This window comes from Myxocyprinus asiaticus, chromosome 1, assembly GCF_019703515.2.
Source record: "Myxocyprinus asiaticus isolate MX2 ecotype Aquarium Trade chromosome 1, UBuf_Myxa_2, whole genome shotgun sequence".
Lineage (NCBI taxonomy): Eukaryota > Metazoa > Chordata > Actinopteri > Cypriniformes > Catostomidae > Myxocyprinus > Myxocyprinus asiaticus.
Genome location: NC_059344.1, coordinates 47765388 through 47837476, shown reverse-complemented (window position 1 = coordinate 47837476; position 72089 = coordinate 47765388). Strand labels below are relative to the sequence as shown.

Below are 72089 nucleotides of genomic sequence, written 5' to 3'. Positions count from 1 at the left end.
CTCAGCAAAAAAAAAGAAATGTCCTCTCACTTTCAACTGCTTTTATTTTCAGCAAAATTAACATGTAAATATTTGTATGAACATAAAAAGTTTCAACAACTAAGACATAAACTGAACAAGTTTCACAGACATGTGACTAACAGAAATGGGGGGGGGTCAAAAATAACAGTCAGTATCTGGTGTGGCCACCAGCTGCATTAAGTGTTGCAGTGCATCTCCTCCTCATGGACTGCACCAGATTTGCCAGTTCTTGCTGTGAGATGTTACCCCACTCTTCCACCAAGGCACTTGCAATTTCCTAGACACTTCTGGGGGCAATGGCCCTAGCCCTCACTCTCCGATCCAACAGGTCCCAGACGTGCTCAATGGATTGAGATCGGGGCTTTTCGCTAGCCATGGCGCACGCACAGAACGAGCAGTATGGCTGGTGGCATTGTCATGCTGGAGGGTCATGTCAGGATGATCCTGCAGGAAGGGTACCAAATGACGGAGAAGGATGTCTTCCCTGTAACGCACAGCATTGAGATTGCCTGCAATGACAACAAGCTCAGTCCGATGATGCTTTGACACACCGCCCCAGACCATGACGGACCCTCCACCTCCAAATCGATCCTGCTCCAGAGTACAGGCTTCGGTGTAACGGTCATTCCTTCGACGATAAATGCGAGTCCGACCATCACCCCACAAAACCGCGACTCATCAGTGAAGAGCACTTTTTGCCAGTCCTGTCTGATCCAGCGAAGGTGGGTTTGTGCCCATAGGCGACATTGTTGCCGGTGATGTCTGGTAAGGACCTGCCTTACAACAGGCCTACAAGCCCTCAGTCCAGCCTCTCTCAGCCTATTGCGGACAGTCTGAGCACTGATGGAGGGATTGTGCCTTCCTGGTGTAACTTGGGCAGTTGTTGCCATCCTGTACCTGTCCCGCAGGCAGGGGTGGGTTTACGATTTCTGAGACCTCAAGCAACCAACCAACCCAGGGCCCCATTCCAAAACATTTTGCTAAAAAAATGACAATTTATTTTAAATTATCATTTTAAATTCTTCCTATCAGCCATTGTAGCCAAGTACATTCAAAATGTTAAATGAAATAAAAATCTAGTTAAAGATAATTAATGCATGTTTTCCAGTTTTTCCAAAATACAGTGATAAAAAAGCAATATTTACCTACATATATGTTTACAAAACACTTTGTGCGTGTGTGTGTCTGTGTGGGCAGGTTTAAGTGGTTTATGAGGGCTTTTTTTTAGGTTACAAACTGGTAATTACAAGGGTATTATGCTATAAATGTGGTTTATGAGGACATTTCTAGTGTCCCCATAATTCAAATCGCTTAAAAAACATACTAAACAATGTTTTATTGAAAATGTAAAAATGCAGAAAGTGTTTTGTGAGGGTTAGGTTTAGGGGTAGGGTTAGGTTTAGGGGATAGAATCTATAGTTCGTACAGTATAAAAATCATTATGTCTATGGAGAGTCCTCATAATGATAGCTGCACCAACATGTGTGTGTGTGTGTGTGTGTGTGTGTGTGTGTGTGAACAGGGTGTGCAAAACCTACTACTTCACCCAGTAACATTTTGAAATTCAGTTGTTACAGTGTATATTAATATTATAACCTAACAATTATTTATTGTTGTTCAGATTGTCATTATAATATGATACAGTGTTATTGTTATTACTTTGAGCATTTGTTGTATACAATAGTAATATATGTAGTTCTGTCTTGTTTACTTCTACCTGGAGCTTATATTCTAATGCAGCAGTGTATTGTTCATCATGTTGCAAAAGGCTGTATTTTATGTAGGCTAAGCATCGTAGCAAACCTACGGCGGACCCTCAGCACACTAGAGCATAACAAAAAACAAAACAAAAACAAAAACATTGCCGTTTATCAAGCGCTGAAACTTTGCTTGGTGCAGAATAATCCAAAATAATGTTAAAAATTGTAACAATCACCTCTTTGCAGCCTGAACTTGTTCTAGACGCAGCGCAATGAATGAAACAGAATGTTGGTGTCTCGACATGTGTTTTTGAGACCTGATGTTCTTTTTAACTTGACATAGTGTCTAAAAATGTACCGGTCCTGCGTAAGACACTGAAGAAACAGCAAGATGTGGTACAGCATTCAAGGACGTTCGTCCAGCACGTGTTTACATAGAAAAACAATGGAAAAACAGAGTAGATGTAAACAAAAACACGTTCAGTGTGAACGGCCCCTCATCTGTTTGCGCGTATCTGTGTGAGTGAGCGTGCGTGGGCGAAACAAGTTTGGAAGGCCTGTATATTTTTTTCATAAATTACAAACCCGAAGCGAAAGTCCTACTGACCGAACCCGGCGGCTTCGTGAACCGCTCTGAGACAGCAGACAACAGCATATTCGCGTGTGTACCCAGAACAACATGTCACCCCTCAAGCGGTTTTTGCAGAGCTTTCCTGCTCGGTCCGGGGGGCCCTTGATGTCCGGGGCCCCATGCAATTGCTTGGTTTGCGTGGTGGTTAAAACCGCTACTGCCCGCAAGCGTGATATTCGGATGTACTGATCCTGTGCAGGTGTTGTTACACGTGGTCTGCCACTACGAGGACGATCAGCTGTCCTTCCTGTCTCCCTGTAGCACTGTCTTATGCGTCTCACTTAAAATGTATTTCCCTGGCCACATCTACAGTCCTCATGCCTCCATGCAGCATGCCTAAGGCACGTTCACGCAGATGAGCAGGGACCCTGGGCATCCTTCTTTTGGTGTTTTCCAGAGTCAGTAGAAAGGTCTCTTTAGTGTCCTAAGTTTTAATAACCGTGACCTTAATTCACCTCAATCATCTGTAAGCTGTTAGTGTCTTAATGACGTTCCACAGGTGCATGTTCATTTATTGTTTATGGTTCATTGAACAAGCATGGAAAACATTGTTTAAACCCTTTACAATAAAAATCTGTAAAGTTATTTGGATTTTTACAAAATGATCTTTAAAATACAGTGTCCTGAAAAAGGGACGTTTCTGTTTTTTTGCTGAGTTTAGCTTAACACAGAAAAGGTTAGTAAGCATTTTATTAGACTAAAATAATGTTAACACATATTGTTTATGTCTTGTGGCTATACTTTTGAAACAGTGAGTATTTTAACATTTACATATTGGCCCTATTCACTTTCAACTTTTGTGGTAATGAACATTATGCCACAAATGCTGTCGACTGAGCTTGACTTGTATTGAGCCCGGAATATTCCTTTGTCTTGTGTAATAACCTCAGCAAAACAATACAGCAAAATGTTGTATAAAGAGGCACAGTTTACATCCAGTGTCAGTTGGAATAAAATGTCTAATCAAAGCAAAGCTTAATATCAACATGTTTAGAAAATGTTGTTCAACTTAAATTGAGTAACTTTAAGTCAGGTCATCAGTGGCATAAACTTAGTCTCCCCTGTGATTTGCCAAAAACATGTTTTACATGCAATGTTTCTGTCAAGCATAAAGTATTGTATTGTAATGTGTTTTTTTTTTTTTTTTTTGCTTTTTATATATTTATATATATATATATATATATACACTGCAGCTTGTAGTCAGATTCCTCACTTATTGTGTATTGTATAGAGTGTGGAGGTCCAGCTTGTTTCAATTAGCTGTTAAAACAGCCTGTTTCTGATTAAATTCTGGCAAAGCCAAGGTGATTCCTTTCTTAATGAAAAGCACTAGGGAGGCCAAATGCAAAAGCCTGGTTATCAAAGAATAATAGCCCGCCTTGGAAAGGTTTCTTGCTCTCATCACACTTCCTGAGGAGTTTCCTTCCATGTGGCCCATATAACAAATGTGCCAAGTCTGTGCATATCACATGGATGAAGGGGTTGTTTGGGGTTCAAATGAGGCTGCGCTCTCTGTTTACCTCCACGAGGTTACATAGTTACCAAATACTGGACTGCTTTTCTTGACCACATTATCCAAAGACTTTTGTTGATTTCATTTTTTAAGATTTATCTTAAGATTTATAGATCAGCTCTGTCCCCAAGCAGATGAAAATGTATGCATGAAAATATGGGGGAAGTTATGTGCTGTTAACTGTTCGTACACACATAGTTAACACTTTAGTTGATCCATTAACACTACTACAGTAATTTTACATATTATGTACATATCATCAGCACCACGTAGCTTCATTCTTAGGTTGGGATAGAAAGGGCTGTCAGTCCCTAACATTCTTCCCAACATCTGCCTTTCTGTGTTCCACAGAAGAAAGAAACTCATGCAGTTTTGGAACAACATGTACATTTTCCCTTTAATTCTTGAGTTTCATTTGTTTCAAGCCTTGCAAGAGCATCCATACTTTTCTTGCAGTAGTGTTAACATCTTTATTGCCTTAGTAGAGTTGTATCATTACCTGCCAGGGCCGTAACCACAATATAAATTGAGGGGGACAAGTCCCCCACAATATTCAGATATGGCCAGATTGTCCCCTCCAATAATTGATATCCTTGTTGCTGTTTTGCTGCTGACCATTATGCACTGCTGTCTAATTGTCATTAAGTTGTTGCAGGAATAACATAATGGTTTAAAAAAAAGTTTAATTTTTAGCATGCTTAGTAGTCTAATACCTCTCGTCAGTGTCATTTGAGATCAATTTGCCAATCAAATCGACAAAGACAGGACTCAAGTTTAAGAAGCTAAGCGGGAAACTCGTGGATTATTCTAGCGCCGCACATCAGCAAGCAGTTCAGGTTAAGAGTGTTTGTGTCATGCAAGTTCTAAGTTTCTAACTGAACAAGCAATATTTGACCACTGTTTTATGATTGAAATGTACCAACTGAAAGTAATTTCCAAGGGTGCAAACTATTCTCCATTTGGTAAAACTCACCATTTCAAATTGAAAATACGTTATGTACAGTATGTGATTCGTGTGTCATTCATAATTGTGAATGTGAACACATTAATGGAGCAGTTTTCAGCATATCAGGATTAAGACAGAGCAAATGTGTGTATATTGTAAATGATAATGTGTTTGTCTGGCAGGCTTTTGAGGTAGCTTTTTAGAAAATTCACTTGACATTAAGAAAATGATCTATAAAACACAAAGAGCATTATCACCCACAGATTAGAACTAGATGCAACATGCATGCAGGCTGGCTAAAGACAGGGCAAGACGATGAAGAAGAACATTACATTTTTTATTTACAAAGTGCAATAAATCCTAAAAACGTGAATCCAAAGTAAAACAAAACATTGACAGTAACATTACAAATAACAGCATAATGGTATACCTACAATAGCTACAGATAATCAATACATGACAAGAGACAATGGGAAACATGAGGGCTTAAATACATGGACATGGGTAACCAAATGACAGACAGCCAATGACGAGACTAAACTAATGAACATGATAACAAGACTAATAAACAGGAACCAATAACAAAACAGAACTGAATACAAGATAACAAGACAATAAACCAATAAGAACAAGACACATGAAATCAGATAGTCACATGATAGGATCAAATGAGGGAACAGGAATTCACATGACAGAAAACAGGAACTAGGTGATAAACTTTTTAAAATAAAAGATATGAATTAACATATGAACAAAAATACACAAAATAAAGGACTTGAAATAACAAATGAACAAAAACACACACATGGTAAGAAGACCTGCTACTTGTGTCTCAAACTGAGTTGCAAGTGGCAAGGACAATGTCATATATTTTTAATGCAAATATTAGGTAATAATTTACAATCAAATTAAGATTTATGTCATTAATTAATTCTGAATTCTGTACAGCATCTCCTAAGAGTCCTCTTTTAAAAGAGACTATTTTGTATTATTATTATTATTATTATTATTTAATTATTTGTATTATTCTTTGGAGTATGTCTTGTCAGGTCTGTGCTCAAAAAATGAGCTACCAGTTAGAGGAGTAGTTCACCTAAAAATTGGAAATGTACTTTTACTCACTCATTTACTCACCCTTATGTTGTCCAAAACGCATGCTGTTACTTTTTCTTGGAACAGATATTTTAAGCAGCTCTATTCCATAGAATAACAGTTTATAGTGAGCAGGAGCTGTCAAGCTTCAATAAGGACAAATAGGCAGTGTTGGGCAAGCTACTCAAAAAATGTAGCAAGCTAAGCTACCAATTACTCAACAGAAAAATGTGTTAAGCTAAGCTAAATGCTACACTTCAGAGAATGTAGCAAGTTACACTACAAGCTACACACCAAATGTAGCTTGCAACATTTAAGCTACTTCATTTTGTTTATCAAAGCCATGGTACAGCATAGTTCAGTATAGTGCAATACAGTATACAAGTATGCAGTATGGTGAAATATAATATGCATGTAAAAAAACATGTAAATTCATATTAATGCATGCTACCTATACAAACCCATGTTCAAAATGAAAAATCACTATTTTTACATTTTATTTTTCACATTTATACTACTACCTCTACAAATACCCATTTGAACATAAATTCCTTTGCACATTCCTGTATAACAACTCTGTGTACATATACATATACTTTTAATCTTATCCTGTAATTCAGTGTCTTGCTGTTGTATTTCTGTATGTACTGGAAGCTTCTGATCAGAGGCCAAATTTCTTATGTTTGTGTGAGCATATATGGGCAATTACAATGTGATATCTGGTGGTAATCGATGGTAATATCAGTGGCGATTTCTCAGGGCCAGCAAAGCCTTCTCTGCTGGCGTAACATGCCTAATAAATAAATATTTTTTCATTCTCATTGACCTTTTTGCCTATGTATTTTCAATCGCTTTCCACTCCTAATTAATCTACAAATGAATAGCAAATAACAAAAAAATGTATCCAATTAGAATTTATTCCTTTATGCTTACAAGCAAAGTGTGACGACTGTTTCACAAATCGCATGCCCGAAGCCATGCTCCTTAGCTGAAGCAGCGCGTGAGTCTGAGCTCCACCCTGTCAGGCCTTCAGGATTTCCACAGAAGCCCTCAACACTGCAGTGAATAGGCATCTGAAGTCAGATTGTCAGATTCATCAGCCAATCAGATTGATTTATTTGTTCTTGTGGGTGTAGTCTTTAGGATATATCCCAGTCCAGGCCTTCTAGCTGGCCTTGAGTGACGCAATCATGCTTTAAGTGATGTACGTAATTTGAATGCGAAGAGCGCAAGATCTTGCTGACGAGTCGGCTGTCATCACTGCCTCATCACCATTGAGACAGAGATCCTTGTGGATTTAAAAACCTGAGATGTTCTGCATGATCATGCGATTGATTAATTAAACAGGAAAGGAGGACTGATTTTCACTTCAAGCAAATTGTTAAGTGCTTTTTGCAATGTTATAACAACAACAGGAGTAAAAATCAGCTTCGCTAATAGGGTACAATGGGGCTAAAGGCACCCCTTAAGGAAATGTATAAATTTTTCTGGTCACAAAATGTATCAATGTTAAAAAAAATGATCTCTTTATATTGAAAATTGATGGAGCAACATAATTTTTGTGAAAAGAAATAATAACGGAAAGCTGTTTTGATTAAAATTCAGTTTTTAAAAAAAGGTGGTGAGGGAGCCTTTTACCCCACACTTGGGCTAAAAGGCTCCCTCACTTGGGGTAAAAGGCCCCTAGGGGGTTTAAAGTGATATCGTTTAGATACCAGGGCAATAGTTATAGGGCACAAATTGTTAACTAATGCAAATAATTTTGTGACAGTAAGATGCTTTTTTGAGTATTGGTCAATGTGAGCACACTTTGAAAATATTTCATAACAAATCTATTCCCCCCACTTAAGAAAAACATTGGGTCTGTTCCAAAACCTAGTGAGCTTCCTTCGGAGGCAGCATTTTAAGACATCATAGGTGCATTCCTGACACAAAGGTTGTCCCAAAAGCTCTATGAGGGACAACTTGAGGGCAGTAAATAATTTTGTGTATTTTCTTTCTGCTAGCCAGCTGACACAGTCATGTCATTTTACAGATATATGAGAGATGAAAAGAAATTCAAATTATATTAGTCTTTTCTTTGGGACAGCACAAAAAGAAAGAAAAGATGACTGAAACAGGCAAATTGCTAGCAATGCAGAGACAGTGTTTGTCTTGTACTGTGTGAAATAAAAAAACTAAAAAAAAACTTGTATCTTTTAAAACCAAAAATTATGTTTGTGCTTTATTGAATTTTAAAGCCTTTATTCAGAAAATTATTGCATTCAGCACCTTAAATATTTTAAAGGAATCAAAAGGTCCATTACACCCATGACCCCCACCTCCAAAATGATTGGGTCCTCCCAATGTCCAAGACATTGTTACGGCCTTTTTACCTGCTGTAGGTAATTTCCACTTAAACAATATGGTCTTTCTCTTGGTGACTTTGGTATAAGAGCCAAGATCACAAAACAAAATGTAAAGGCTGTTCCATTAGATGTTGGCCTTCAAATATGTTGTCTTTGCGATACAGCGAATACAGTTTTTTTTTCATGCCGTGCAAAGAAGGCAGGATATGCGGATGGCTCGCGTGCAGTCAATGAGACCTCACCCTACAGATGAGCAGGAAAACAATGGACTGCAGAGAAACAGGATGGTGCCCTGTGCCAGTACTGGTCCACGAGGGACCCTCGCCTGCTCGACTGGTCTAACAGGCTCCTGTCAGAAGGGTCAGGCGGATGACTGGAGCTGCAGCAGTCCTTACACTTTACAGGAAGACAGAGCAAGATAGACAGGAAGTAAAACAGCTATTATAAGAGGGAGGTATTTATGAAAAATGAGCAAGCAGTAAAAGAAGGGAAAAAATACAGCTTTAAAATAATTAAGGCACTTTTGTTGGCACCTATCATCACACATGTCAGATAGTTTGGATTTATTATTTCCTGATTTTATTGTTTATCATTTATTCGCTTCTCTTATTCAATAAATCTTGTAATAATTATTTCACCCATACAAGCAAGATGCAGATAAGTGATCTAGGCTGCGTTCCATTTAAAATTTGTATCCCCTTCACTCGTCTCATGGACTCGGATGTACGTTACTGCTTACGTTGCGTGAGTGTCCACTGCTGGCGGAAGACATGCAAAGGGTTTAACTGGAACACCCTAAACCCTTGATCACTTGGAGCATGTTGAAGGCTAATGTCAATTTGTGATTTATTTAATGATTTTGCACCAGAGGAAACAATGTTTTTGGAGACTGATTTCAGAGGCTTATGTATAAATCTTGTATGTTTTTTTTAAAAAAATCATTAGAATGAATTGTTAGAAAGGATTAATCGAGATTTACACAAACGAAAATGTTAACATAACAATGAACACATAGGCAATAACTGTGTGATAAACAGATAGTTTAAGGAAGCTTCAAGTATTATGCTGTTATATCTCATTATAACTTTTCTAAACTGATTAATTGACCAAACTTCACTTCTATCATATATTAGAGTTGTGTGGGAGTGGGGTTTATGAAGTGCAATCTGCTGTCTCGTCACAATCGAGTTGCATTGTGGGATATGGTGCTGCCTGAAGCGTACTTCAGAGTAGGCTCGCTCCCTCTGTCAAAAACGAGGGGTTGAGGGTCTGTCAGTAGAAATGTCCCTCACTCACTTAATGAAGTAGAACGGACTTCCAAAATGGCAGTGGGGATTCCCCCGAGGCAAAGTGCTTAGGGATGTTAGCAAGAGGATGTTAAGTGGAACGCAGCCCTATTACATGTCCAAGCAGCAAGGCTGTTAGAAACCTATTGTGTTCCCTGTCTGTCACTCACTCGATGTTATGTCGATGTAGTGACACTAGGGGTTCACTCTTGAGAGCCCCAATTACCTTTGCTTTATTCAGAAAAGGCCAATGAGAATTGGCGAGTGGATTTTGCATGCCACTCTCCGCCCTGGACATACGGGTATAAAAGGAGTAAAGGATAAAAGGCAATTTATGCCCGCAGGGTGCAGCCACCTGGAGGAACTGACCAAGGCTCCCTTCCAAGGCATGTAAGTTTCCTTCGTCACTCGTGGCGAAGGCTTACAACGCCGTGGGTCAGGCCGCCTCTGCCCTGCACGCCATAGCCATCCTGCAGGTCCACCAGGCCAAGGCGCTTAAAGATCTGCACGAGGGTAGCACCGACTCAGGGCTGCTCTGCCTCGGCCACTGTTGCTGTATACCCTCTCCATAGATAGGGTCCTCCTAGTGGCATCATTCCATATGTGAACTTCCCTGTCGGTAAGTCCATGTGAGGTATTCTCCACATGTTAACCTCTCTCGGGTAGGATGTGGTCTGTGTAGTGCTCTCCCTCCTGGAGAGGGAAGAGCACTTCCCCAGCGCTATTCTATCAGGTGCTCGGCGGGAAATTGCTTAATACAAAAATCAGGAAAGGCCACTGCCTGTAGCCGCCTCGGGTAAGTGCCTCCTCCCATCCTTATCGGGACCAGGGAGACACCTTACCTAACTCGCTGGAAGGTCACGACATGGTTGAGCGCTCGCTGCGAGGCACGCATCAGCCTGCCCGTGTCCGCTCCTCCGTACCTCGTGACACGGCTCAGCACCTGCAGCATTTCGTATAGGAACCCCTAATGTCACTACATCGACACAACGTCGAGTGAGTGACAGACAGAGAACGTTTTGGTTACTGATATAACCTCTGTTCCCTGATGGAGGGAACAAGACCTTGTGTCCCTCCTGCCATGGCGCTGAACCTACCGCTGACATGGCCGGGACTCTCTCTTGGCTCCTCAGCACAACTCTGAATGAGTGGTGCACGCATCTACTTTTATACCTGTATGTCCGGGGCGGAGAGTGGCATGCAAATTCCACTCACCAGTTCTCATTGGCCTTTTCTGAATAAAACAAAGGTGATTGGGGCTCTCAAGAGTGAACCCCTAGTGTCACTACATCGACACAATGTCTCGTTCCCTCCATCAGGGAACAGAGGTTACATCAGTAACCAAGACGTTTTCTTCTTTATAGTCAGGGACTGTAAATTGCCCACAATTGGGAGGATGGTCCCAAATCCCACTACACACATTCTCCGGACACTAGGTGGTGCTATAAGGATCAAATTTATGTTTAAGGCTGATCGTCATGAAGTTTGAATTAAACGTGTAAAATGTCTACAAGTTTATTTTAAAAATGCATATTTTTGTCTCGGGAGCAAAACGTTCTCTTGATCTACATGGACTAGTATCAAAAATTCCCTTTCTTATGAATCTTGAGTATTTCAATTAGAGGTAACAAGCTTTTTCCAATTTTTTCAAGAATAAAATTCCACTATTTTGAATTGTAACATATCAATGGAAAGGAGGAGGCGAGAACCGGCTTTACAATATAAATAAAGGTTTAATGATAAACTGAACCAAAAAGACAAACACACACGTAGGTGTCGGACAGCTGTCCGTAACTCTCTCTCTCTTGCACTGCTGTCTCCGGACGGCCTTATCCCTCTCAGGCTTAATCAGTCTAATTAGGGGCCAGGTGTGCGGAATCACGACCCGGCCCCGCCCTTCGCCCTGCCACATTCGGGGAGCCCCTGGCATGATGTACATCCCTGGGTGACTTCCGCCCCGTCTGCCAGCAGGTCATCCCCACCTTCCTGGATCTTGGAGGGGACAAGGGGAGGGAAACAAAAAAAAAGCGGTACATGTACGCCGTAACGGCGATGGTACCAAATTAACACTAATATTTAAAAAGAGAGGGAAAGGCCAACACGGAGCAGCAGCGGGAGAGAGAGAGAGAGAGAGAAAAAAATACTCGCCGGTTCTCCGATACGCCGTAGCCTGGTCCTCGGCCACTCCTCCACCCTCTAGTGGACGACAGCCGAGCCTCCCCAGGCAGATCGGAGGCAGTCCTCCGGCCCCTGGTGGACGGAACGCCCCGCCGTGTTTTCGATGGATGGTAGGGGTCTCCCCCGCCCCTGGCAGCAGTCCTCCTGCTCCAGGCAGTCGGCCAGGAGCCCCTCTTCCCCTTGTGGTCGGCGGCCATTCCTCTGCTCTCAGGCGGCCGGGCTCCTCTGTCCCCCGGCGGATGGCCGCGGCTGCTCCGTTGGGGTGGATGATAGTGGCGAGGCCTCTACTATGGCGCATCCCTCCTCCTTCCCGGATTTCGGCACCAGTGTAACACATCAATGGAAAGGAGGAGGCGAGAACCGGCTTTACAATATAAATAAAGGTTTAATGATAAACTGAACCAAAAAGACAAACACACACATAGGTGTTGGACAGCTGTCCGTAACTCTCTCTCTCTCACACTGCCGTCTCCGGACGGCCTTATCCCTCTCAGACTTAATCAGCCTAATTAGGGGCCGGGTGTGTGGAATCATGATCCGGGCCCGCCCTCCGCCCTGCCACATGAATCTCCTGGGAAAACCTTGGTCATTGTCTCCTGTTCATGCAATTCAAATGAAATTTGGCCTGTATTATTATGAAGCGTACCTGACAAAAAGTTATCTTAATGTAGCCAAGTGGAGAAATTTCATGCAATTAAACTCTAGTCATAATTGGACGTGGCCCCTTTAAGAGCCGGAGTTTTGTGACACCTGCTTTTCGGCACTCTCTCCTTTTTATATACGTGAGAGCATGCATTGTGCAGGAGAGCTTCCATTTTTGTTCATCGTTTGAGAATTCTTGGGATGCATATGTATTTCATGTGTGTTTTGGCATACATGCAAGAACTGGCCTCTACCATATTACGTTGTACCATATTTAATTTCTGTATTTTGTTCTGTTGTATTTCGTTGAACTATATTTCATTTTTTTATTTATTCAATCACCATATTTCATTTTTGTATCTTTATCATAATTTTTTATACTGCCCCATCGACCGCTGTTTTTTCCTTTTGTTTTTAAAACAGCCCTCAGAATAAAACCTCAAAAGATATTTTGTATCCTGTGTTGTTTTTTTACAACCACCAGCTACATTTTGGTACCAGGAGTCGGGTATCTGACTGTTGGGAGCCTATACTGTCTGTCAGGTTTTTATTTATTTTTTTGCATGTTCATCATTGAAATATGGTAGAGGTGAAGATAGGTGCCTGTAGGACACAGAGTGGAGGCTGTCTTCAGTGGTACATGTGTTCAGTGAAAAGACGTTGAGGTGATTAGACTGCTGGACAAGAGAGAGAGAGAGCACCTGATTTCCGTTGATTCCACAGGGGTACTGTTCAATGAGACACCTATCCAGTGACTGTCTACAAGTGAAAATAGGAGTATTATACAGACAGTTGGCAACATATCCTTTGGATTCAGCGTTACCGACTGATTAAGAGACTTTTTGTTTTGCCCACAAGTGTTGAACTGAAATAACTTGAACATTTCAAAATGTCACAATCTGATGATGAAAGTCCAGTATTACAAAACACTGGTGATGATCATGGTGCAGGTAGTAGTATGCATGATGTTCAGGGACAGATTCAAGAACTCAACAGAAGGCATGATGAGACAATGGCAGCTATCGCCAATTTGAGTAGAAAGCCAACCAGTTCTTATGTATATGTGCCAAGAGAGCATCACATCCAACCATTTAGTGATGATTTCAGCAGGGATGGGAGACATGTTGATGAGTTCATTGATGAAGTAGACAGGGTGTTACATGCTAGAAATCAGACCAACATGGACCAGTTAGACCTCAGTAAACGTTCAAGGAAGGGAGGGAAAGGAGGACACAGGAAACTTGGGCTTCAACTCAGAGGTATAACTTTAATAAACAAGCTCAAAGGGGGTTTTCAGCATAACACTCTTTAGTTAAACACAACACAGTCTCTTTCAGACGGGTAGCTCTCTCTCCCTCGTCTCTGGCGTGGTCCCTTTTTATTGCTCTCCCCAGTGCTTACTGCAATCAGAAACAGGTATTAGACATTATAGCGCTCAGGTGTGTGCACACTTACCGCTTTCTCTCTCTCCGGATGAATGCTCGACCATGCCCCCTCCTCCACATATTCCCACTGCCCAACTCAGGCCAGGGAGTCATTCAGTCTATTTTCTTTTTGTGCTCACGCAGTCGGTAGGGACGGCTACGTACAACTACCCCTGGCATCGTATGATCTCAAAGGGCCCATGCCACTTGGCGAGTAATTTAGAGCTCAAAGTGGGGAGTAATATGAGCACTTTATCTCCAGGTGCAAATTCCCGTAGCCGAATACCCTTGTTATACAGTCGGTTTTTACATTCCTGAGCTTGGAGCAAATTCCCCTGTGTTAGTTGACCCAAAGTGTGGAGTTTTGCTCTAAGATCAAGAACATATTTAATTTCATTTTTACTGTTTGAAGGTCCCTCCTCCCATGTTTCCTCTATGATGTCGAGCACACTGCGCATCCACCAGCCATACAACAACTCGAACGGGGATAACCCTGTGGAGGCTTGCAAATAACAGGGGTTCGAGCCATTTAACCCAATTTCTAGCATCCTCGTGCATGAACTTGCGAATCATATTTTTCAGGATTTTATTAAATCGTTCCACCAACCCGTCTGTTTGTGGATGGTAAACACTGGTGACTACGCACGCCCCAGCCGCCTGGAGGGGTGGAGCAGCTGCCGGGGGCAGAGGAGTTCCCTACCGGCGGAGGGGCATTCCATCCGCCAGGGGACGGAGGACTGGCTCCGGTCCGCCTGGGGAGGAACAGCTGTCATCCACCAGAGGGTGGAGGAGTGATCGAGGATGAGGCGACGGCATGTCTGGGAACCGGCGAGCAAGTTTTTTTTCCCCTCTCTCCTCTCTCTCGCTGTCGCTCTGCTTTGCCCTTTCCCTCTCCTCTTTTTTTTTTCCTCGCCTCTTCCCCCTCCCCAGCCCTAGAGAGGTGGGGGGAAAAGGGCAGGGCCAAAAGGGCAGCACCCCCCCTGAAAGGAGGGGGGGTGTACATCATGCCGGGGGTTCCCGGAGGAGTGTGACAAGGAGGAGGGCAGGGACGGGCCATGACTACGCACGCCCGGCCCCCAATCAGGTTAATCAGCCGAGGAGAGGGATAAGTGCAGTGGAATGCGGCAGTTCGGGTGTGTGCACCCGTACCGCTTTCTCTCTGGACGAAAGCTCGACCACGCCCCTGCCACCACAACCTCATACTCTCCCTTTTAAAGGGTGCAGCCTTAGAAGAGGTCAGATTACGGATGGCGAATGAACCAAAGCAACCATGTGACCTCTTTGTGTACCTGATAGAAGCTTTTAGAGAAAAGTTATTACAAACATTCTATAGCCATAAACAAATGGAAGGTGAGGATGTTCATGGTTACTCTCATGCTTTGTCTCAAATTCTGAGTTCTATCCTGAAACAGTCATCAAATACAATATCAAATGTGAATTTGGCAATCCGAGATCAATTCATTGAGGGGATTAGGGAGGCAGGCCTTAGAAGGGAGCTTTGTAAGCTTGTAAGAGACAAGCCACAGTCAGCAATAATTGAAGTGCAATATGAAGCCCTAATGTGGTCTCTAGAAGATCCTAAATCTCATGTCACAAAATTAATCAGCAACAGAATTGTTGTGTCTGAGATAGCAGAAGCTCAGTGCGGTGCTGTTGGTGTCCCTGAGAAAAAAAAATGCTACTCTTGAAGAAGTTTTACAAATTGTAGCAGAACAAGGAAAAGCTTTAGGAGAGAGAATCAGAGACCCTGTAGTCAGAGACTCACAAAACTCTTCTGCTGTACCAGCCCTCGTTAGCATGAACATCTTTAGCAGATGTAGACAACTGGTTCATGCAGAGTTTTATACTACCCTTGGTGGAGAGTTGCAGTCTGATTTCAGCAGATGCAGAGTGCTATAAGATTCACATGGTGGATGATGTACCGGTGGCCCAGCCTTATAGGCAAATCCCACCCACTCAGCATAGGGAAGTCAGATAACATATCACCAAGCTCCTTAAGAAAGGAGTGATCCAAGAAAGCACTAGTGCTTATGCTTCACCTATCATGTTAGTTAGGAAAATTGATGGCAGTCTCAGGCTTTGTGTCGATTGCTGGCAGCTGAATGCAAAGACCAAGCGAGACATGTTTCCTCTGCTCCTTGTAGTGCATCAAAGCTGTCATCTATCCTAGGCAAAGTTCTTTTCTTCCATTGATTTAGCAAGTGGATATCATCAGGTTGCTGTCCATGAGCGAGACAGAAACAAGACTGCATTTACGACTCCATTTGGGATCTTTGATTATTCTTGGATGCACTTTGGGGTTTGCAATGGACCTTTGACATTTCAACATCTTATGCAGGCTTTAATGGGTGATCTAATTTTTCAGATCATGCTAGTGTATCTTGATGACATACTAGTGTACTTTCTTTTGGGTGTGGCCCACAATGACTTACTGACATTTAAATTGTGAGTGCAATGACCAAACTGCACTAAACCAAAGTTTTTCTAGCAAGTCAGTGTACTGTCCACCATTTTTGGAACACTCTAAGGAGGCTATTTCCAGTCATGCCAGTGCAGCTCCTATCTACTTGAATGGGGGAACACAGAAATCTCAAAAATGGATGGTCAAGATTATGTTCATTGAGCATATTTCAAATCAGCAATAAAATTGTATAATATTGGAATCATAAATTGTGCTTTACCTCATATTATGCTAAAAAAAACAATTTTCCCGGCTTGTATAGCTAATGTGCATGCATGTTAGCGAGTTGATTGACAGGCGATGTCTGTATCTAAAAGGTGATTGGCTCTTTTACCTGTAAGTGGGACTTTCTTTTTACACGTGTTGATCTTTGGGCACTAGAACTTCTTGGTTCGGCGTTCCAATTTCTCCCATTCATTTAAATAGAAGTGGCCCATCTCTGCTAAATAGTCTCTGACTGAACTTGGTGCACATGGACACCAGGGGTGCGTCTCAATCAGCTCCCTAGTTCAGTAGTCAGGGCACTGATCAGTGAGTCGGCCATTTTTAGGGCTGTCTCAATCACAAAATCGTTCCAGGGCACTCAAATTTTCGCAACCTAAAAATCCCACAATGCACAGTAAAAGCCAGGGAGCACCGTTGCTCCCTTACCGGAAACGTTGTTATGACTTCTGAAGTTTCTCAAGCCGAGAAGATAAGCAAAAGTGTAAATATATGATGTCAAAGCCTTCTTTTCTCTTTAAAAGAGATGTTGTTTGTAATGTCTTTCATCCATAATTACAATGAAAGGGAAACAATCTTTAATTGTTAAAAGAGTTGTTAAAAGAAGGTTTAAAAAGCAAAACTTCACCAAGGGAAATGTTGACTCCAGTTGACTGAATATTCAAGAAGTAATTAGGAAAGACCTGTGAAGTCCTGGAAGAAGGTTTTATAGACGTATGACACTAAACTGAAAATGAGTTTTAGACCCATGGGTCAGCAGTACATTTGGAGTAAGATGACAAGGTGATGACAAGAACGACACCATCCCCACAGTCAAGCATGGAGGTGGGTCAGTCCTGTTATGAGGGTGTTTTGTGGCTGCAGGAAACGGCTATCCTGACTATGTGACTGACATCATGTATACTTTCAGGTATCAGGCCATTTTGGCATGAAAAATGTGATGCATTCAGTGTGTAAATTGAGGCTCGGTGATCACTGGACTTTCCAGCAAGACAATAACACCAAGGATACATCCAAGTTGTCCAAAATCTGGTTCAGGGATAGGCTGTGTAATGTCCTTAAATGGCCCTTTCAGTCCATCATTAAAATCCCATTGCAAACCTTTGTTGGGATTTCAAGGAAGCAGTGGCAGCACAGAATCCAAAGAATGTCAGTGGAAGCTTTTGCTCATGAGAAATGTGTAAAAATTCTAATAGAGGGGTGTCCGAAGCCTGAGAACACTTACCTGAAACATTTATTTGCTGTTATTAAGGATAAAGGATGCTCCACAAATGATTGACTTGGGGGGCTGAATATTTTTGACATGACATTTGTGGAGAGAATTAGTTATTTTTTATTTTAAAATTTGAACTCTTTGTTCTCAAAATCACTCAAATGTGTATTACTTTCAGTCAACTTACTTTGACTGTTTACTGAGGTTTTAGTTTATGTGTTTTAATTCACATTACCAGAATGTACTGCTGGTGAGGGGGGTTGAATAATTTTGATTGCAACTGTACTGCCAAAACAACTGTATCCACTAGATCTATTCTGTCAAATTTGTCAATCTACTTGGACCACAATGGTTGCTAGTTTGCATTTCTAGTAAATTGGTAAGGATATTAGTGTCAGAGACCACAAACCAGGTACAAACAAATGCTGAAATGTGTGAGACTCCACAGACTTTTGCCGTGTGTCTGTCTTTTTATAATTAAAGGGCCTCTTCAAAAACACAATGGGAAACATTTGCATGCAAATAGCAGGAACCCATTCACTATAATTAAAAAGCCATTTGGTGTCCACATCCTCCACTCTATACTTGTGCATGCAAAAATATTGTTAATTTGAGAACACAAACACTAAAAGTGGCCTCTTCTTCACCAGGACTTTCTAGTGACCCTGTGAGAATAAGTGTGTGGTAACATTACTGGAAGTAGTGAGCAGTGTTGAGGCAAAAAGTCTGGCACACAACAAATTATGTTGTGGAAAAAAATGAAAGGCTAATGAGGATTTGGTGGGTGGTATTTAGAAGGTCAAGGGGCCAGTTAGGGGCAACTAAGATCACTTTTGTTTGGTACGGCAAGGCCATGTGGAGGTCATTTACTGGGAAGATCATTACTGGGAAGAGACAACAAAAAGAAAGTCTCCTACTAATTGCTCATTAATTCATTCAGGACAGCAGTGGTACTTTACTGTCTGGCACTATACAGGACAACGTTTTGTGTTAAATCTTTAGTGTAAAAAACAGGTGTGGGTAGAAGTAACATGTTCAGTTGACCTGTGAAAAATGTGAACTTAGCTGAGAAACAATTGTCTTACAAACCTCACTGTGCTTTTACTCTCTTGTGAACTGTTCTTTTCTCCTCCTTTTTATGAAATATTTCATATACCCAAATTTTCAAATTTCTTTCATATCTATTTAAATGTTAGATCACCACATAACATACCACAAGTCCACCTGCAACATCGCTGAGGTTCACCATCTAGTTTGTATAAGGACCCAGGTTTTGATGTTGCATAAAACCAGGCAAAAGAGCCTTTAACCTGACTTTAAACATAGTTCAACTCAGGATACAGGCTCAACAGCTGGACTTCCTAATACAGTTATGGTAAACAGCTTGCATCCATGGGAAAAGCCTCAGGCCTGTTGTGTTATGGGGTTTTATTTAGAATGAGGAGAAGCCAATAGCCATACTCTGGAGAACAGCTGCCCATTTTTTCCTTGAACTGCATTACAGTAGTTACCCTGCTGTCTTGTCCTTCCAACCAAAACAGGACTATAAAGTGCAAAAAAAAAATTTTTTTTTTTTTTTATGTTATACTAGGAACAGTGGATGCAATACATTTTCAGTGAGAAATTTTGTGCTGAACAGCCTGATGGTCATATTAATGTCAACTACAGCCAATTGGAAACATTAAGCAGTCTTATTATATTACCCTCCCTAATAAAGCATGTTGTTATTTTTCTGTTTTATTGAATGGTAATGAGTTTTGGAACAGGTTTCAAAGCCATAGCAGGAGATTTTAGTTGTCTGATGAATTCACCAACTATGCAGTCATGACCTCAGCTGTTGATCAGTATCTCCTATTGTGTTATTTTCCCACTGTACTCAGTGTGATTGTGTGGCATGGGGGGCATGGTCATGTGTCGGTCTGCAAGAGAGGGAGAGCGGTAAGGCTCGTCACCTGGGTCATAATTATGTCTAACACCTGTCTCTCATTATAGTGAGAGTGGAGGGAGACCTGAAAAGGCTTGCCAGAGCATCAGAGAGAGGAGAGAGTGACCTACAAGCACAGACAGCCACGAGTGCTTTTCTTTGTTTATTATTTAGTCTATTCCAACGGTTACTGTCGATTGTGTGTGAAGCTGACAATTAAAAGACTGGCCTTGAACCTGCTTTGCTGTCTCCTGACTCCTCCATTGCCCACGAACCAAAATCCTTTACAGACTGTTTTAGGATTTATCACTCATGGCTCCTCTAGAGAGTCTTTAAAGCACTCTTGAGTATACTATTCATCCTAAAGTATGAGGATCTTTATGAACATTAAGTTAATAATCAATCCATTAAGAAGTCAGAAACAGAATAGAACAGAATAGAATAGAAAAGAATAGAATCGCTGAGGTTCATCATCCAGTTTGTATAAAGACACAGGTTTTGATGCTGCATAAAACCAGGCAAAAGAGCCTTTAACCTGACTTTAAACGTAGTTCAACTCAGGATACAGGCTCAACAGCTGGACTTCCTAACACAGTTATGGTAAACAGCTTGCATCCATGGGAAATGCCTCGGGCCTGTTGTGTTATGGGGTTTTATTTAGAATGAGGAGAAGCCAATAGCCATATTCTGGAGAACAGCTGCCCGTTTTTTCCTTGAACTGCATTACTGTAGTTACCCTGCTGTCTTGTCCCTCCAAACAATACAGGACTGTGATAAGACTGAGTTAATGGGCAATGGAGGAGTCAGGAGACAATGAAACATGTTCAAGGTCAGTGTCTTTAATTCAATGTTTCTAAGATCTGACACTCAATCGACAGTAACCGTCGGTAACATAAATATAAAACTCAGTTGCAATGAAAGCAGTCCCAAATAATGAACACTCTCTCAGATCGTTGCTGTCATGCTTTCGGTCACTCTCTCTCACACTGACACTCTGGCGTGCCTTATCAGGTCTCCCTCCACCATCACTATAATGAGAGACAGGTGTTAGGGTGATCACTACCCAGGTGACGAGCCTTACCGATGGTACTGTACTTTGTCTCCCTGAAGGAGAGCTTGCGACTAATAAACAGTACCGGCCGTTCCTCCCCTCCCACCTTCTGCGAGAGCACCGTCCCCGGCCCCCTGTCAGTTGCATCTGTCTGCAAAATAAATAGGGGAGAGAGAAGTCAGGAGCATGTAAAAGCATCGTCGCTCTTTGGTACCAGAACTACCGCGCTGGCTCAATCGCTGTACGACTCTTGTATTAAGCCCATTTTAAGCATTGCCTCTAATTCTTCCTGAACAACCTTTTTCTTGTGTTCAGGAAGATGATGGGGCGGCTATGAACCACCACCCCCGGGGTGGTCTCAATATGGTGCTCTACAAGGTTTGTGTGACAGGGAAGGGGTAAAAACACATCCGTGAATTCCACTTGCAACCGGGCAACCTGGAGCTGTTGACCATAAATTACTTTCACCTGGACAAAGGCGTGCTTGGGGGACTCATCACATGACTGCTCCAGAGGGAAATCCCCCTCAGGGAAGCCCCTGAGTATGGGAATTCCCTCAACTGCATCATCGTAACACAGAGCAGACATCGACGGCCCTGGCACCACCTCTCCAGCCATTGCGTCACACGCCACGACAAACACTTTACAGGACCCATCCACACACATTACCCTCAATAAATTTTTTAAACCAGGCCAATTGGTTCCCAGAATTAGTGGATGGGTGAGGCTGGAATTAACCGCGGCCTCGACTCTATGCCTTTTTCCCCTGAATCGTATCTCAGTGGTAACCACTGTATACTTGTCAATGTCACCATGCACACACCTCACCCTCACCAGTTTATTCTTACCCAATTCCCCGCCTTTCACCAAGCATTGGTGGATAGAGGTTTGGGAACAACCCAAATCCACCAAAGCTTGATGTGTATCCCCTTTTACTCTTACCGGTATGCGATACGCCCCTGCCCGATCGGGGGCGGCCTGCGGGGTGTCAGAGATCCAGGTCAGTGTCCCCACCTCCATCACCAGACATTGATTGTGGCAGTGCCTGGCTTCCCCACAGCTCTGACAGACCGGTCCAGGCTTTACTTCCATACTCATGGAGGAGAGCAGAGGGAGACAGGGGGTGTAGGAGGGATGGACAAGGGGAGGGGATCCCCTGAACTGGGGAAGGAGTTTGGGTGGGGCTCTTCCACACTTCCGGGGAGCCAGAGCCGGGCAGGACTGGGAGGGATTGGGGTGGGGGGGCGTTGAATGAGACACAGGGGTTGGAGAAAGAGGAGGGAGAGAAGAGAGAGAAGAAGAAAAAACACTGCTTTGCTGCCTCCTGGAAGCGCCGTCATGAAGTCCTCTGCCAGCTGGACGGCCTCTTCCAGTGATGCCGGGCAGTGGCACTGGACCCACTCAGACATTCCTCAGGGAAGTTGTGAGATGAACTGCTCCAGTACCACCAGATCGATGATGTCCACGGCGCCACATGTTCCCTCAGCCAGCAATCATTTCCGGCAGGTATCCCGGAGCTGTTCGGCAAAGGAGAATGGGCGGCCTTGCCTCCCGAAGCTCAGGTATCTGAAGTGTTGTCGACTCTGCTCTGGGCTACGGCCAACCCATTGCTGGATGACTTTCTTCAGCCGCTAGCTGTGCCTCCCCAGAGAGTAAGGGCAATAAGCGGGCCACCCACTGGTCGGGGGGCCACTTCCATACCTCGGCTGTTTTCTCGAATAGGTTGAGGAAGGCCTCCGGATCATCATTTGGCCCCATTTTCATCAGGATCACGAGTGGGCTCCAGGGATGTCGCAGCGCCAGTCCCCTGACTGGTGATCAGGTTCCGGAACACCAGCTGGTCCTCTGCTTGTCCTTGGAGCAGGACTTGGAAATGCTGTTCCTGCTCAAGGCGTAAATCCATCCGGCCTCGATGCTGGTTTTCCTGGATGCTGGCAAGGGACTTGAAAACTCCATCCAGCGGAGAAGACTCCATAACAGCGTAATCCTCAGAAGCCGGGTTTTCGGCACCACTGTGATAAGACTGAGTTTGTGGGCAATGGAGGAGTCAGGAGACAATGAAACAGGTTCAAGGTCAGTGTCTTTAATTCAATGCTTCTAAGATCCAACACTCAATCGATGGTAACTGTTGGTAACATAAATATAAATCTCAGTTGCTATGAAACCACTCCCAAATAATGAACACTCTCGCAGTTCGTTGCTGTCGTGCTTTCGGTCGCTCTCTCTCCCACAGTGACGCTCTGGCATACCTTATCAGTTCTCCCTCCGCCATCACTATAGTGAGAGACAGCTGTTAGTGTAATCTCAACTCAGGTGACGAGCCTTACTGCTCTCCTCTCCCGCAGACAGACACATGACCACGGCTCCCCCATGCCACAAGGACCAAAAAGTGCACACACAAAAAAATTTATACTAGGAACATGGACAGTGGATGCACTACATTTTCAGTGAGAAATTTGGTGAGAGTTAGAATAGAATAGAATAGAATAGGGATCTTAGAATAGAACAGAATAGAATAGAATAAAATAGAATAGAATAGAACAGAATATAATAGGATAGGATGGGGATCATAGAATAGAATGCTGATCTTAGAATAGAACAGAATAGAATAGATCAGAACAGAATAGGATAGTATAGGGATCATAGAATAGAATAGAATAGAATAGAATAGAATAGAATAGAATAATAGGATTTAGCACTCTTGGCTCAGAGAGTCTTTAATGCACTGCTGAGTATACTATTCGTTCTACAGTATGAGGGTCATTATGAACATGAAGTTAATAATCATCATCCATGCAACATAGGGAGAGTTTGTGAAAGTGCAATACAATGAGAAATATATTAAACAGTACAATATACAGTAAACTATAAAAAACTGTAAAAAAAAATTTACACTATACAATGTACACTACACTGTACAATTCAAAATGCAATACAATTTACAGTACAAACCATTAACTGTGATACAGTGCAGACAGATTATAGATAGAAACAGGTATTTATGGCTAAATCATACAGTGTCAGAGAGCAACAGGACTTGAAATCAGTCGAGAACTGAGAGAAAGTGACTTAAAGAATTACAAGGCATGAAATCATCCATAGAACAGGCCTGTTTGATCTTAACAATGAACTCGCCTCATGCTGCTACAGTAATGTAATGGTGTATTTTATCTTTTTGGAATAATATAATACAAAGTTTATATTATTGGCTTCTCTTATCAATTTTTCCGCTCTGATGAATCTAGCTAAAGCACATTTGCTTTTCCTGAAGAACCAGCTGTTAAGGCAATTTGACAAAAACCTAAGCTGAACCCTCACCCTGATTTTCAACCTAACCTGGAGGCTCAGTTTGATTCCCTCAACAGAATCTTAATCTTTACACTAAAAGTGTTCCATTATACAGTACAGCATAAGTACAGTGTATGTATCGACGTGCCTTTTTGCCATTTCTGTACAGAACCTGAACTTGCAGTCTCTCCAAATGTATATCTCGTATGTCTCCTCTCTCTGAAAAACGACTTGCGTCCTGACACATTTCTTCTTGATGTTTCTTTTTTCTTCATAAAAAAGGACAGGCTCGCAAACAACTGACATGAGCTAATAAAGAGGGTTGCTTTCCTCCCACATGCTGTAAAGGACAACAGATGTTTCCCATCTTGGAATGATCTATTCTAGAGAAGGAGAGCCTTAACTTACACTTTGGAAAGCTGCCATTAAAATAGAATTGTTGTATGCACCACACCGGAAGGAAACAATTATCATTAAGTCATGCATTACATGTAATCAATATGCATAACTGCCTCATATGTTTCATATGTGTTGTCATACGTTGAATTAAGTTATCTTGATAATCAGCTCTCCATCAACTACTGTGGTTATTTTGACCCTTATATTTCTGCCTTGTCAACTGCTGAGAACACGAATGTCCATGTTGAGACCCAGCTACATGCGGTTGAGTGTGATTTATTTGCCATTTACAGAGTGCTCTGAGGTAAAATGAGGTGGTGCAGTATCAGTGGGACTTTCCTTCAAGGCAGAGGTAATAGAATGGAAACTGTTCTTCCCGCTGTGAAGGCTGAGGGGAAAGCTCTGCGTAAGCTGATTTCATCCACCAGGCATCCAAACAACAAACTGCATCCCTTACTCCCAGCATCTCTCTGACCTCATACAGTGGTGTTTATATAGAAAGGCTGAAAATAACTCTACTAGGTCAGGCCACAGGACTTGTTTTTGTCAGCGAGTTGCAGCACAGGTCAAGAAATCTGATATGCCCACTCTTTTTTAGAGCATTGCACTGAATGATGAAAAGGTTACAGACAATTAGCAGATGTCCTAGTGTTACACCACAAAATGGAAGGAATATAATGAGGGATGTCTTTTCAGAATGTGCGCCATCATATGCAAAAAGCAAACGAACTAGTGGGTAAAAGCAAAAAAAAAAAAAATATTCTCAACCACTGTAAACACACAGTGAGGTTTGGTTGAAATGTGACCATGAAAGACCACACTTTAAACAAGATAAATTTACTTGAGTAGAAAAATTGCTTAGCAGAACATATATCTTGAATTAGAATTATTTTGCTTATGTGAGGGAGTCGACATGGAGGCGAAGGCAGAATCCATATGCAGGAAGTTTATTAACAAACAGCAAACAAATCCAAGACACAAGGCAGGGACGTAATCGTTGATGCAGGCAAAGTAGTCATTAACAGGTAATCAGTCCAACCAGGCAAACAGAGCAAAACAGTAATCCAAGAATCAGTAATCAATGAAGCAGGCTCAGTGGTCATAACAAGAAGGCAATAAACAGGCAGTAGGAATAACGCTTGGTAAGGCAGTAAAACTGGCAATACTTCGCAAAGTAATGATGGAAAAGCAATGAAAAGGAAATGGCTATTTATATGACGCAAACAGGAAGTCACCATAGAAGAAACGGTACAGTGTCAGTATTCGGGAGAGGGTTCCCTCTGGTGGTCGGCTGAAGGGATATCAGCCTCATTCGTTACAGTTTACTCCATTGTCAGATTATAATTTTTTTTTTTTTTTTTTAAGCATAAACCTCACTAAATTTTGTTAGATTTATGCTTAAACAAGAAAAAACTATTTGGCTTGGGGTAAAAATAAATAAATAAACGTAACACTTTACAAAAGGCTCTTTTTGTTAACATTAGTAAAGGCATTAGGCATTATAAACTAACCAGCATCTTGGTTAATATTCATTTATAAAAATACCTTTATTGTTCATTGTCTGTTCATGTTAGTTCTTAATGCATATACTAATGTTATCATACATCAAATTTTATTATTAGATTAGTATATGTTCAAATTAATTTGAACCAAGAATAAATACTATTGCTTATTATAAGGTCATGTTAAATAATGTAGTTAACTAATGTTAACGAATACGAACTTAGTGTAAAGTGTTGCCATAAACCTAAAAAAGCATGTCTTCATATAACATGAAAATGTGTTGCTCAAGTAAATGTATCTTGATTAAAGTGCATATCACATATGACATTTTGTGCTTAGAATCATGAATAACTGATTTCAATGTGTGGGTCAAAAAGTGATTTTAATTAATGGTTTGAAATAGCCAATCTGTTCAGAAGTGTCCTGCAAGCCTTTGAAGCCCTGTAAGTCATTTATATGATCAGTGACATCACAGCTGCATTGTTTTCCCATGTGACTCTTGTTTCAGCACTGTCCGTCAGGTCTGTGCACCACTTGATTAAATAGTCCTATCTTTTCATGGCCGGTTTCAGATCAAAGTTTCTTCCCTCTCACTCTGTGCATGTTTCCCTGAACAGCTAAAATAAACACATTTGAATGTGGATTTGCTGAATGTGTAGATGCACATGACTGCAGTGTTTGATTAATGAATAGAACTGAATGCTGTGGGTCAATCGCTGCCTTGAACCAAAAACTGTATGTTATATCAGGCAGTGCCGGCCCAGACTCTGTTGGTGCCCTAGGCAAGGTTTCAGATTGCCGCCCCAACACCCCGCCCGATTTTTCACTTGAACTCCAGTTTACTGCAAAGCTTTTTTTTTCAATTTTATATAATAAGAACTAAAAATTATTTATAATGAAGAACAAATAAAAAATTTGACTAGTAACAAACAACCTGTTCCAAATTACCTTCTGATTGTTTAAAGAAAACAGGGTTAGGCTAAGAGGTAGGTATAATTTAATTACATAATTAAATAAAATTTGCTTGTTTGAATTTAACATGTCGCCTATTGTAACATCTTCCCAATCTGTTCACACAAGATCTCCTTCCCCTGAGTATTAACCCATAACCGGACTACATTTCCCCCCGCCATTGACTTTCACACCTGAATGCCATTCATTCATCAATTCACTGTGTATATAATCCCTGCTCAAACTTCGCTTCATTGTGAAGTCTTGCCAGTTCACCTGTTGTCTTGCATTTCTGAGTGTTATCTTTATCTACTGCTTGCGTTGATTATTGCCTGTCTCTTGGATTACCCCTTTGTTTACAATCTTTGATTTGTTACTTTGTTTGGATTGCTTACCTGGTTTTGACTTCTGCCTGTTTAACTACGATTGCATTAAACTCTGCACATGGATCTTCACTCGGTGTCTGCCTTTGACTCGTTACAGAAGACTTCACCGATGTCAGATCCAGCAGAGTTTCCTTCTCTTCAAGTAGCTTTCACGTTTCAGCTGGTAGCTCACCACCGTCAACTGGGACAGCTTTCCTCTGCCATGGAAGAGGTGTTAAGTTATTTGCGCACCGCTTCCCCAGCCAGGTCTCCAGCACCAACTACAAATCCAGCCCTCACACCATCGCTAACCACTCCCTCAGAAACCTTCACGTCAGCCGAATCTCCGAGCCCCTCATCTCTCTCTCTCCCGGAGAGATTCAAGAGCATGATAGGTCAGTGTGATGTTTTTTGCTACAATGTAGTATCTATATCACTCAAGCTTCCTCCTGTTTCCCCACTGAGGAGTCCAAGGTGGCCTTTATCACCTCCTTGCTCACAGGTTGAGCACCGGACTGGGCTACGGCAGTATGGAATTGGAATAACGAGATCAGTAACTCTCTTGAAGCTTTATTTTCCCATTTCAAGAATGTTTTCCAGAATCCAGTGGGTGGCGATGATGTGTGTGTGATCGCATCATTCGCTTTACACAAGGGAGTTCAACGGAATTCCGTACTCTCGCAGCGCAAACCAGATGGGCTGATGCACCACTCAAAACCATCTACCGCAACGGACTCACGCATCAACTTCAGGTAGAGATGGCCAACCGAGACGAAAAATTGGGCGAGATATTATTACCCTTTCCATTAAACTGGACAATTTGAAGCGGAGCCGCACTCTAACTACCCTGTCTTCACCTCTACTACCTGCCATAACGCCTCAACATGAGCCTATGCAGTTGGGTTGCTCTCGTCGTTCGAGAGAGGAACGTCAAAGATGCATCCAATACAAACTGTGCCTGTACTGTGGAGAACCTGGCCATTTTCTCTCCTCCTGTCCCTCACGTTCCTCCCTACCCACTAATACTTCGGTGAGCATGGATGAGTCTTATTTGTTGGAAAACAGAAATTCACTAGTTGAGGTAAAACTCTGTTCCAGTCAGAATTATATTTCTGTCAAAGCTCTTATCGACTCCGGGGCTGCAGGCAATTTTATTGCAATCTGTTATCTCTGGATACTGCCCCTTGTGTGCCTTCTCTCTCTGTTACAGTGCTAGATGGTCGCCCTCTTCATGCTGGCACAGAGCTTCACGTCACAACCCATCTCTGTGCAAGTGGGAACTCTTCATCATGAAACGCTACAATTACTCGTCACCAACACTCCCAAGAACCCTCTCATCCTGAGGTACCCCTGGCTCACTAAACACAATCCTCACATTTCTTGGCCTGACGGAGAGATCATCCAGTGGGGGACCTCTTGTTTTTCCTCCTGCCAACGTTCGGTGGAACCCATTTCCCTTCAGACCACTCAAATCAACCCCGCTGAGTCCTCTGTGCAACCCACCATCCCGACATCCTACGAAGACTTCCTGCTCATGTTTAGTAAAGATAAGGCCACTCAGTTACCATCTCACCGCTCTACTGATTGTGCTATCGACCTCCTTCCAGGCACACAACCCCCTAAGAGCCGCATTTATCCCCTGTCGATCCCTGAGACACAGGCCATGGAGGATTACATCGAAGATGCCCTTCAGATGGGTTTCACCCAACCCTCTACTTCACCTGCGGCAGCTGGCTTTTTTGTGGCTAAGAAAGATGGCGGACTCCATCCCTGTATAGACTATAGAGGCTTAAACACCATCAACGTCAAGTTTTCCTATCCTCTTCCGCTAGTGCCTGCATCACTTGAACAACTACAGGATGCCAAGGTCTTTACCAAACTTGATTTGCGTCATGCTTACAACCTCATTCACATTAAGGAGGGGGATGAGTGGAAACTGCCTTCATCACTCATTCGGGGCACTACGAATACCGGGTCATGCCTTCTGGCCTTGCCAACTCGCCTTCCATCTTCCAATCCTTCATGAATGAGATCTTTCGGGACCTTCTGCACCATAGCGTTGTAGTTTACATCGACATCTTGATTTTCTCCCCTTCCATTGAAGCTCGCGTTCGGCACGTACGCCAAGTTCTCCAGCACCTCCAAGATAATCACCTCTTTGTAAAAGCTGAGAAGTGCGAGTTCCATGTCTCCACCACATCTTTTCTGGGTTACGTGATCAGCCCCGAGGGGGCTCACATGGACCATCTCAAAGTTGATGCCGTCAAGAACTGGCTTCGACCGTGTTCAACCAAAGAACTCCAATGTTTCCTGGGCTCTGCTAACTTCTACAGGTGATTCATTTGCATCTTCAGCACCATAGCAGCCCCTCTCTCCTCAAAGGAAAACCTAAAACTCTTCAGTGGACTTATTAGGCTATAAGGGCCTCCCAGGATCTTAAAGATTCACCACTGCACCTGTACTCTATCCTGATCCTTACAAGACTCTCATTGTGGAGGTGGATGCCTCTAACATTGGTATTGCAGCGATTCTCTCCCAACAACACAGTAACCCAGCCAAGATGTATCCCTGTGCTTCTCAGCTCAGCTCAGCAGAACCTAACTATGACATGGGGAACCGTGAGCTTCTGGCCATGAAGGATGCACTTGAGGAATTGCACCATTGGTTAGAAGGTTCCCAACGCCCGTTCACCATCCTCACTGATCACCACAATTTGGAGTATTTATGATCTGCCAAATGACTCCACTCTAGACAAGCTCATTGGGCTCACCAGAGTCAACTTCTCTGTGACATATCATCCTGGGTCAATGAACACTAAAGCTGATGCCCTCTCTTGGATTTATTCACTTGAATCTCCTGAATCCCCTCTAACCATCCTGCCCGAATCAGTTATTGCAGCTCCTGTCCAGTGGGACATCATGAAGGACATCAAACAAGCCACATTGATGGAACAAGCCCCACCCAATTGCTCATTTAGAGACTGTGTCTATGTTCCTACCGAGCTCCATCCTCAAATCAAGCAATGGGTCCATACCTCCTTGAGCTATGATCACCCAGATGAGAACCGCACCACACAACTGGTTCAGAATAAGTTCTGGTGGCCTTCCCTATCCCGAGATGTTGCCCAGCATGTAAAGGGGTGCTCTATCTGTGCCCAAGCTAAATCTCCAGACTACTTCCAACAGGACTCCTCCACCCCTTACCCATCCTACAACGTCCTTGGTCTCACATTGCCGTAGATTTCCTCACTGACTTACCTGTGTCTCAGGGTAACACCACTATCATGGTGGTGGATAGGTTCTCCAAAGCCTGCTGTCTCGTCCCACTTGCCTTTGTCTCATGAGACGGCAGAGACAATCTTCCAAGTATTTTGGCTCTACGGTTTGCCAAATAACATCATCTCGGACAGAGGACCTCAATTCACCTCACGGATCTGGAGAGAATTCTGCAAGCTTCTGAAATGTCAACGTCAGCCTGACTTCCAGTTATCCTTAGTCGAATGGCCAGACTGAACGCATCAACCAAGAAGTAGGTTGCTATCTCTGCACCGTCTCTCCAGTATCCAGTATGATTTGTGTCGATTTCTCCCGTGGGCAGAGTATGCGAGAAACTCCCTTTGCAGTTCCTCTACTGGTTTGACCCCTTTTCAGTGTATCCTGGGATATCAAGCTCCACTCTTTCCCTGGTCGGGAGAACCATCAGAGTTACCTGCGGTTAATTACTGGATGCAGAACAGCAACCAAGTCTGGGAGTCTGTCCATGTTCACCTACAGAGAGCCGTCTGTCAACAGATACATGCTGACCAACATTGTCGACCCTTCCCCACTCTCCGTCCAGGCCAACGAGTGTGGCTGTCCACCTGAGACCTCCGCCTGCAGCTACCCTGCAAAAAACTCTCCCCAATGCATGTTGGCCCGTTCAAGATCATCAAACTAATGAATCCTGTATGTTACAAACTTCCAGCTGCCTCCTAACTACCGCATCTCTCCTGCTTTCCATGTGTTTCTCCTCAAACCTGTGGCCGAGTCTGCCAGTACCCCCACTGACAACCTTCCCCCTTCTCTTGACTTCGACGGGGAGATCACCTAACAAGTCAACACTCTCCTTGACTCTCGATGCTGGGGCAGAGTCCTACAATATCTGAGACTGGGAGGGCTATTGACCTGAGGAACAGTCTTCGGCCTCTCATCGGAAGACATTCTGGACCCCTCCTTCATCTCAATTTCACATAGCCCATCCTGACCGCCCTGCCCCCAGGCCCCAGGGCAGACCCCCCCAAATGCTCTAAAGGGGGTCCTCAAAGAGGGAGTACTGTCACATCTTCCCAATCTGTTCACACAAGATCTCCTTCCCCTGAGTATTAACCCATAATGGAACTACATTTCCCAGAACCCCCTTCCCACCATTGACTCTCACACCTGATTGCCATTCATTCATCAACTCCCTGTGTGTATAATCCCCTCTCAAACTTCACTTCATTGCAAAGTCTTGCCAATTCACCTGTTGTCTTGCATTTCTGAGCATTATCTTTACCTACTGCCTGCCTGTGTTGATTATTGCCTGTCTCTTGGATTACCCCTTTGTTTACCGTCTTTGGTTTGTTACTTTGTTTGGATTGCTTACCTGATTTTGTCCTCCTGCCTTTTTAACTACGATTGCATTAAATTCTGCACATGGATCTTCACTCACTGTCAGCCTCTGACTCGTTACACCTATGCCACGGGCTGGCCCTGATATCAGGCATCTGGTTGAGCTTTTTTTAACGCATGGAGCACTTTTATAACTCGTGCCAGTTCTTTATAGCTTTACATCTAACCCCTACCAATGCTCTGAGGGGCCTCTATTGTCATTTATTGCTTATTCAGTCTTTCCGACTGTATAATGACTGTTATTTGTATTGAGTCTAGAAGATTAAATATCAAAGCAATTTGTGGAATGTTGGTATTTGCTTTTGTACTGTGTATCTTGAAATTGGGGCTTTATTTTGATTTCTTTAATAGTTCAATGATCTTTCTGTTTCAATGCACTGAATATCTGATGAGAATTCCATATTTCACAAATACTTAACAACTTAGAGTCATCAGGATGAATGCCATGCTATCATATTCTATGTTTTGCAGTGGGAAACAATACAGTTCAATACAAAACATTCAGGCATGTTGTTTGGAGGTCTTGTTATGTAATTTTTTTTGCTGATTTCTTTTTACTATAATTTCTGGCTCCTGTCTGATTTACAGTGAAGATAAATGTTAAACACAAAATAACCAAAATCATTATTATTCAGATCCAAGAACCTTTGATTCACCAGTAAGTCCCAAAATCTTATTGACAGATAACACAGAAATTTAACAGAAAATGAATAACCTGGCTTCAGTGTTCTGCTTAGAAATGTTACAATAATACCAAAGTCTGGTCTATGTTCACCCTTTCTGAATTCTGTGTATAGTTTTATATAGTTATAGACATTTTGAGAGTCTTACCCATAGAAATTGCACAAGCTGTATTTTGGTGAACATCTGGCAAAATTCCTAAATAATGGATCAGTTCTTTTCCAGGAGGACTTGCAGAGTTAATCTAAATGCATCAGTACCATTGAGTCACTAGCAGCCTAAGTTACATTGTCATTTATAAGGGAACGTACATTTTGAAAGACAAAATGTTAATTCCTTTTAAACAAATGGAGTTTCATAAAGTTTGGGAGGAGCATGTTCATTTAATCTGACCAATCACATTGCCAGAGTAAGCATATATAAACAGCTGCTTACCTTCATGTTGCGACTATTCTTCCAGCAACCCTCCACCACCCCCACTCCCTCTGTCTATTCATTAATAACTAAACTAAGTCTTCGGGTCAAGTCTCGAGCCCTCGGCCAGGGACAGTGAGATAAACACGTTTACACTATCCTCATTGTCCTCATTGCAGGATTACATTAACTTGCGAACTACTGAATTGTATATTTATATCCTGTTTCAGAGGTAATGTTGTGGTTGCTGTTATAAAAGCATACTTGAAATTAAAGACATTAAAAAAAACAATTAGAGATGTGTTGTTTCCATAAAACATAGAGTTTGTGACCATAGAGGTTGTCTCATAAAATGTAAAACAATTAGGCCCGTATCATTAACTAAAGTAAATGCATAACTGTTATTAGAAACACAAATCCTAGTAAGCTATAGACTGTGACTACATCCTGTTTCTGTTCAGACTATCTGTAGCCTAGAACTCCATAGCAGTGTTTAGATAAGGCATGAATTATCTCATCATAAAAAGAAAGATCACTGACCTACTTTGTCAAGTTTTTGTTGTGTCTTAGCTCACCCCTCAATTTGTTATATTCTGATACATTTAAAAACATTCTAATTTATTTAGATTTAGAAATGATTGGCATGATAAAAATAGCTTATGACATCTCATGCCTTAAATGTCATCTGATTGAAATAAATTGTTTCTCTTGTTTTTGACTTTCATTTGAGACTGTCTGGACTAAGTTAAACTACTGTATGTTAAAGGAATGTTCCGGGTTTAATACAAGTTAAGCTCAATCAACAGCATTTGTGGCATAATGTTGATTACCACAAAAATTAATTTCGACTCGTTCCTCCTTTTCTTTAAAAAAAAAAAAAAAAAAAAAAAGTAAAAATTGAGTTACATTGAGGCACTTACAATGGAAGTGAATGGGGCCAATTGTATTTGTACTGCACACCTGTTGAAATTTGCAGGTGTCAAATTCTGGGAAACCACACAAGTACGGTATATCTTTCAATGAGAAAACCTCTCCTTTCACAGTCTGCTGTATTCTGATGTGTTCTGGAAGGTTACCATGTTTATTGGTAAATCAATGTCCATAGGTTGGCAAGTCATGTTGGGAAAGACCTTTTTCCAGCTTGTGTGCATTTACTGTGTTTATGGTAATCAACATAATAACGGTTAACTGTAAGGAGAACTTCCATTATAAGACATCGTCAAGGACCATTTTCAGGACCATGGACAGCAGAAAAGTTGTTTTCTGAGAGATACCATGGGAAATGCTGAACGAGCAACAAAGTTGGTCAGCTACACAGTAGTTTATTTACTCGCCTATAAAATAATTTGGATTAATAAAGCCCTAAATTAGGTGAAAATACCCAGATAATATTTGACACAACCCTTTATTTGACCAACCAAATTTTGTAAAGTTAACTGTTTACACCAACTGCACACCAATGAACTAATGAACAGACAGAACTGATAACAAGATAACAAGACAATGAACCAATGAAAACAAGACACATGAACATGGAGGGAAAACAGGACATCACATAACTAGGGAACACATGACATGAAACAGGAACTAGAATACAAAATAAAAGATATGATATACATGAACACATTAAACATTACATATCCACCAGGGGTGGCTCCCGATGCCCCAAATCATGAACAAACACAAAACATGACATAGTTCCAAAGTTTTGTAGGGAGCTGGGGGGGGGGGGGGGTTGGTCTTGAGGCGTGGGGTGTGGCCTGGCGAGACAGGGCGTGGGGCATGGGACCAGGGCAGAGTGAATGGAAGGTGGGGCCCTGAGAGGCTCGAGGGGTGGAGCTGTAGAAGGTGGGGTTGTGAGAGACTTGAGGGGTGGAGCCATGGAAAGCGGAGCCGTGAGAAACTTGAAGGGCGACACCATGGAACTTGGTGCCCAGAGAGCAGCCGAAGACTCAAAGGGCCAGGGTGGAGCCGATGGCAGGGAGGACCAAGGCAGTGCTGGAGGCTCGGAGTTGCAAGGCAGAGCTGGGGGATCAGAAGACAGAGGCGGAGCCGGTGGGACTGAGGACCAAGGCGGAGCTGTAGGGAAGGAGGTCCTCAGTGGAGCTGACAGATCGGAGGGAGGAGGCACAGCCAGAGGATCGGAGAGCCAAGGCGGAGCCAGGTGACTGACAGACCAAGGAGGAGCCGGAGGGACGAGGGACCCCGGCAAAACCAAAAGGCTGAAGGACCGCAGTGGAGCCGAGGGAACGCAGAGCTGAGGCAATGTCGAGGGACTGACAGGCCAAGGCGGAGTCCAGGGCTCTGAGGGTCCAGGCAGGGTCAGAGGATTGAAAGTTCCCCTTGCCTGCAACCAGAGTTGATACAAGGGCGGGAAACATCTCCAGGTCCAACTGCTCAGATGTGGCCATGACATGGCATGGAACAGATTCAGGCATGGCTGTGACGTGGCATGGAGCAGGCTCAGGCGTGGCTGTGACGTGGCATGGAGCAGGCTCAGGCGTGGCTGTGACGTGGCATGGAGCAGGCTCAGGCGTGGCTGTGACGTGGCATGGAGCAGGCTCAGGCGTGGCTGTGACGTGGCATGGAGCAGGCTGAGGCGTGGCTGTGACGTGGCATGGAGCAGGCTGAGGCGTGGCTGTGACGTGGCATGGAGCAGGCTGAGGCGTTGCTGTGACGTGGCATGGAGCATGCTGAGGCGTTGCTGTGACGTGGCATGGAGCAGGCTGAGGCGTTGCTGTGACGTGGCATGGAGCAGGCTGAGGCGTTGCTGTGACGTGGCATGGAGCAGGCTGAGGCGTTGCTGTGACATGGCATGGAGCAGGCTGAGGCGTTGCTGTGACGTGGCATGGAGCAGGCTGAGGCGTTGCTGTGACGTGGCATGGAGCAGGCTGAGGCGTTGCTGTGACGTGGCATGGAGCAGGCTGAGGCGTTGCTGTGACGTGGCATGGAGCAGGCTGAGGCGTTGCTGTGACGTGGCATGGAGCAGGCTGAGGCGTTGCTGTGACGTGGCATGGAGCAGGCTGAGGCGTTGCTGTGACGTGGCATGGGGCAGGCTGAGGCGTTGCTGTGACGTGGCATGGAACAAAAGATGGCGCCAGCTCAGCGACTACGACGAGGAACTCTGGCTCGGCGGCCATGTCGTGGACCTCTGGCTCGGCATCCACCTCCCCCAAAGTGAACGTGGAACCAATAATCTGCAGGGCGAGGTCGATATATTGAGCCAGGTTGTAGGTACTTGACTGCCTGGCATCAGAGAAGAGATGGGCTCATTTAATCCAAATCGGAAACAGTCCTTGAGGGCCACCTCATTAAAGTCCACCTGGCAGGCCAGAGCGCAGAAATCCTCTACATATTCCTCCAGGGGATGGTTCCCCTGTCGTAGGCGGAGGAGTTGAACTGTTGGGTTCATATTTGTCGGTCAGGTATTCTGTAACAAGTGGCTGGCACTGACAATGATGAAGACGATGACGATGAATTGAAGAACCCAAGTGCAGTTTTATTTACAGTCGTGAAATCCAAAACCCTAACTATAGATGTGAACTAAACAAAACATAAACATGAACAGTTTACATGAACATAAACTTGACTTGACTTGACTTGGACTTGACTTGGACTTGACTTGGACTTGTTACACGTTACCAAACACAATATCTGACAAGGGACAATGGAAAACATGAGGGCTTAAATACTAGACATGGGAGAATACATGACAAAGATGACCAATGAACAGACAGAACTGATAACAAGATAACAAGACAATGAACCAATGAAAACAAGACACATGAACATGGAGGGAAAACAGGACATCACATGACTAGGGAACACATGACATGAAACAGGAACTAGAATACAAAATAAAAGACATGATATACATGAACACACACATTAAACATTACAAAGAGGTTATATGTTAACTTAACCAGAGGCAGACAAGGCCCCCTACAGAAACATAAAATATTTATAGGTTATATATACTGTACGTATTAAACGGAAAATTGTACTTTAGCGTAAACAGTGTGTGTATGTCTTCCAATAGAATTCCATTTTAATAAATATAAAACAATAAATATGTCTTGGTTCCACCAAGACATATTTATATATATATATATATATATATATATATATATATATATATATATATATATATATATACTTGTGAAAAATGTTGCCTAGTGAGGATGTCTTCAAAAATAATGAAATAAATAGTTTTCATTTATCGCTTAATGTCATACAAAGTCCAGTAAACATAAAAAAGCTAAATCAATATTCGGTGTGACCACCTTTGCCTTTAAAACAGCACCAATTCTCCTAGGTACACCTGGACACAGTTTTTCTTGGTTGTTGGCAGATAGGATGTTCCAAGCTTCTTGGAGAATTCGCCACAGTTCTTCTATCTATTTAGGCTGTCTCAGTTGCTTCTGTCTCTTTATGCAATCTCAGAAACACACGATGTTCAGTGGGGGGCTTTGTGGAGGCCATGACATCTGTTGCAGGGCTCCCTGTTCTTCTATTCTAATCTTTTCTATTAGCAAAAGTAATGTTTGGGAGTCTAACATTTATATTTCCTATTGGCACACTAAAGCTAAAGATATAAATAACCATTTTTAGACAAATGCTTTTGTGAAACATCTTATGTGCCTAAGACTTTTGCACAGTACTGTATTTATATACAGTAATATATATATATATATATATATATATATATATATATATATATATATATATATATATATATATATGTGTGTGTGTGTGTGTGTGGTTTAGGGTTAGGGGATAGAAATTATCATTAGATCTGTAGAAAATCCATAAAATGCATGGAAGTCTATGGAGAGTCCCCACAATGATATAAAAACAAGTTTGTGTGTGTGTGTGTGTGTGTGTGTATGTGTGTGTGTGTGTGTGTGTGTGTGTGTTTACAAGAGTATGTAAGAGTGTACGCATGGATTTGTGAGTGAAAGTTCATAACCTGCCCTGCTCTTTCTGTCTGCTCTCTTTTCTCATGCACTAAGCATCATGGCAGCCTGCCCCATGTTGCTGCTGAATTCTGCTGAGAGTATCCAGCATGTCACAGTGAATGTCCCACTCCCTCAGCACATGTGCTCAAACAAGTTTGGATTTCTGCGTAATAGGGTTATGCAAGGTGATGTGGGTAAATGCACTCATCCCAATGCAGTAATTAAGAGAACTGTGTACAAGTAATACAAAGAGCATCTTTGTTGAAATTGAAGAATGGTATTGGCAAATTGTAATTTGGAGTAATACTCTTTCAGAAGAAATGTTCAGCTAAAACTTGCATTGTATTTGTGTAATGCCTTTGATTACATGTGCTGTCAATAATTTAGGGTCAATAGTTAAAGTCTCAAAAGCCCAGCATTTGCAAGACAAAAGGGAGAGTGAAAATAAGGTTGTATTACTATTGGCTGTCTCACAAGAAAATCAGTCAAAAGGGCAATTGATAAGTGTGAACAACTTTCTTAAATATCCACCACTGACTTCCATTTTGGCCACAGTTTGCTTGTATGCATCATTAACAATTAAGAACATTGTGGAATCCCGAAACACCAAATTTTGTCACTGTAAAGATTTACTCTGGAGAAACATGAAGACAATCTACTTTCTGAACATTTCATGGATGCTTTGAAATGTTATATGATGTTTGTAAATGTGATTGATCCCCTATGTATTTATGTTCATGTGTTTTGGCCATACATTACTGTAAATGGGATGGAGGCATAACTGCAAGAGACACAGTGAACAGACAACACTTCGCCATGACACATCAACAGATGGCGTTGAAGACTGTTGAAAGGTAAATGACTAATGTTCTACATTTTTGCTATTGCTATATTTGTCTTTTGTGGACTTCTAAAACATTTCACAGCAGAGGGCTGGTCAGGCAGTCATTTGTTTGCTTATTAGAGATTGCAGGCTACACATTAGACATCAGATATCTTGCTCAGTGGGGCATCAATAGTTGCAGCTTTCACTTCACACAATAGACTGAACAACAGGCACACTGTGTTAGTGTGAATCTGTTCTTCAAGGCTTGGGTTGTCCTCAGTTAACTCTCTACTAGCCAGACATATTTGGGCAGGAAGCATATGAATAGTAAATATGAGTAATTCCGCATTATTCCCGCAAAGTTATTCAACTTAGCATCAAACATATTCTGTGCTATTTGGGTTTACACATGAACCACAAATCATCTTGCTAATTTACACAGCATTCTTCTATTCCCATGATACATCAGATACAAGAGGAGAAGAACAGATAAAAGACAATATGGAGAGCTGATAGATTCATTTACAGCAATAGTTTCAGCTGCCAAAGAGTGAGCTCAAGAAACACGGTGCCTTTGAAGTTGAGCCTTCAGGTATCCTTCTTGTTTTTTCCCCCATATTGCTGATAGCGCCACAAACCTCAGGCTGGAAAGAAAACAACTCTGTCTTTAAATCACATTTCAACCACTCTTTCATAAATATCCCCAAAGCACAAATACAGGCAAATTAATATCTGGCATTTGGACTTTCCAAATTTTTATAAGGTATGAAGCAGGTTTGGGCCCATAGAGTTTCCAGGGTTTGGTGTGGAGCTGGGCTGGGTGAGGTGTAGTTGAACATGCTGTTGATCCTATATGACATCTGAACATTCTGCCATTAACATACTAAACTGATTAAACTGATATCTTTCATATCAGCTGTAATGACACGCCAACTCAGGAGATTGAGATAAACCCAGATGCGGGAGTTTATTACACTGGACACAGGAAAAGCTGGTAAGCAAGCAAGGTAAGTATTCAGGTGCAGTACAAAGTCTTTGGAGACAATCTATGATCAAACAGTGAACCAAGGCAGAAGGCACAAATCCATAAATGGTAATTTCCAAATCAACACGTGCCCAAACAGGTAACTTCAACGTCAGACAGTGTCACAGGTAAGTCACGTTCATAAACAGAGGAGCAGGTTAGTATATCAAAACACAAAGTATTTTCAGAGTTCTTAAAGTCACGTTTCCTGAACATTCAGAGAGGCTCGTGGTATAACAGGTAAGTTTCAAACAGGTAAGTAGATATGCAGTAAACTCAGGTTTCACAAAGCAGATCATGGACAAACAGGTGAGATTAGCACAGGTGAGTAGAACGTCTGTACGCAAAACTTTTCAAAAACGCAAAGGAAAAACGTTTCCATTTTTAGTACATCGTTGTTGTGTAAACGTAACCTCAGAGTGAGGTTTAAGTGCAAGTCTTAACGAGGCGAAGAAAAGCTGCAGGTGCACATGACTAAAACTCGGGCGAGTGAGAGCAGGTGACTGACAGTGAGGGAGAGCCTCGTGACATCAGCTTTTTTTTTCTACCCTTTTCTCCCCAATTTGGAATGCCCAATTCCCAATGCGCTCTAAGTAGCTGAAGCGTAGTGACTCACCTCAATCCGGGTGGTGGAGTATGAATCTTAGTTGCCTCTACGTCTGAGACCGTCAATCCACGCATCTTATCACATGGCTTGTTGAGCGCTTTACCGCGGAGACGTAGCACGTGTGGAGGTTTTACTCTATTCTCCGTAGCATCCATGCACAACTCACCACGCGCCCCATGAGAGCAAGAACCACATTATAGTGTCCACAAGGAGGTTACCCCATGTGACGTTACTCTCCCTAGCAAGCGGGACAATTTGGTTGCTTAGGAGGCAACCTGGCTGGAGTCACTCAGCACACCCTGGATTCAAACTCATGACTCCAGGGGTGGTAGCCAGCGTCTTTACTCGCTGAGCTACCCAGGCTCCCTCATATCAGCCTTTTGATGTTATGTGATCACCTGTCAACCAAATATGATTGATTATTGATAAAAGAGCCTTTTTTATATAAACCTCTTTGCTATACTGTAGCTGTGCACTCTTTAAGCATGTTCCTCCTTTTCACAAGAAACTATTCCCATTTTGGTAGCACCATCTGTATGCTGCTTAAAAAATTTCCAGGAAGAATTCCACTGGTCACAACAGCAATTCTGCCCTGCAATTGCAAAACAGTCACTGCAACAAAAACTGCAATTTTCCCTCTCTATTTTGTCTGAATCTGAGCATAGTTAAGCTGACCCGGTCTGTTTTAGGATCATATAGTCCAAAGAGACCTGATTTCGATCCATTTTGACAAAGTGTGTTGTGTTTTGCATTAGCATGGCAGAATTGATTATAGCGGAGTATCTTAGTACCTAGAAAAAGGGAGACTGGGTTCAGAAAGGGCACTGAAGATGTGGAAGCTCACCTTTTCATTGTGAACAGCTGATATGGAGCCTGCATGTTTCTGAGCTGACCTATGACATTTCGTCAAGGTTAGTCAGCAAATCATCAAGAGTAAGTATTCTCCAGCCTTCACCCTTAGGGCAGCCAGGTCACTGCCTGTGTGCAAAATGACTAAAATAAAAAACAACCTCAACCAGAGGTCTGCACTCACCTGCACGTCTCAGTACGAGGTCGCAGCATTCCAAAAGCTTAAAGTTCATCCACCCACCCACCTATTAGAGATTTGTAAATGGCAACATGCAGAAGATGAAGTGAGACAAGACACAAATTCAGAAGCTTCCACTGACTTTACTTAAAAAAGGAGGCATGGAATTTTTGGTACATAGCATCTACATACATAAGCAGAACAACTAAAAAAGATCATATACAAAAATCTGACATTTGTGCATGTAATCTCTCATTGGGACTGATTTTTATGGGTTTCATATCAAAATAAATAATGCCTTGATACAGTGCCATTACTTGTAGAAAATGTTTGGTGGCTCAATTCGCAAGACTGGTCATAATAGGGTCAATGGCAACATCTCATAAGACTATTCATACATATTCAAGTATTTATTTTCAAGCAAAAGCACTGGAATACTACAATTGTATGTTGACAACATGTAAAAAGTTATTGCAGATTTTTCCCTTTAAAACGATTATTTCATTCTTTTGTATATGTGTAAAATACTGTCTAAATAGCAGTAAAGACAAATTGCAAAGATAAAATGGCAGAGACTCAAATTGCAAACAGGAATGTTATGGTACAAGTATGTGACACCTTAAAACGTGCAAGACTGCTCTTGCCCAAAGTCAAAGATGACTTGGTTATGGATTCTTAGCTTCAATATTTTGTGATGTTTTCTGCCTTCAATTGCAATGCCATCTCATTTGATAGCAATGGCTTCACTTAATTTTCCAGGGCACAGAAGATGGATCTTGAACAGCCAAGCCTGGAAAAAAAAAATTTTCTGGTTGGGATCATTACCAAACAACCAGTGTTTTTGAATTGTCTTTTGAATACAGTCTTTGTTTTTTTTTTCCTAAAATGGAAAAACTCTTCAACAAACTCTTTTTGAGTCCATTTGCAAAGTTAGCACCATAATGTTATCATTTTGAGCAGTTCATCAAAAAAATAGTGCTGTTAACGTCAGTCCTTGGCTTTGCATAGCCAGCCAACATTCTTTTCTTCGTACTTTTCTTCTGTTTTTATGCCATGGAGGTGGCACTTTAAAGGTGCGGGTAAAGGACTCTAATCTCGATAAATTCATTCCTTAAAATATGACATTCGAAATAGGGTGCAAGCAAGACAGAACCATAATTGCTTTTGCAGATTGCAGGCTTTTGACAATGGCATTCTAGCAACATCCAAAGTATCAGTCTGGGCATCCTGGTGATATTCACCAAGACTGAATTCATCTCTCTCTGGTTTGATGATGAGTGGCATGATTCACGAAAAAAGTGCCTCTGCTGACCATGAACTGGCTATAATCCATTGTTTGTTGCCACATTGGAAGGCTGGGCATCACTTGTTGGAAGTGTTGATCTAGATGTTTGGAAGGATTTCAGGATATCTGTCGGGGAGGGTAATGAGGGGCCGGTGGAAATTAGTTTGCTCCTCATCTTTGATTTTCTCCACCTGCCTCCTAAAATTTCTGGCAAGCAGGATGGAAGGGACCCCCCTCCTTAACCTTTGGGCAGCCTTTCTTTGCCACACTTCATATTTGGAATATTTCACACTCAGAGGCGTTCTTGAGGCATCCTGTAAAACAAAAGAAATTGCAGTACTTGAGTAACGTCATTTTCAGTTAGTGCTTGTAATCCATTGATTTGTCATATTTGACATGCTATAAAACTCCTGCCTTTCCTGACTTTGTGTTAAAGGGACAGTTAACCCTACAATTAAAATTTTGTCATCATGTCATTCCAAACCTGAATGACTTTCCTTCTTCCACAAAACACAAAAGGAGATGTTTGGCAGAAGGTTAGGGACTGACAGCCTCAGTTACCATTACATTTAGCTGTTTTGAAAAGGGATGCAATGAAAGTGAATGGTGACTGAGGCTGTCAGCCCCGAATATTCTGCCATGGAAGGAAAAAGTCATAAAGGTTTGGAACAATCTGAGGGTGAGTAAATGATGACAGAACTTATATTTTTTGGTAAACTATCCCTTTAACTTTCTCCTATACTCATTTCATATCAATGTCAACTGAAATATTAGTTTTGATACAGTTCATTGTGGTCACGCACAAAGACAAACAGTAGTTTCAGATCTACAACCCCAATTCCAAAAAAGTTGGGACACTATGAAAAATGCTAATAAAAACAAAAAGGAGTTATTTGTCAATTATATTCACCCTTTGCTATATTGAAAGCACTAAAACTAAACATTATATGATGTTTTACCTTGTGAATTTCATTTTTTATTTTTTATGTACAGTAATTTCAAATCAGATAATTGAGACGGGCAATTTAAGACTAATAACAATTTGACGAGTTAAAATAACAAGGTGATGTGAAACAGGAGATGTGAAACAGGTGAGGCAATCGTGTCATAGTAAATAAGGAGCCTCCAAAATCAGCCTAGTCCTTCAAGAGCAAGGATCATCAAGACTTGTCAGTTTGCCAACAGATGCTTCAGCAAATAATCCAGCACTTTATGAACAATGTTCCCCAAAGACAAACTGGAAGGATTTCGAGCATTTCACCCTCTACAGTGCACAAAATAGTTACAAGATTCAAGGAATCTGGTGCGTAAAGGGCAAGACGAAAACCACTTCTGAATGCATGTGATCTCTGATACTCAGACATCACTGTCTTAAAAAACATCATTCATCTGTAATGGATAACACGAACATGGGTTTAGGATTACTTTAGTAAACCTTTGTTAGTCAACACCATTCGCCGCTGCATCCATAGATGCAATTTAAGACTTTACTATGCAAAGCAGAAGCCCTACATCAACACTGTCCAGAAGCGCTGCCAACTTCTCTGGGCTAGAATAGTGGAACCATGTTTTTTGGTCCTATGAGTCCACATTTAAAATAGTTTTTGAAAAGCACAGCCATCGTGTTCTCCTGGCCAAAGATGAAAAAGTCCGTTCACACTGTTATCAGCATCAGGTCCAAAGCCAGTGTCTGTATGGGCCAGGGGGTGTGTCAGTAACCATGGCATGGGTAACTTGCACATCTGTGAGGGCACCATTAATGCAGGCAGATATGTAAAAATTTTGGAGCAGCATATACTGCCATCCAGCACTGTCTTTTCCAGGGACGTCCCGGCATTTTCAGCAGGACAACTTCAAACCACATACTGGCCGAATAAGCAGAGAGTGCGGGTGCTAGATTGGCCTGCCTGCAGTCCTGACCATCTCCAATTGAGAATGTGTGGTGCATTATGAAGAGCACAATATGGCAATGAAGACCTCGTACAATTGTGCAGCTGAAGACCTGCACAATGGATGAATGGGGGAAAATTCCACTTTTTAAACTTAACAAACTTGTGTCTTCATTGCCTAAATGCTTAATAAGTGTTATTAGAAGAAATGGTGATGTTTCACAATGGTAAACACTCAACTGTCCCAACTTTTTTAGAGTGTGTTGCAATCATCTGATTTGAAATTACTGTACATTTTCAAAAAAAAAAAAAAATTAAATTCACAAGGTAAAACAACATATAATGTTTAGTTGTAGAGCTTTCAATATAGCAAAGGGTGAATATAATTTGCAAATACCTCCTTTTTGCTTTTATTAGCATTTTCCATACTGTCCCAACTTTTTCAGAATTGGGGTTGTAATATACCTGTAGTCAGGGTCTGAAATTAACCAGGGCTTGGGGCATTTACAGTAGTATATTTTATAATATTCTATTCTAGGCCTATCCAGTGATTACATTTGTGGTTTGGTGTCTTTGTAGACCCATAGCTGTCAGATTTGTTCTGTTTTCAGTCACTCAGAGGTGATATTAAATGTGTAACTAATAAGTGGTTTTCATGAAAAAAAAAAAGAAAAGAAAAAACTAAATCAGCTCTGACCCTGATAAAAACTCACAAAATGTCAAAATTGTTTATTTCATTTGACAGGTAACTGCTATAATTATTCTGAGAATATATTTCAATGAATTTAACAGATGTGTTTGACATAAATTAATGGCACACTGTGTTTTAATTTGGTAAGAAAACAAACCAAAAATGCCCCTGTAAACCAATTCCACTGGGTGAATATTGACCAGTAGAGGAAATATCTGGGTTCAATACAAGTTAAAGGGCTAGTTCACCCAAGAATGAAAGTTCTCTCATCATTTACTCACCCTCATGCATCCCAGATATGTATAACTGTCTTTCTTCTGCAGAACATAAATTGTGATTTTTAGAAGAATATTTGAGCTCTGTTGGTCCATACAATGCAAAAGAATGGGTGCCAAAATGTTGACACTCTATCATAAAAGTGATCAATAAGACTCCAGTATCCATATTTTCATAAGTGATATGATAGGTGTGGGTGAGAAACAGAAAAATATTTAAGTCCTTAAGTCCTTTTTTGCTTGAAATTCTTCTGGCTGCCCAGTAGGTGGCGGTATGCATGAAGAATGTGAATCACCAAAAACACAATATGAATGTGATCAGTTTCTCACAAACACCTATCATATCGCTTCTTAAGACATTGATTTAACCACTTGAGTCTTATGGATTACTTTAATACTGACTTATGTGATTTTTGGAGCTTAAAAATTTTGGCACCCATTCTCTTGCATTGCATGGACCTACAGAACTAAGAAATTCTTCAAAAATTCTTAATTTGAGTTCAGCAGATGAAAGCAAGTCATAAACAACTGGGATGGCATGAGGGTGAGTAAATGATGAGAGAATTTTCATTTTTGGGTAAACTATCCCTTTAAGCTCAATTGACAGCATTTGACAATCAACAGGGCCCTCCTTTTCTTAAAAGAAAATAAAATAAGCAAAAATTGAGGTTACAGTGAGGTGCTTACAATGGAAGTGAATGGTAAATGGTCTGCACTTTTATAGTGCCTTTTTTAGCCTTAGTGGTTCCAAAGTGCTTTACATTGTGACTCATTCACCCATTCACACACACACAAATGATAGCAGAGCTGCCATGCAAGGCATGCCATTGGGAGCAACTTGGGGTTCAGTGTTTTGCCCAAGGACCTTCAGTGTGTGGAGTCATGTGGGCTGGGAATTGAACTGCTAACCCTGTGATTAGTGGCCAACCTGCTCTACCACCTGAGCCACAGCTGCCCCATGGGGACAATTTTTTGAGAGTTTAAATGTAGAAATGTGAAGCTTATTATAATTTTATAAAAGCACATACATTAATTCTTCTGTTAAACCCTGTGTATTATTTGAGTTGTAAAGTTGTTAAAATCATTGTTTTTAAGGTTGTTTTCGGGTTTACAGTGTTGACACAAGGCAACAAATTTTTTTTTTATTGGATATGACTTTACACAGAAAATGTTAGCAAGCAATTTTATCACACTAAAATTATGTTAACAGGCATATCGTTTATGTCTTGTGGCTAAACATTTGAAACAGTGTGTATTTTAATGTTTACGGATTGGCCCCATTCACTCCCATTGTAAGTGCCTCACTGCAATCCAGATTTTTGCTTTTGCTTTTTTTTTTTTAAGAAAAGTTGGGACAAGATGAAATTAATTTTTGTGGTAATCAACAATATGCCACAAATGCTGTCGACTGAGCTTAATGTATTGAACCCGGAATATTCCTTTCATAATAGTTCATTTTTGACACAGCCTGTAGACAGAGACACATACAGACACAAACAGAGGCTGCTCTTTGATGTGTTCCTGCTCGATGCCCCAGTACGGTAAACACACTCTGACTACAACTGACCTCCACAACCTCTCCAGCATGACAAGCACAGTGCCCTCAGGCTGTGCTGCACTTCTGATGCACTCACAGTGCGAATGTTCTGTTCTCAAGTGGGGCTGACAATTGTGTTGTTCGGTTGTTTGTTTTTGTTGTTTTGAAATCCAAGCCACGGCCAGCTGGCCTACTGTCTTGCCAATGCTTGACATATTTCCATGCCAAGAGCACATGGCATAAAAATTTGCCAGAATGTGGCACAACACTTGTACTTGTTTTGGTGCTTAGAATAATGACATCATTCCACTTGCTGTCCAATAGAGTTTCATGGTGTTACCATGGCCTTTTTTTGTGGAACGGTCTCCCTTAATGTTGTTAGTACAACCTCTTTAATGCACTCCACAGATTTCTGATGATCTGTGCCATTTTCCACATCGCTCAGCAATTTTGAGAAAAGAGACATGGTTAATATTGATTTTAGTGTGATAAAAACAGGCTCATGTCTGACTAGCCTGTCTGGTCTGAGTCTATGTTTTGTGGGTTCAGCAAAATTATTGTACCGGGCTTTCGATTAGGGGAGGGGAAGATAAGCAGCTTCAAGTACCTTGTGAAGAGACTGTGACACTGGAAAGACCTGCAGTAAGGTGGAGGAAAGATCTCGCTCGTACTTCACAGGTCTGGCACAGTACTGCTGCAGCAGACTCAGGCTACAGCTCTGAAAGCAGCATTGTTCAACAATTCCAGTGCGAGAACGGCGGCCGTGTGTTCTGTTTGGCCTGCCTGGGTGGGGGAAGAGAAGGTAAGAGATCAACTCCTGGGTTCCCCTGGAAAGGGACCAATGCTACCAATTCATGCCCTATTGTTTTTACTCTAAATCCCACATGTGCTAGTCAGCATGTCGGCTCTCTGCATTCTGAGACGGCATTGACAGACCTTTCTATTGTGTTGTTTGTCACTCCCTTGTAATATTTTGGCATTAACCAATTTAATAAGGATCCTGACTTTAAAGTAAGCAACAGTGCACTGCAGAAAACCAAATATTGCAGCCTGATCTCATGAATATTTAACAACAACGTGATGGGGGCAACATTTTTGCAAAACGAAAATTACGTGCCTTATTACAGGTTTTGCTGCAGTTTTCTAGTGAAACGTCCAGCGGGGGGTGCCAACAGTGAGAGAAATTATGTATTAATCAAATTAGGTTTTTAAGGTTGATATTGGATGCAGGTTTTAATGAGTAAAAGGCCTCCCTAACCTAAAACTTTAGCCTAAACTTAACCAATAGTGTCCTAAAAGCAAATGAGAGGTGAACAAATCAAAAACAAATGGCTAGTTTCCAAAAACAAAATGCTAAATGAAAAGCACATTTTCTGAAGCAACCACATCATCTCTTGTTGCTTCTATGACACTTTCGTCTAACTTGTCAGCTTGCGTGTTAAAACTCCAGACTTCTGAGTTTAAAATCCAACACTCTATCAGGTGAGCTACCGCGCAATCTAATCACATTGGAATAAGTGTGTAAATGTGGGAGAGTCTGTAATACAAGCGTTAAAATTTATCGTTTTTCAATGGTGCGTTGTAGTAAAAGTGTTTTGATATCATAACATAGCGTGTGAGTGATGTGAGTACGAAAAATACGTGTTTATTAAGTCAGAATCATCCATTGCAGTCGTGCAAGTGACTAAAATGTACAGTTGTTGTAGAGCCTGTAGTGTTAATTTCACCAGGAAACTGTGACAAAACGTATAAGGCAGCACGTAAAAAGTCAGTTTGCAAAAATGCAGAAAGAGTAACGTTCATTTTATGAGACAAGGTTGAAATATTGTTTTATATTACAGTGATGTGTGAATAGCTATCAAAATGAATCCTTTAACCTTGCCATTTGCCTACTAAACAGAGATAAAAGATAAAGAACAGCAGGAGAGGTACAAAAGGGGGAAGTCCACAGTCATCTGATAGGAACGGGGGGTGGGGATAGGGAGGGAGGAAGCCAAAGAACAACCAGTATATAACAATTTTGCAATCTTTTCTTTCCTCTCTGAGTTAACAAGCTGACACAGATTCACTGCCACTCTAAAACCTAGCAGCATTAAAGAACTGAGCAGACAAAACATAAAGAAATAAGAAATGGGCAGCATTAATAAATAGTCTCATCAAAAAAATGCAAAAATACCACCCGAAATATAAAGGACATCAACAGGGACAATGCCATTTACTATGACTACTAACTAATGTAATAGTTTTAGAAACGGCTTTTGGATTATACCATATTTCTGACAACTTTATCACACAGCACTGTAAATATTACTCTTACTGATATAAAAACCTTTCTCTCCACACACGAACTGCAGAGCATCCACCAGTTCTGCACCACAAAGAGTCTCCGTGGCAGCGTAGACTGTGAACATTAACGATGACAAAATGAAGAGTACTCTAGTCAGTGAGGACATCTGCGAAATGAAAACATGTAATACATTAGAAGCAAAATCGTATTCATAAATGAGGAATTTAAACATAGGCCTACATGCACTGATGGGATTTTGTTTTTCAATGATGGGCACAAAGACCAAAATGATACAATCAAGAGCCCTTAAAACAACCCTGGCGATAGCGCACTATTTGGAGCGCAACTTCTCGAAATTGTGATCATTCTCAAATCCTTTTCTAAGTTTTACACGTTTTTCATTGTGATTTATAAATGCACAATCATAACCAATGAGGTAGGTGTGGATAGCCCACGAGTTTGCAAATATTATGCCACTATGGATAAGACTACAACCATTTCATTATTACTTTCACTTACCGTTGATCGTCTTTTCCCCTTTTTTCGGCTAGATTTACAGGATAGATGGTGATCATCTATGATTTTCGGTGTGTGAAGAGACGTATGACTTGCTGTTTAATTTCCAGTCTGTTGCATCTCTATGCGTGATGCTCGTGGCTGTCTCAAAGTTCAGAGAACAGGCAAGGAATATGTAGTGAAAGGCAATTTATACCAACACCCGCCCCTCATCCCAATACCCCGCCCCTCGCACCCCCAGCCCCTTCGACTGCCTGTCCCTGCGCATGAGTGAATTGGAGCGGCTATATTCTCCGAATCAATTTGATATTTCGTTTAAATTTAAATAACATGTATCCCGGATATTAACAAGCGTTTGCATTTAACCCGAAGAGAAATCAGTGTCAAACTGAACAGTTTCTTGAATTATTCTGAGTGATTGCATTGTTTTCTGATGACTCACGCTCGATTTCTTGCGTCCAACAACAACACAGATACAAGCCAAACTTATTATTATAACCCGATTGGAGAGACTAGTTTATGCAAAATTGTTAAAGTGCAGCGCTCACTACTGGCTTGTCTTTGATTGCACATACTCAACTTGATGGGAGTATTAGGCTACCTGTTCACCAAATGACGATGCGCATTCTTAGTCAAATTGCCCCCGCTTTAAAATACCTTTTGGCAACAGGTCGGCCTAAAGAATTTTAATTGAGGGAACATTCTTTTCGCTTCTCACCACAACAAAGGGGGTTGCCACCGCCAGGGCTGTAGCTAGTGACATGAAATGTGGTAACGATTCTAGAGGCCCAAAGGTCAGCAAATTCAATATTATTTTAATAGGAAAGGGGCCAAGAGCAATATATAGTCAGGGGGTCCAAAATTTCCTGCTACGGCCCTGGCCACCGCATTTCAGTGAACGCAGACAAACGCACCGTGCCGAAATTTCACTTTATAAAAAAAAAAACGCAGCAATTTGTTTTGGACGCTAGCCACGACATTACTCAACATTATGTAGGGTACCTGGTACTGTAACGATTTTGCATTAAAATGCGGGAAAATAACTGATACTAGTCTAGAAATGTGTTTAAAAAAAGTACTTAAGTTCATAACATGGAATTGGATGAACATGTCCTAACATGCCTCAGCCTGGACATGATGGAACACTTCTATTGTCTGTCTGAAACACTCATTTTACGTTCATCTCACTTACGTGCCAGCGTTGACTGAACATTAATATCAGCCAGTGATATAGAGACAATAACAAGCCATATAGTTTATAACTGCTAATTACGTTTTATAACATTTGAAATTGCAAAAAGACATACCCAATGCCACATTATACAGCCTGTGAAAATGTATTAGATAAGGGATCACGTTATTTTTCGGCTGTAAATTGTAATCCACGTTCTTTATAGTGTTTGATATATAATTTATATGATTAAAAACACGTTGTGATCTTTCGTTATATCATGGCACATGCACTATGGCACGCTCTAGTGGCCCATAGTAACCTAATACAGCCAGTGTAAAGTTGCTCTAATATTCTAACAGTTGCTCTTATGAATTTTGGCTTAACCTGGTTAAACTGGGGGCAGTGACTAAAAGAAAAATAATCACTGCAAAATAGCCTAACAATATACTTTTAGAAAATTATCACAATTGTATTTGTGTGCTCCTTTTTTAATGAGATATACAACAATATCCCATACAATTCATATTAAGAGCATTACAGATACACTCACGGAGCACTTTATTAGGAACACCCTGTACACCTACTTATTCATATATGCGACTATCTAATCAGCCAATCGTGTGGCTGCAGTGCAATGAATAAAATCATGCAGAAATGGGTCAGGAGCTTTAGTTAATGTTCACATCAACCATCAGAATGGGCATGCCATGAGTTTTGGTGCCAGACTGGCTGATTTGAGTATTTCTGTAACTGCTGATCTCCTTGGATTTTCATGCACAACAGTCTCTAGAGTTTACTCAGAATGGTGCCAAAATACAAAAAACATCCAGTGAGCGGCAGTTCTGCGGACGGAAATGCCTTGTTGATGAGAGACGTTAGAGGAGAATGGCATAAGTCAGCTTGCATACTTACATGAAGTGAATACTGCCAAAATGAATTCATGTATAAGTTCTCAGGAACGGTAGCCATAGTGGAAAGGGAATAACATTCTTGTCAAGAAGACTATAAATTGTCTCTTATTTTAGGTATGTTTGAAGGAGGAACATCCCCCTGAGAGACAGGCCATCAGACATGAGGTTGCTTCTTAGAAGTGAATACTGAGAGGGGAATTCATATTAAAGCTGGTCCAGTGACTGCCTAGGCCAATAGGTCTTCAACAGGCTGACTTAGATACTACCTATCGAGGAAAAAGTGATCTAAGTGGTATGCTATAGCCTGCTTCCTGCTACTCCATATCTCAGTAAGGTGCCATTTTAGATATTTTCTGGCTAGTTTTAGGTTTTGTCTTTCAAGTTGAATAATGTGAATAACTGTAACTTTTGGATTTAAAAATATCAGATAAAATCATAGACCTTTCATCTGTTTAAATAATAGATACAGTATGAACAACTCACAGTAGTTGCTGTTTTGTGTTAATGTGATTAACTTTCTATTAACTTTGTTAATTACTATAAGAGGAGCATGGAACAAGAAACATGCCTTTCAAGTTACTATTGCTGATGATATATACTGTAAATTACCCTTGAAAATTTAGACAATTTATGGGGAAAATATATTATGGAAATAAGAATTTTCAATATACAGTGAAAGTAAACATAGTTTGTAAATAAAGTTCAAATGCACGCTAAGAAAACACAACTGATTCAACATGATTGAGTAGCTACCAGTCACTGCAAAATATAATGCAATATCATTAAACGTTACCGCTGTTCATAGTATTGTTGCACATAGAATATTTGAAATTTACAATTGAAAATGACAGGTTATGACAGCAAATAAAATCCTCTGTTGTATGGACTGTTCTGTCAAGCTGAGTTGATGGGCATAAACCAGATGCTACTGCAGCTCTCATGGGAACTTTGCCCTTTTGAGTATTCCACAACAATTCCTTTTCATCTGAGGGAATATATAATGTGAGCATTGTTTATTTTTAACGCTGTTTTTATTAATCATAAATAATCTGAAACTGAAAATAATTACTGACATTGCACCCCCAAAGAACTGACAAAAGGCTACTAGAAAGAATTTTTTTTTTTACTTTTGATCTTATGTAATTTTTTATTTATGTTTGTGGCATGCCAGTAGAACATAATACATGATGAAAACATCTTAAAGAAGTTCTATAATGTACATTGTTGCTGTAATTGTTGTGACACATATTGTTTTTCATGACTGCATGTCAACCCCGTGCCACAAACCATCCTGTCCTGGAAATTTCATGGAAAACGCTGTAGGAGTTAACAGAGGACCATTCATCATGTTTAGAAACTGCTGCGTGAATAAAGATTGGTTTCTTTTTTGTCTTGAGGCTTGGAATAACATATTTGGAAAGTAGATCAACCGCATTAATACAGGATTCTTACAGGTCACTTAAGTGGACTCTTCTGGGAACGAGTCAAATGTTCCCTGGTATTTCTCCCCGAGGACAAAACATTTATGAAGAAGTATTGATTTACACTCTTTAGATTTAAAATTGACCTAAACTTGATTCTTCTGTTGTATTGATAGTAAACCTCACCTTACATGGCTCTGCACAATGAATTCATGATCCCTCTTCTGCTGTAGCAAGGTTCAACTGTGGAGGTCAACAAGGAGCCCGGTCTACAGATCTTTGTGGTGAATTAGTCCAGAGAATCCCACCTTATTGACAGTTGTTAATGAATTCTTCACTTGATCTGAGGAATCTTCTCAAGTTAAATGGTGAAACTGATTAGATACACAGTGCACTAATAATAATAATAATAATAATAATAGATACGCTAATTAGCCACCCCAGGGAATATTTGAGGACACAGAAAGAATTAATCTTTGTTGAAGACATAATAATATGCCTAATATTTAGCACTATTTAAGTGAGAGGAATTTGGACAAAATAGACCTTATTCACAGCAGCGCCATCTTTGATTTTTGATGGGAATGACAATAAGGCCGTGAGGGATAGGCATACAGTCTCTTCAATGGGCGGTTCTGCAGTTTATTTTTTATTTTTTATTTTTTATCTTTCCGCGGACAAAACATTGAAAACATATCTTTTCAAGAACACTCAGTAGAAAAAAAAAAAAAAAAAAACTGCAGACAACATGAGTTGTGGAAAATCAGATGTGATCTAAGACCTTTAAACAGCCTTCTAAAGTGCGTGCCATTGAATAGATTGGAAGTCTATCCCTCACAGCCTCGTTGTCATTCCCATTAAAAATCAAAGATGGCGCTGCTGTGAATAAGGTCTAATAATAATAATAATTAGACTAGTGATAAATACTGTGTGCTATGAGCATGCAACTTAAAAATTTGCCAGCCTATATGGTTGTAAATAATGGAATGGTCTAAAATACTATCTTTACATTTCGTTTTTGCAACACATATAACAGTAATGAAAAGCATCTGTATGCAAAAAATAATAATAATTGCTTTGATGGTCTGCAAGATCCTCAAAACTGATAATCATCAAGGAAGTGAACTCACTAAAACAAGAACATAAGATGACTACAGGTAAAGCAAAGCACTTAAGCTTTATCATCTGTCATTATGTATATAATTTATTCTTATGCCAAAAACTGATGTAGACATTTGGAGCATATTCTACAATCAGCAGCATTGACAGATGAGCAGAAAGTGTCCCATTTTAAGTGTTTTCACCCCATGGACTACTGCTTTAGTTATGAACCATAATTGATATAAAATTATATAACAATTACACATTGCATTTAATACTGAATATAATCACTTTGATAAGCAAACCAAGCCTAGATAAATATTGTTTGAAAGAATGAGTTGCCATGTGCAGAAATGCAGATTGAACATATAATGTGAATTTAACATTTCTATTTACATTGACAAAATAGAACACATGATCTCTCTCCCACTTCTGATTCAGGACCTTGTTGCACCTGTGACTTATACAGGTCTGTTGGAACTTGGACTGGAGGAAGTAGCAGTTTCCACGCAGAATAGCCTATACTTTTGATTACCTTATAGAGTTACATTATATCACCATCCTCAATGACTGGCTTTTATTCACACACACACACACACACAAAGAAACATCCCTTTTTCAGGATACTGTATTTTAAAGATAATCTTGTAAAATCCAAATAACTTTACAGATCTTTATTGGAAAGGGTTTAAACAATGTTTTCCATGCTTGTTCAATTAACCATAAACAATTAATGAACATGCACCTGTGGAACGGTCTTTAAGACATTAACAGTTTACAGGCGGCAGGCAATTAAGGTCACAGTTAAAATAACATAAGACACTAAAGAAACTTTTCTACTGACTCAGAAAAATACCAGAAAAAGATGGCTAGGGTGCCTGCTCACCTGCGTGAACGTGCCATAGGCATGCTGCAGGGAGGCATGAGATGTGGCCATGGCAATAAACTGCAGTGTCCGTAATGTGAGACGCATTACATCTCAATCCCCTTGAGCACATCTGGAACCTGTTAGATCGGAGGGTGAGGGTTAGGGCCATTCCCCCCAGAAATGTCAGTGAACTTGGAAATGCCTTGGTGAAAGAGTGGGGTAACATCTCACAGCAAGAACTGGCAAATCTTGTGCAGTCCATGAGGAGGAGATGCACTGCAGTACTTAATGCAGCTGGTGGCCACACCAGATACTGATTGACTTGCTTTTGATATTAAGCTGCATTGAGTACTGCAGTGCATCTCCTCCTCATGGACTGCACCAGATTTGCCAGTTCTTGCTGTGAGATGTTACCCCACTCTTCCACCGAAGCACTAGCAATTCCTGGACATTTCTGAGGGGAATGCCTAGCCCTCACCCTCCGATCCAACAGGTCCCAGACGTGCACAATGGGATTGAGGCCCGGGCTCTTTGCTGGCCATGGCAGAACACTGACATTCCTGTCTTGCAGGAAATCATGCACAGAATGAGCAGTATGGCTGGTGGCATTGTCATGCTGGAGGGTCATGTCAGGATGAGCCTACAGGAAGGGTACCACATGAGGGAGGAGGATGTCTTCCCTGTAATGCACAGCGTTGTGATTGCCTGCAATGACAACAAGCTCAGTCTGATGATGCTGTGACACACCGCCCCAGACCATGACAGACCCTCCACCTCCAAATCGATCCTGCTCCAGAGTACAGGCCTCGGTGTAACGCTCATTCCTTCGACGATAAATGCGAGTCTGTCCATCACCCCTGGTGAGACAAAACTGCGACTCGTCAGCGAAGAGCATTTTGCCAGTCCTGTCTGATCCAGCGAAGGTGGGTTTGTGCCCATAGGCGATGTCTGGTAAGGACCTGCCTTACAACAGGCCTACAAGCCCTCAGTCCAGCTTCTCTCAGCCTATTGCGGACAGTCTGAGCACTGATGGAGGGATTGTGTGTTCCTGGTGTAACTCGGGCAGTTGTTGTTGCCATCCTGTACCTGTCCCGCAGGTGTGATATTCGGATGTCCCGATCCTGTGCAGGTGGTTACATGTGGTCTGCCACTGCGAGGACGATCAGCTGTCCTTCCTGTCTCCCTGTAGCATCTCACAGTATGGACATTGCAATTTATTGCCCTGGCCACATCTGCAATCCTCATGCCTCCATGCAGCATGCCTAAGGCATGTTCACGCAGATGAGCAGGGACCCTGGGCATCTTTCTTTTGGTGTTTTTCAGAGTCAGTAGAAAGATCTCTTTAGTGTCCTAAGTTTTTATAACCATGACCTTAATTGCCTACTGTCTGTAAGCTGTTAGTGTCTTAACAACCGTTCCACAAGTGCATGTTCATTAATGGTTTATGGTTCACTGAACAAGCATGGAAAACATTGTTTAAACCCTTTACAATAAAGATCTGTAAAGTTATTTGGATTTTTACAAAATTATTTTTTAAAATAGTGTCCTGAAAAAGGGACGTTTCTTTTTTTTTGCTATTATATATATATATATATATATATATATATATATATATATATATATATATATATTTATTCTAAAGCTATGTGCTTCTTGGAACTTTTAAAAATATTTTAAAACCAACAACTGTTTTTTTTTTTTTTTTTTTAACACTTTTAAGGTTCCAGCTAATGAATAATACCTATTTGTTTATATCCAGATTACCTTATATTGATATTGGGTCAGTAGATTTGTCTGGATGAAATTTTATCTTTAAAAAAAGACATCAACAAAACTACCACATACCAGATTTGACGAGAGGGGGAAAAAACATCATATGACATTTTAATGTTTTGGTGTATATACTTAATGCTCATTCTGAACTTCTGAATCAAAAAATATACATGGCCTTTGTGTTCACAATAACTGACACTCAAACATTTTTAAATAATTATAAAATAAATAACAGTTCAAGAGAGTTTTGAGTACATGCACACTTTTCCTGCAACTAAAATCACAAATGAAAGATTTTCCAAAATCATAATGTAACACTCAAAAAGGGAACACAAGATAAAATGTGATGAAGTGAAAATAAATGAAATAAAATAAATAAAAAAAAAGTAAAATAACATGATAATGCCACTAATGAGCATTAATATTCCATGTCTTTTTATAATCCCAAACATTTCAAATGACCTTTCACTACTGCATAAACAACAATACCAACCCATAAAAACAGCAAAAAGGGAACAAAATCTGTCATAAATGAGAACATACTTTGTATATTGTCTGTTATCTGTATCATCACATCTTTCCCTTCATCACTTAAAGTGATAGTTCACCCAAAAATGAAAATCCTGTCATGACTTACCCTCATGTTGTTTCAAACACATATGACTTTGTATTCCACAGAGAAAAAATAAAGGAGATTTAAGGCAGAACATTAGCTTCAGTCACCATTCACTTTAACTGCATCTTTTCCCAACATTTTATTTTATGATCCACTGAGAAATGAAAAATCATATGCATTTGAAATTACAGTGAGTAAATGGCAACATTTTCATTTTGGGGTGAACTATGCCTTTAATAATGAATTTGACCAATGGCAAATTTAGAATGCAAAGCAAAAGCATTAAAGCACAAATGGAGAGCTGCATTTGCTTGAATTGTGGGGTCAACATTTTATCCATGATTGCAGAAGCCAGGCCAAGCCAAGTAACAATGCTCCTTGACAAGTGAATTTTTTAACTATTGAAATGTCAGTTTGTTAAGGTCCAGTACATCAAAGTATACTGAGTTGCTAAAAGTAAACGTATGTCTTGGTAATGAAATGCTTTTACAAATGGCTGAATGTTTCATTTAAAATGTCCTGCATTGAACTGTTCAGTTAAGACACATGTTAAGGCACCAGCACATAAAACAACACAGAATGAGATTCCTCCAAGAAACTCGCACTCCCTCCCTACTTCTCTACTTCATATGCTGCATCTTACAAACACACATGCAAGTAAACAAACAAGACAACATATTTCAAGCTTCTCTATATACAGTATAATTAGGGTGAAATTAGTTGTTAAAAGCAAAATCTTTTAATCAATCGAATCACTTTGTGGCTCTTGTGTCAAGCTGAAACAGATCCAGCATATCAAGCATTGCTCGTCTGATATTGTTTCCGAAGCGATGAGAGTCCTGAAGAAAGAGGGTGAAAAAACAAGACTAAGAGGAAAAACTACCCAAATGTTCAAAACAACACTGTGGCTGCTAATTCACAGGTAAATTGTGTGATGGATCTCTGGTAGTGTACTCACAGTCTCTGGACTGGAACGCTTGGAAGAGATGTGGAAATTGATAAGGTTTTCCCCGACAATCACATAGGCCACACCATAACCATCATCTGCAACCTGCCATGACAGAGGAGTGTGAAAAAACAAAAGAGTTTCATCTGATCTTTAAGAATAATTTACTGTAAGATTACCAAATGCAACTTTGTAAGATTACAGTATTTTCATTCAAGGAATTCAATGTAAAAACTGACAGTGATCATGTGCGCAAAAGACTCACCGGTCCAAACCCCCCTCCACTAGTCACATACTCTGGGTGTCTAACCAAGTCAAACAGCTCCACCTGCTGTAGAGGAGTCTGACTGGTGGACAGTTTCCAAGGCTCTGACAGCACCTGCGGGGCAGGACTTGCATGTTTATTAAAGTTTTTTTTTTTTTTTTGTTACAAAAAACACATCTTCAAATGCAGAAATGTCTTATTAATTTGACATGAAATGTCAATCAGTGTCATCAGGACAAATTCAAGTCCTTTTTCCAAGTAATATTTATCCCAAAACACACCTCCTGGAGGAAAGGAGAGTCCTGTCCAAGGTATTTAGATACAACGTAGAGGCAAAAGAGATGACGGTCAATGCCTTTGCCAGTCATTGCCAGTCTGTACATCTGCTGATGTTTCTCAGCAGCCTGCTTCAGTAAATGAAGTTTCTGTTCTCTCTACAAAAATTGAGTGAAGTAACAGAAGAGCCTTTCTTAAGAATGTCAACAGCAAAACAGTGGCCATTAAGAGTTAAATTGCAAAAAAGTATTAACTGCTGCAATAAAATAAATGCAAATGAAACACAATGGGGGGGAATTCACGTAACATTTGTGTGGTATTTCAGCGCGAAACTCTGCATTTTATACGCGCTATATGCGCTGGTAAAGCGATGCACCGTGAGTATTTAGATTTAGTCATTGTTTTTAGGGCATACACGCTTCCTTTCTCTGTAAGTCTCATAATAGAATGTGCCAGATTTTACAAACTGACCCAATTAACAATGTGATATTAGCACCCACAAAAAGCTTGTACATTTGTGAATTCCTCCCAGTGAGTTTTATGAGTATATACAGCATGATACCTTGTTGTTGTTGACCATGGCACAGACAAATGCACAGGATTCCACGGTGCAGGACCGCACTGTTTCTGTACGACCTTCTCTGAATAAACGTGTCATGGATGCCTCGTAAGTCAAGCAGAACTTTCCTTTGTCCTGTACAATGAAAAAACATTTCTATCACTATTCACATTTTCAAGGGAGCAATGACCTCCTTAAAGGGACAGTTCACCCAAAAATGAATTCTCATTATTTACCCACCTTTAATGTCAATTCCAGATGTGTATGACTTTCTTTCTTCAGCAGAACACAAAGATTTTTTTTAGAATATCTCAGCTTTGTAGGTCCATACAGTGGATGGTGATCACAGCTAATCGCAGTAAAAGTAATCCATACGACTCCAGTGGTTAATGTCTTCTAAAGGGTTAACTATTTTAGTGTAAAGGAATTAAATATTGATCTGTTTCTCACCCAAAGCAATCGTATCACTTTAGAACATTAATTTAACCACTGGAGTCGAATGGATTACTTTGACTACAACTGTCTGTGCAGATTTTTTTTAGTTTTTTTAAGCTTTAAAGTGCTGATAACCATTCACTTCCACTGAATGGACCCGCTGAGCTGGGACATTCTTCTAAATCTTCATTTCTGTTCAGCAGATGAAAGAAAGTCATCTGGGATGGCATGAGAGTAAAATGATGAGAATTTTAATTTTGGGTTGAACTATTTCTTAAAAAGACTACATTTTGCTAATAATATCCAATTATACATTCATTATATTTTAGGTGTCTATTAATTCCAGTAGGAGAGCTCACCCTAAAGTGGGCCAGCTGCAGTGCTAGCTGAATGAAGGCATCTGGACTGGTCTTGCACTTCTTGATCAGGCCCTTTCCAAAGTCACTGAAGGGGATGATGTGGGAGTCCACATCTCCAGCCAAAGCCTCAGCCACAGACAGAGAGTTGGCAATCATAGTCTGGCACTGCCATGAAACACAAAGCAAAATGTCAAATATTCTTTGCTCATTCATACCCATTGCTGGACCCATAAGACCGGGCCTATCTCAGCACTTTGCCTTATACACACTCTGTGTGACTGACCTCAGGTGGGATGCTCCACTGCAGTCTTTGAGGTCCAGGGAGATTGGGGTGAAGTTCTCCTTTACAGTGGCCATCTGCTGTGTAGCCCAGCTTAATAGGTTCCATTGAGAGCACATGCTTTTATAAAAATTGTATTAAGGTTATATTAGGAGAAGATATCGAACTATGGTAAATGAGCATAGGAATTCAAACTAAATGAACAACTCGAAAACTAAATGAAAATTTGTACACTGGGAACAGATGTGCATGTGTACCTCCCAGAGGTGGCCAATGATAGGAGCGTCAGCCCAACTATGTTCTGCATTAAGGCCCATTGTTCCATTCTTAAAGACAATCAGGTTGAAGGACTTATCAAACCACCTAAGGGAAAATGAGCATTTAAAGTTACATTCAATGGGGTCAAAACAAAATCTGAGATCACATTGAAAATCTCAAATTTAAAAACCGAATTAAATCCTGGAAAGACAAAAGTTTAGGATTTTGAATATATTTAAACAAAGAAACATTATTGCATAAATTAATTAAATTCTGCACTATTTCTAGGTAACTAATCAAATAAGCATCATTGTGACACTGACAATGCTGGGATAGCACGTATCATCAGGTTTTGCACAAACTTAAAAAATACCAAACACTAAGAAATTGTGCAATTCGTGTTAATTTTGCAATGGGTTCTGACTATTTGTGCAACCCAATACATGAAACTTCAAGAAAGCTACAGTAAAAGCTACTCAAAGGTACAATGTTGATTCTTGGATACTCTCAGAAACTCTCTTACGAGGTGCATTGAAAGAAGCTGCTATAATTTCTTCTTCACCTGTCATAACACTTCCCGTGAAGCAGGGATTTAGCGTAACGGTCCAGGGACTCCACGGGATTTTCTAGATCATAGCGCTGCTCTGTGTCATCCAGTGTAACAAAGAAAGCAGCCTTCTCCACAGCATCCAGAGACTGTTTGTTCTTGCCATGTCTGAGGTAGGCATTACGGGCACAAGCCCAAGGCACTCTGAGATAGACACATACAGACAAAAAGATTGAATCATACCAACTGTAACACAGCTTGAGGATCTAAAAAAAAAAAAAAAAAACAGGTCATTAGTAATAGGTTAAAAGAAAAAAGGGGATAGAGAAATTTGTTATAAAGTACCCCTTTTCAAAAACACACTGACGTTTTAGGGTGGTTACAAGAGACTTGACGATTGAATGACAGTAAAACAGTAGTGACTCCTGCTGTTTGGTGTGTGTTATGAATACCTGTCCCCTGCAGTGAGGGCAGCGAGGGTTTCCTCCCCAGGCTGCGGCTCTGACGTGTCGGCCAGAATCCTCTCCATCTGCTGTTCTATCTCCCGTGGCAACAGCAACCGCCCATCATAGAACAACCTAACTTTAAAGTAACGGCCCCGGTGATACACCACAATATGCCTGCTGTCAGACATATGCTGAACAGAGTCTACATGCAGAGGGAGGGAGAAAGGAACAAATTAACAAACTAAGTGAGGGAGAGAGCGAGAGACTGCATCTACTGTATATACAAATTATATATTGCAATAAAAAAAAATAAAAAAACTCTGAGTAGCATTAAGTTAAGAAAAGCACATATTTGATGTTATTTCAGTTACGCAAACATTTCAATGTTAAAATGATTATGCATAATAACTAAAATGTACATGTAAAAAAATTTTTTTAAAAGGTCAAAACCAACCAATTGGAAAAACAAATGGGGGTAACTGAGTTGAAAGTTAATAATAGTCTTCTACCTAAAGCTGTGTAGGGATTTAGAACACTGCAGTAGGGGAATAGGTGTAGGGTGGGTAAAATCAAGGCCTGCATCTCATGTCCAAACACACTTCTCATTGGCAAATACAATTAACAACACTTTACTGACAGTAAAGCTAACATAAATGAATGAACTTGAAATACGCAGCCAGAGTATTTGTAAAACTCATGCATGAAGCTGAATGATATGGTGCTTTTATCCTGCCAAGGAAGAAAAATTTAAAAACAAGCTAAATATGACTTTATATCTCGCAATTGCAACTTTATTTCTCGCTTTTTTGCTACTTTGTATCTCATGATTTCCAGTTTATATTTCGCAATAGCGACTTCATATCTTGCAATTTCAAATGTATATTTCACAATTGTGACTTTATTTTTCACAACTTCAACAACTCGCAATTTTGAGTTTATATCTAGCTTTTGGGACTTTATATCTCACAATTCAACATTAGCCTATATCTCGCAATTGCGATATTGGATCTGTTCCAAAACTTAGTGCTGCCTCGCTGTTTCCTGCCTACATAGGCAGCTGTCTTCTGTGGCAGCATCCTTACTGAAATTATGCCTCATAAGAGAGCGATTTGGAACACTCTACATAGGCGGCAGCTCAGCGCATCATTAAAATAGCGCTCCTCACGTACAGCGCACGGGACACCCGACTCGCAACTGATTTCAATACAGGTGACGTGAGAGAAATAAAACGATCATCAAATTAGTATAAATACACACAGCACACACATATTTTGGGTAAAATAGTCAGTTTTGTATAATATTAAACTGTTATTTATCAATACTTTTCAGTATGGAATGGATTATATTTAAAATCTAAATTTCTCTCACTTCGTCCGTCATCCGACTGCCTACCTGGGAAAGGATACATACGATGCTACCTTAGAATTTGGAAAAAACGAGATATCTTAAGAGGCAGCATAATTAAGATACATAGCTTCTGGAACAGCCTTCGTGTCAGAAGCGTGCCTATGATGTCTCAAAATCCTGCCTCCGGAGGACGCTCACTAGGTTTTGGAACAGACCCATGATCTCTCATAATTGCCACTTTATATCTCACAATTGCACTTTTTTGCATCTAAATCTCGAAATTGCATCATTACATCTTGCAATTGCGACTAAGAAATTTTGTTTCTTATATTTGAGACTTTATAGTGTATCTCACAATTCTGACATTATTTCTTGCAATTGCAACATTATTTCAAACAACTGTGACTTTATATCTTGAAATTACAACTTTATATCTTGCAATTGCTGCATTATATCTAGCAGTTTCAACTTTCTATATCACAAATGCAGCTTTATATATTGCAATTACAGCACTATATCTCGCAATTGCAACTTTGTATCTCAAAATTGTGACTTTATATCTCACAATTGCAAAATGATGAATAAATGAATGAGCATGAAATACACATCCAGAGTGTTTGTAAAACTCATGCATGAAGCAGAATGGTATAGTGCCTTTATCCTGCCATGGAAGAAAGAATTAAAAACAAGCTAATTCTGACTTTATATCTCACGATTGCAACTTTATATCTAGAGATTTCCAGTTTATATCTCGCAATAGCGACTTAATGTCTCGCTTTTTTGCTACTTCATATCTCGTGATTTTGAGTTTATATTTCGCAATAGCGACTTTATATCTCGCAATTTCTAATTTATATTTCATAATTGTTACTATTTCTCACAATTGTGACTTTATATAATGAAATTGCAACTTTATATCTTGCAACTGTGGCATTATATATTGCAAATGTGGCTTTATATCTTTCAATTTCTACTTTATATCTCACAATTGCATTTTCAGATCTCACAATTGTGACTATACAGTACATCACAATTTCAGCTTTATATTTAGCACAAAAAAAAAAGGCTCAGTTGTAAGAAAAAAAGTCACAATTGTGTGATAAAGTAAGAATTGCCTTTTTTATTTCCCTCATCACTGGCAGGATTGGGCTTCCACAGAAAAGGGATCTCACTGAGGAGTCCTTTTCTATTTGTTAATGAATTTCTCAGGGAGTGTTATGTGGTATAAAAAAGCAAACTTTTATAACTTTTAGTAAAGAGGAAAAATGTTTGTCTTAAAATACGGCATATTCCATCTGTGTAGTTCCGAATCAATTCATCTAGGCCCTTTGAGAATGGACTATTTCCATAAGCAATCATTCGCTTATTTTAAGTTTGTTATCTTTCAAAGCTGCAGAGTACAATTTGTATGCGCAATGTAATGCAAGACTGTAAGTTCTTAATCAATTTTGCCCTGGTGCATTAGAAAGTGTCAGTGTTCAGTACCTGTTTCTACGCCAGGAATGCGACTGGTGTTGAACATGCGCTCATACTGGGACGAGCACATAGGGATGGTGTTTTGAAGCATAAGCTGTGAAGTAGAGAGAAATAAATCAAATGAAGATGGAGGGAGGACCTGGCGTAAAACAAACCCTACAGGACATGAAAGGGAGGCCACAAATCACAGCTGGGTGGACCAGAGAGAAAACTATGCAATCACTGGGACTCAACAAGAGTGATGGGAATCCTGGTTAGAAAATAAATAAATGAATACAATAAATGAAGAAAATCAAGAGGAATGGAATGAATGGAATTTTAAGCAGCACAAACAAGTGTCACCAGCTTTACAAAGTCTTTGTGAGCATGAGAACAAAGTGCCAATGGAACTGACAATGGCAACATGCCTATTTCTCAGCTAATCAAAATCAACTGATGACACATGGCCAGTGCAGAAGACAGAAGCTGGTCTATGGTGTGCAGACTGCCTATTCTTACCCCTTTCCTGGCCTGGGATGCGGCATGTATTAAATAACCGTTCATACTGGGCAGAACAGAGCGGAATGCTGTTTGCTAGTGCAAAAAGCTGCACCATTAAGGTCATTTCATCAGGAAGCATGAAACAGAAACATTTCCGCCATTAAATAAAGAGATCAAGCTACAGGCCTGAAGTTAGTCAGGGCAATTAACAATATATGGTAGGTAGTAGAGCACCAATGGGGACAAAAGCACATTTATCAGTATGCCGCATTTATCATTGGCAGGCCAAAACGGAATTTGGTGACCTTTTTTGCATTTTGCTGCGGAATTAATTTAAACATCCTAAAATGTGTTCAGATTTGAAGAAATATTTAATAAACACGCAATGAGCAGAACTTTATGAATGGCGGACATTCCTTTCTGCAAAATTGTGCTCATTGGTGTTACGGCCATGATAAAGCTATAACAAAGTCTCTTTCAAGGCAACACAGTCCACTCGGCGGCCATCTACGGAACACGCAGCTATTTTCTATGGATATAAGCGGTATACAAGTGCAGCTCCTATATACTTGAATGGGGAAAGACCGAAATCTCCAAAATGGTAAATCAAGATTACGATCAAAGAACATGATTAAACCCAGCATTAAAATCTGACAAAATGGTATCATAAATTGTGCTTCTTTAGCTCAGATCACGCTAAAAAAAAAAAAAAAAAAAACTCTAATTTTCAGGCTGTTTCAGCTAATGCACAAGCACGTTCTTGAGTTGACTGACAGGCGATGTGTGTTTCTGGAAGATGATTGGCTCTTTTACCTGTAAGGCAGGACTTCCTTTTCTACAGTACATCCGCCATATTGGCCGTTTCAATTTCTCTCATTCATTTTAAAACAAGTGCTCTGTCTCAGGCTAAATAGTCTCTGCTTATAACCACCGTTTTTCCTTTACTGAATCAAAATGGTAATCAAGCTCTAGGGCTGTCACGATTATGAAATTTGGCTGACGATTAATTGTCAAACAAATAATTGCAATTATGACAATTACTTTTCTATTTTAGGGCTAAGACAATTAATTGTCTAAGGGCTTTCACGGTTAATTGTCATATAAACTGTCATATTTCTTAAGGTTTATGTGTGCTTCATACACCTTAAGTCATTTTTACATATTTAACTTCAAATATATAAATAAAATAATAAAATAGGGAAATATGATTTCCTTTTAAGGCTTTAAAAACTTATGAATGACATGAAAAATAGTGTTTCAAATATCAAAATATTTCTAAATACTTAAAATATGTCTCGTTTTGGTCAACTTTAGTTTTAGTCAATTTTACATTTACACTGTTGCTTTTGGAACTCAAAATATATTACATTTTTTGTAAAAAATATAATAAGATAACTATATATATTATATTATGCAATAAAATATTTCTAGTCCTAATTTCTTCACTTTCACACATTATTTTAATGCTCCTTGATTAAACCCACTAACCCTTATTTCTCATGAAGCAAAATTTTAGAGATTTCATTATTTTATCACTCTACGGAAAGAGTAACTCCTACTATGTGTCACTGCGTGTCATTAACACTACGTGTATGAACCCCCTATGAACAGGAATATTTCCACACCATCGGTAAATTAAAGTGCAACCGGAGCGCTTTGTGTTCACTATCAAATTTTATATTTGTTCTTCAATTTTTTCACGGGAGTTTGGTGCATGCATCAGAGCGCTTGAGAAGCACTTCATGACACATGCTCTTCCGGACAAGAGCTGCTCTGGCTCAGAGTTCAACTGAATGACACACAAATGCACCGTTCATGGCATTTATGCTGTATATTCACTTAAAATTCTCTTACTTGGGCATTAAAATATGATTGGAATTTAAAGTGCACAATAATCATGGTTATCTCAAATCACTGCGGTTAGATCAAATAATAATTACTTAATAATCGTGACAGGCCTATCAAGCTCACTAAGCTAACTGTACACTCACCTAAACTAGTTGTTCTGTCTACATAAGTCTACAAAAAGGACATGATGCAAGTAATATGTCTGCAGCATATTTTTTCTAAAGTGAAGATGGTGTAAAAATACGGTAGTTTATCTAACCGGCTTGATTTGAGCCCGGTCCAGCTTCCTCCTGTAGAGCATGATGGCATGAATGGAGTTACCAGCTCTCGCTGCTTGCAGATGTGTGGGGAAGACATAAAGAAAGTCCTGTTGAGAGGAAACAGGAGCCAGAGGTTTAAGATACAAAGAGTAAAACAAAACAACAACCAAACCCTACAATTAACTCTGTCTATTATAAATATATGGATTGTCTATCCATTTAAATATATCTAAAAACTATAAAATTACAGCACTTTGTTTGTGACACATGTGACAAGTATTATTTACCATTACATAGTAGTTGCTGTTGACCATGATTGGTCCACGACCTCTCAAGTAGATATATTCTTCCCACCAGTCACTTACCTGAAACACAAACACAAGGAGAAATTGTAGCACCACACACAAGCAAGAACTAAAATCACTGCTGCTACACTTCTTAATTGTGAGGTCTCTGACATGTTGACAAATGTTTCATACTTACATAATTGGTGGCCCACCAAGACTTCAGTTTGAGGTACCACTGAAGTTTCGGTCCAAGGTTCTTCTGAAAGTCCAGTGCAAGACTTTCCATTCTTTGGTATTCCTCATCGTTCAGCAGTGGCCGGACTGATTCAAGATACTACAGTTCCAAAAGTTCATTTAAACAAATGAGCAAAGCAAAAACTCACACAGCTAAAATTCACTTTTCAGTGTTCTGAAAGAAATCAGCATTAACTAAAGTTCAAGCACTATGTTGGTTATGAACCCCAGCAACTGATGCTTTATAGATTCAAATCAAAACTAAGCTAGTTTTACTTCTCCAGTATACCTTTCTGAACAGCGTGCATGTTTTAGTAAGTTAACTCACTTCATTCACGCTGTGCAACCTACCTCCAACATCAGTAGATAATCACCTGATCAAGTTAACTCTGAAAACAAGCGACCAGAATACACATTGAAAATTCTAAATCAAACTGAGCTATTCCTGGCTTACCAATCGGACACCATTTTGACTCTGACACTAAACAAAATCTACAAGTTTCCTTTTAAATGGAAAAAGATTGATAACTTACTCTTTTCATTGTGTCCTTTACAGAGGGCACAGGTAAGTTAGGGAGTGAGGTCTGGAAGCTGTTTAGCATTGGTGTTTGCATGCCAGAAAAAATCTTCACTAGGATCTGCAAGATCAGAAAACTTTGTGATTCCAAACAAGAACAAACGATGGAGTTAGAAACGGACACAAAGAGATAAGTAAACATAAACTGTTGCAGAAAACAGTAAAAGGAATAGTTCACCTAAAAATGAAAATACTGTCATCTCTTAAAACATCTCCTTTTGTGTTCTGCGTCACAAAGAACGTCATACTGGTTCCGTACGACATGAGTAAATGATAGCAGAATTTTTATTTTTTGGGGGGAACTATTTCTTAATAACAAATTGCAATTCCTCCAATTATCCTGAATAGTATACACACAAGCCACAGTCGAATTTTCCAGGTTATTTTGCCACGGGTGCCATGCATCCATCCATGCCAGGACAGCAGGCCCTTCAAGACATTCCTCATGGTGAATATGATGGCAATCCACAGACCCGTGCCCACCACGATACCCCCAACTAACATCTGATTTTGTGGAGACATGTACCTACTGAAGAAAGAGGGGAATATAGGTGCATTTCCAACAATTAACATAATATATTGACAATTATAAAAACAACATGATGTGAGGTTGAATACGAGCAGCATATTTTGTTACTTGTCATTGAGCTGACACTTTTTTGTTATGGTGTAAACAGTGTTTATTACACAGACATACCTAACTGAGACATGTTTGCCAAGTTTGACGAACAGGCCTAAGGAAGGATCCACTTTTAAGTAATGAGCCCTTCCCATGTACCCTGCCAACACCAGCATGAACCCTGGTCCGCTGCCTGGGTACACACCATTCAATATTCCATTCTGTGGGCACAGTGAAAAACAATCTTATTATCCACATGTTTATGATCATGTTATAAAAATAAAAAAATCTTAGCAGAGACTTATAAGGGTAAAAATGAAGGAGATCACAGTACCTTAAACCGGACAAATCTCTTCTTCCAAGAGTGAAGACCAGACAGGTAGATCTGCCGAAGAGCTTCATGACTGAGATGTAAGTCAATGCCATCAGGGGTAACGGTGAACTGGAAGGCAACAGCCTGATGAGCTTCTGCCATGCTTGGTCACCACTAACAATTCTGTAAAAGAATATGATTTTTCAGTAAAGAATACAAGAGATGACTAATAACAGCTACCAATTATATTAAACTAATGCCCTATAATTTACAGAAAGCTTACTCATGAGCTAAAATGATTACTATGTATAATTTTAGAACTATTAATTTACATATTTCATAACAAGCAAGCACAATACTCTCACTTTAAATATTATTAAGCAATGAGTATTTCTGATTCCAACATGTCTGAAAAGTTGAAAACTATTCTGCACCTTCCCAAGTTCAAATTAATGCCACGTCGGTCTGTTACACATTAGTGAGGATATGCCGTGTCTTTTAAAATCAACTAACTAGTTTATAGAACTAAAAAAGTTGCATTTAAAGGTGGCTACAGATCTAATGATTTGTGGGTGACTTCCTCGTCATATATCACAATACATCCTGCAAAATATCCTTTACTGCAGGGAAACAATATTAATGTATATGAATAGCAACACATTTTAATCGAGTACTGCTGAAGAAAAATCTAGAGCTGATAAATTACATCTAGTTTTGTAATCTACAATTGTCTGTTTACTTATAGCATGCTAAGGCTAACCCGGTGCATTGTTATTTACGTCCATCATGCCGTATTTATTTATGGCTAACTTACCGTCTTATATGTAGATGACTTTTCCTGGGGAGACCTGTAAACTTGTTTGAATTAATTTTACAACCGTACATTCATTCGATTCAATGGCACGATGAATCCCGGCACAGGATAGCGACGTTTTTGTCCTGTATGATTTTTTTTTTTTTTTTCCGACTTAGTTTGACTTTAACAGCACAAACACGTCTCTTCATTGACCATGTATGACTTAGCGTCTAAAATTAATAGTTACAATATTGTATATAATGTTGACATTGCACGCATTTTAAAATGTCATATTAACAGCAGACACATTTGTTTTAACCTTCATCATCTGTTTAACGTTTAATGAAATGTTGGAAAGGATGCAGCATTAACCAATCGTGGGCCACGTAAAAAGTCATGTGGCCAACGCGGAAGTGAAATCTGAGTGGACATTCTCCCCTTCAGTCAATTTTGCCTTAGCAAAGCAATGCATTGCCAAAGTCTCTCTAGCAAGTCAATCAGTCCACTGTCGGCCATCTTTGGAACGTTCTCGGGAAGCTATTTCCAGTCATGCCAGTGCAGCTCCTGTCTACTTAAATGGAGAAACACGGTTTTAAAAACGGTTGCTCAAGTTTACGATCAAATAACATATTTAAATTCATCAACACAATCTGAAAATACTGGAATCATAAATTGTGCTTTTTTAACTCATATTACGCTTTAAAAAAAAAGCAAAAAAAAAAAGCAATTTTCCAGGGTTGTATGGCTAATGCGCATGCGCGTTCTCGAGACGATTGACAGGTGATGTCTTCATCTAAAAGGTGATTGGCTCTTTTAATTGTAAAGCAGGACTGCTTTTCTACATCGTTTGACCGTTGGGCATGCAGAGTCATAGGTCCTGTCCTAATACCCACACTTTCGGTCTTGGCCACTTGAGTGCGCGTGCACGCGACAGGAAGTAAGTGTTCAAGACTGTCCCTTGTCTAAAACATGCCAAATCTCAGTGCACTTAACCCACATTAAATCCACACTAGTGCGAATACCGCTTCGGGGCGGTCTTTCAGGCTACTTTTATCCCAGAGTTCATCACGATCAGGAGTCACACCCCGCCTACCCGAGCAATCTGTGTATTTTCGCCATGATGACGTCAAGGGAGTTATTTATTATAATCAGATAGTGAAACGTAAGTGAAGCATATAATTATTTTAGTATAAGTGAATATATTCAACATTATATAACGTGTTTGGGATGACTTCATTGCAGCACCATAATTACAAAATATTATTTATATGTATATTTATATACCTCTTTGTTATCCTTCTCGCACAGTAATCAACTTATTTTGTGCTTGCCTAATACTGCTAGTCATTTTGGTAATTTATCAGCCAGTGTGTCATACAATATGTGGTCTAGTAAATGTTGTTTTAAAATCAAAAAATTATTAACTACTACAACGGTTTCTTTCTAATTTTTCTGTATAGAAAATATATGTTTTAATGTTTTTTATTTGTTGTATGAAACCACATACTGTTAAGTAAAGCAGTCGTTGGTCATCTTATATAAATGAAAAGCCAAAGCATATAATTTAAATGGTTTGTATTAGTGGCTATTAATGGATCATACATGAGACGCTGAAATGTAGCCGGGGCTCCTAACAAACCGAATGGAAGCGTCACAAATTGGTGTAATCCAAATGCCGTGGAGAAGGATGTTTTTTCACGGGAAACTGGTGTCAAGGGGATCTGTCAATAACCCTTTGTCAAATCCAATGTCGAATAAAATCGAGCAGTGCCCAACCGATTGAGCAACTCATC

General features: G+C 40.5%; 2 protein-coding genes across 3 annotated transcripts; both read right to left on the bottom strand.

Annotated features, from left to right (window-relative positions):
• Nucleotides 1-41471: 41471 nt before the first annotated feature.
• LOC127443575 (insulin-like growth factor II) lies at nt 41472-49978 on the bottom strand. 2 transcript variants are annotated; one of them, XM_051702255.1, is made up of 4 exons: nt 49828-49978; nt 49339-49474; nt 47629-47804; nt 41472-42943 (listed from the first exon to the last, which is right to left on the bottom strand). In XM_051702255.1, exons 2-4 carry the CDS (start codon nt 49472-49474, stop codon nt 42728-42730), a joined length of 528 nt encoding a protein of 175 aa, XP_051558215.1. In that variant the 5' UTR covers nt 49828-49978; the 3' UTR covers nt 41472-42727. The 2 variants fall into 2 exon arrangements, with proteins under 2 accessions (XP_051558215.1, XP_051558220.1); XM_051702260.1 differs by having other exon boundaries at nt 49351-49474.
• Nucleotides 49979-57148: 7170 nt separating this feature from the next.
• On the bottom strand, nt 57149-70720 carry cpt1aa (carnitine palmitoyltransferase 1Aa (liver)). Its single transcript, XM_051701946.1, has 19 exons — nt 70315-70720; nt 69522-69683; nt 69266-69408; nt 68926-69097; nt 68525-68629; nt 67954-68091; nt 67758-67835; nt 67470-67577; nt 64892-64976; nt 62066-62261; nt 61629-61817; nt 61066-61171; nt 60812-60928; nt 60529-60693; nt 59738-59869; nt 59181-59333; nt 58900-59013; nt 58647-58739; nt 57149-58527 (listed from the first exon to the last, which is right to left on the bottom strand). The coding sequence occupies exons 2-19, from the start codon at nt 69660-69662 to the stop codon at nt 58441-58443; spliced, it is 2322 nt and encodes a 773-aa protein (XP_051557906.1). The 5' UTR covers nt 69663-69683; nt 70315-70720; the 3' UTR covers nt 57149-58440.
• Between the last annotated feature and the right edge of the window lie 1369 nt (nt 70721-72089).

Excerpts from the sequence above, each read along its gene's own strand:
- LOC127443575 (XM_051702255.1), bottom strand. The coding sequence starts at position 49,474 with ATGTCCTCACTGACTAGAGTACTCTTCATTTTGTCATCGTTAATGTTC. Across the intron at positions 47,805-49,338 it reads AGAGAAAGGTTTTTATATCA|GCAGGCCAAACAGAACACAC; the intron begins GTAAGAGTAATA and ends TCCCCCACCCAG. Across the intron at positions 42,944-47,628 it reads TGTCACAGTCTCTTCACAAG|GATGCCTCAAGAACGCCTCT; the intron begins GTACTTGAAGCT and ends TTTGTTTTACAG.
- cpt1aa (XM_051701946.1), bottom strand. The coding sequence starts at position 69,662 with ATGGCAGAAGCTCATCAGGCTGTTGCCTTCCAGTTCACCGTTACCCCT. Across the intron at positions 61,818-62,065 it reads GCCCTCACTGCAGGGGACAG|AGTGCCTTGGGCTTGTGCCC; the intron begins GTATTCATAACA and ends TGTCTATCTCAG. Across the intron at positions 58,740-58,899 it reads GTGGAGGGGGGTTTGGACCG|GTTGCAGATGATGGTTATGG; the intron begins GTGAGTCTTTTG and ends CTGTCATGGCAG.